Source organism: Bufo bufo, chromosome 6, assembly GCF_905171765.1.
Source record: "Bufo bufo chromosome 6, aBufBuf1.1, whole genome shotgun sequence".
NCBI classification, from domain to species: domain Eukaryota; kingdom Metazoa; phylum Chordata; class Amphibia; order Anura; family Bufonidae; genus Bufo; species Bufo bufo.
This window is the reverse complement of record NC_053394.1, coordinates 215405881-215477969: the sequence shown is the minus strand read 5'-3', so window position 1 is coordinate 215477969 and position 72089 is coordinate 215405881.

Genomic DNA, 72089 nt, shown 5'->3' with positions numbered 1-72089 from the left:
AAGGGGTTAGAGAGGACCTATCCTCTCTCCTGACTCTTCCGTTTTGGTAAATAATTGAATTCTGCCTGAAAAAATATTCTGTGGCATCTCTCACCAGTTGGCAAAGAAAAAACTGATGCAAATAAATTGATAAATGTCAGCCACAGTTCTTAGAAAAGCACTTCAGCACTGTTGTTTTATAGGAAGTATGTACTAAAGCAGACATGACTGGAAAGCTCCACAAAAAAAAAAAAAGATTCATGGCCAGATGTCTGCGTCCATGTTCAGCTTGACCTACAGTGGATATAAAAAGTCTACATACCCCTGTTAAAATGTCAGGTTTCTGTGATGAAAAAAAAAATTAGACAGAGATAAATAATTTCAGAACTTTTTCCACCTTTAACCCCTTAAGGACCCATGACGTACATGTACCTTCGCTTCTGACGAAGCTTGTTTGGTGAAACCTGGGTCGTGCGGTGTTGCAGACATTTGTATTTGATGCCTGTTATTTTATTTCCCTTGTGGAGTATAATAAAAAAAAAAAAAAAATTTATACGTAAACTGGTAGAGCTTCACTATGTGCCCCAAAACCTTTTAATCCGCAGAAGGAATATCCGTGGTGGAGATCTCCGTTTTGTTGGAGTTCTGTGTTGGGGCTGCAGGAAAAGAGCTGTTACCATCCATTTCTACACTGAGAGGCTGGAGTTCGTGGAAGGCAGCGCAATCACCTTTTAAATGGATGACGTACATGTACGTCATTTCTTTGCGGGACTTAAAGACCCATGACTACATGTACATCATGGGGATCGGCGGGTGCAGGAGCTGCACCCGATCAGCAGCAGGGGTCCGGCAGTCAGTGATAACCGGACCCCTGCTGCATGCGCCGGCATCGGTGAAATCACCGATGCCGGTGCATTAACCCTTCATGTGCCGACATCGGACGGGGATCGGCGCTGCCATCGGGTCCCTAAAATGAGCCATCGAAGCTGCCTTCCGGTGGAGAGCCTGTGAGATCCAGCCCCCACTGTATTACTCATGCAGCCAATGCATTCCAATACAGAAGTATTGGAATGCATTGTAAAGGGGATCAGATCCCCAAAAGTTGAAGTCCTAAAGGGGGACAAAGTGAAAAAAAAAGTTGAAAAAATAAAGTTTCAAGTAAAAAAAACAAACAAAAAAAAAGGCAAAAAATATATTTTTTTAAATAGGGAAAAAAAGAAAAGTAGACATATTAGGTATCGCCGCGTCCATATCGACCGGCTCTATAAACATATGACATAACCTAACCCCTCAGATGAACACCGTAAAAAATAGAAACTGTGCTAAATAAACCATTTTTTTGTCACCTTACATCACTAAAAGTACAACACCAAGCAATTAAAAAGGTGTATGCCCACAAAAATAGTACCAATCTAACCTTCACCTCATCCCGCAAAAAAGGAGCCCCTACCTAAGACAATCGCCCAAAAATATAAATAAACTATGGCTCAGAATATGGAGACACTAAAACACCGGGTTTTTTTTTGTTTTAAAAATGCTGTTATTGTGTAAAACTTAAGTAAATTAAAAAAAAAGTATACACATTAGGTATCGCCGCGTCCATAAGAACCTGCTCTATAAAAATATCACATGACCTAGCCCCTCAGGTGAACACCAGAAAAAAAAAAATGGTGTAAAAAAAGCCATTTTTTGTTACCTTACATCACAGAAAGTGTAATAGCAAGCGATCAAAAAGTCATACGCACCCCAAAATAGTGCCAATCAATCAAACAGTCATCTCATCCCGCAAAAATCATACCCTACCTAAGATTTTCACCCATAAACTAAAAAAACTATGGCTCTCAGAATATGGAGACACTAAAACATGATTTTTTTTGTTTCAAAAAAGAAATCATTGTGTAAAACTTACATAAATAAAAAAAGTAGACATATTAGGACAACCTGCTCTATAAAAATTCCACATGATCTAACCTGTCAGAAGAATGTTGTAAATAACAAATAAAAACTGTGCCAAAACAGCTATTTCTTACCTTGCCTCACAAAAAGTGTAATATAGAGCAACAAAAAATCATATGTACCCTAAAATAGTACCTACAAAACTGCCACCTTATCCCGTAGTTTCCAAAATGGGGTCACTTTTTTGGAGTTTCTACTCTAGGGGTGCATCGGGGGGCTTCAAATGGGACTTGGTGTCAAAAAAACAGTCCAGCAAAATTTGCTTTCCAAAAACCATATGGCATTTCTTTCCTTCTGCGCAATGCCGTGTGAACATACAGTAGTTTACGACCACATATGGGGTGTTTTTTGTAAACTACAGAATCAGGGCCATAAATATAGACTTTTGTTTGGCTGTTAACCCTTGCTTTGTAACTGGAAAAAATGAAATCAAATGGAAAATCTTCCAAAAATGGGGTAATTTTTGGGTGGTTTCTATTATGTAAGCCTCACAAAATGACTTCAGACCTGAACTGGTCCTGAAAAAGTGGGTTTTAGAAATTTGCCTCTAAACTTCTAAGCCTTCTAACGTCCCCAAAAAATAAAATGTCATTCACAAAATTATCCAAACATGAAGTAGACATATGGGGAATGTAAAGTAATAGCTATTTTTGGAGGTATTACTATCTATTATAAAATAGAGAAATTGAAATTTGGAAATTTTTGCAAATTTTTGGTAAAATGTGGCATTTTTTTTATAAATAAAAATTATTCTTTTTTTAGCTCCATTTTACCACTGTCATGAGGTACAATACATGACGAGAAAACAATCTCAAAATGGCATGGATAAGTAAAAGCGTTTTAAAGTTATCACCACATAAAGTGACATTTCAGATTTGCAAAAAATGGCCGGGTCCTTAAGGTGAAAAATGGCAGGGTCCTTAAAGGGACACTGACAGGCCCTATAAACATATTTAGTTATTCCTATGCATAGATCTATTAAAGTGTATTCCAATGATATAAGAGTACCCCCTGTCCGCATTGTAAACCATGTAAAAACAACTTTATATTGATCTGTCAATCACATTTCTTTATACCCAAGGGGCGTTTTTTCTCCTACCTTCGTGCCCAGCCGCGCCTCAACTGTCGCTTCCTAGCGCCGCCCAGCTCATTATTATTCACTGCGCTGGGCGGCTCTTACATTCCCTGATCCTGTCAGTTGCCGCGCATGCCCAATAGATACTTATGGGCATCGGCCTCAATCGGACCACGTGCCGGCACCCTCCCAAGCCTGTAATTGAATCCAGCGCCCGAGAGAAGAGCTCTGTATTCAATTACAGGCTTTAGAGGGTGCCGGCGCATGCGCAGATGGACCGATTGAGGCCGATGCCCATAAGTATTGTAATGACCGACGTCACGCACAGGGAGGATAAAAAGGGAAAGCCCTGCCCAAGGGAGAGGGAAAGGTGGTGACCCCTAACTCACCTTGCGGCTGGCACCTGACTGCCCTGACGTCCCTAGACGGGTTCCTCACCTGTGCGGCGATCACGTGCCTAAACCCTGGCTTTCCCTAAAATGAGCCCTAGATAGTGAACGGGCCGGTGGGATCGCTAGTCCGCACCACTATCACTAAGAGGGAAACACCAGGGAGAGGACAGACAAACACATACACCCAGGTGGGCGATCACAATAGACCACAAAGGTCCAACAGGGATCCGGAGGGTAGCGTTCTGGACCAACTACCAGAGAACGCAGCAACACAGCTCCAGAAGGTCAAAATAGATGTCCAGGCAGGAAGTTCTCTCTCTGGCAACCAGAGAAGTGTGAGAGAGGAATATAAGGAGGTTTGGGAGTGCTGGACAAGGAACAGCTGAGGAGAAGGAGCTACGGATCCCTGAGTGAGCCAAAAGGGTTTGCAAAGCAAACCCAGAAAGCTACCATAAGGAAAACAGCCCTATCTTAAATAGAACGTGCAGCCAACCGCTGCGACTTCCTGACCCCGGGTATAACGGAGTCAGGCGTGGTTCTCGATACCCTCGTGACAAGTATTGTCACGACTGTGACTGATCCAGACAGGTCTGGGAGGAGAAGGTCGCAGCGACTTGCTACTCGCGATAGCTTGTGAGTTTGCTCCATGGTTCAGGGTATGTCATCTGGGTTTTGCCTTGTGAACCTTTTTGTCCTGACTGGGAGTTTGTAGGCATCCTTCTCAGGTGAGTCCTGTCTGCCACTCCCAGCTACTATATTAGTTTCACTTTCACTTGCAGTCATTGCCAGATATAGTCCTTACTTCCAGTTCTATTCTGACCTTTGAAGGAGATCGTTTGATGGTGTTGCTGTGGAGCTCTTGTCCGGCGTGGACTGTCGTGATTGGGATCGCCTTCTCTGCTCGTGACTGGATAAGTCTATCTCTGCTATAGTTTGTTTGTTGCTGTCTTCCCCTGCTGTTCTCCTAGACATGAGTGATGGTGACTAGTGCTCCCATCGGCCTTTCCCCACTCTAGGCTTGTTAGGGTGACTGAGGGTTTAGGCATCCTGCTCGCCGCACGGATTCACACCCCGTCTAGGGTATCAGGGCAGACAGGTGCCAGCTTAGGGTTAGTCAGGGGTGGCCATACTATTCCCATCCGTAGTTTAGGGTCCCCCTTCCCCTCCGTCTGGTGCGACATGACTGCTGCTGGGGTAGCGACAGTTGAGGCGCGGCTGGGCACGAAAGTAGGAAAAAAACGCCCCTTGGGCATAAAGAAATGTGAAAAAACGCCCCTTCGGCATAAAGAAATGTGATTGACAGATCAATATAAAGTTGTTTTTACATGGTTTACAATGCGGACAGGGGGTACTCTTATATCATTGGAATACACTTTAATAGATCTATGACTGCATAGGAATAACTAAATATGTTTATAGGGCCTGTCAGTGTCCCTTTAAGGGGTAAATGTGACCTATAAACTGTACCACTCAATTGAAAAACAAACTGAAATCTTTTAGGTGGAGGGAAGAAAAAAAAAAACTAATGTGGTTGCATAAGTGTGCACACCCTCTTATAACTGGGGATGTAGCTGTGTTAAGAATTAAGCAATCACATTCAAAATCATGTTAAATAGGAGTCAGCATACACCTCTCATCATTTAAAGTGCCTCTGATTAACCCCAAATAAAGTTCAGCTGCTCTAGTTGGTCTTTCCTGAAATTATCTTAGTCGCATCCCACAGGAAAAGCCATGGTCCACAGAGAGCTTCCAAAGCATCAGAGGGATCTCATTGTTAAAAGGTATCAGTCAGGAGAAGGGTACAAAAGAATTTCCAAGGCATTAGATATACCATGGAACACAGTGAAGACAGTCATCATCAAGTGGAGAAAATATGGCACAACAGTGACATTACCAAGAACTGGACGTCCCTCCAAAATAGATCAAAAGACGAGAAGAAAACTGGTCTGGGAGCCTACCAAGAGGCCTACAGCAACATTAAAGGAGCTGCAGGAATATCTGGCAAGTACTGGCTGTGTGGTACATGTGACAACAATCTCCCATATTCTTCATAAGTCTGGGCTATTGTCACGGAACCATGAACCAGACGTACAACAAGAGATAAGAGAAAATAGGAAGGCTTTATTGAAAATCAAGCTGTAAAGCAAAAGTCCAAACGGATGGTGAAACCGAGCAGAGTCTTTGCGAAGCCAGAGGTCAGGAACCAGAAGGGTAGTCAGACGAAGCCAGGATCAGGAACCAGCAGGGTAGTCAGACGAAGCCAGGATCAGGAACCAGCAGGGTAGTCAGACGAAGCCAGGATCAGGAACCAGCAGGGTAGTCAGACGAAGCCAGGATCAGGAACCAGAAGCAGCAGCAGTCTTAGAAGCATGTGAACACAAGAGGACCAAGCAAGGAACTGAAGCCACAGACCTCCTATATATATGAGCTAGGCATCCAGCTCCTCCCAGGGGAAGGAGGAGCCGCAGGGTGGAAGGCTACAAGAAACCCAGAAACCAAGATGGCCGCCAGCACATGTCAAACGAAGGAGAGCAGCAAGCAGGTAAGACCATGACAGTACCTCCCCCTCAAGGGCCCCTCCTCCGCGGAGCACAAAACGGTTTCTGAGGGAAGCGTGCGTGGAAGGCTCGGAGCAAGGCAGGAGCATGGACATCTGCGGAGGGAACCCAGGAACGCTCCTCTGGACCATAACCACACCAATGGACCAAAAACTGCAACCGACCGCGGACCAGGCGTGAGTCCAGGATATTGCTCACCTCATATTCCTCACGATTGCCCACTTGGACCGGACGAGGCCGAGGAACCGAGGAAGTGAAACGATTACACACCAGTGGCTTCAACAGGGAGACATGAAACACGTTGGAGATCCGCATGCCAGGAGGAAGCGCAAGGGCATAGGCTACCGGGTTTACCCTGCGAAGCACTCGGAAGGGACCAACAAAGCGAGGCGCCAGCTTGGGAGTGGGCACTCGAAGGTTGAGGTTGCGGGTGGACAACCATACACGGTCTCCGACCTGGTAGGAAGGAGCAGGCGCTCGTCTGCGATCAGCCTGGAGTCTCTGGCGCTGCGCAGAGACCTCAAGGGACTTCTGGATCTGTACCCAAGAAGCACGTAGGACGGAAAGGTGATCCTCCACAGCCGGAATATCCTGGGGAGAGAATACCTCCGGTAACACGGCAGGTTGGAACCCATAATTGGCCATTAAGGGAGACGTCCCAGAGGAAGAGTTCACCGCCGTGTTCCTGGCAAACTCAGCCCAAGGCAGGAGGTCAACCCAATTGTCTTGGTGATCGGAGACATAGCAACGAAGGAATTGCTCCAAGGCCTGATTGGATCGTTCTGCGGCCCCATTGGACTGAGGGTGGTAGGCCGAGGAGAAGGAGAGATGAATCCCCAACTGGGAGCAAAAGGCGCGCCAGAACCTGGACACAAACTGACTCCCCTGATCCGACACAATCTCCTTAGGCAAACCGTGCAACCGGAAGACCTCCCTGGCAAAAATCGTGGCCAACTCTTGTGCAGAGGGTAACTTCTTGAGAGGAACACAGTGGCACATTTTGGAAAACCGATCCACAATCATGAGAATGACCGTATGGCCTCGGGATGCAGGGAGGTCCACAATGAAATCCATCCCCAGGTGTGACCATGGGCGCTCCCCGGTGGCTATGGGTTGCAGAAGGCCCAACGGAAGGTGCCGAGGGGACTTACTCTGGGCACAAACGGAGCATGCCGCTACATATGCGGCGATGTCGGAACGTAGGGAAGGCCACCAGAACAGACGTGAAACAGCCCAGGACAGCTGATTCTTTCCAGGATGCCCCGCGGTCTTGGAGTTATGGTAGGTTCGCAACAACCGAGTGCGCAACTCCTCAGGCACAAAACATCTGCCGTTGGGTCTCCCAGAGGGAGCACCAGATTGAGCTGCCAAAATCTGCTCACCCAGGGGAGAGGTCAGGCTGGTGCGAATGGCGGCCAGGATCTGATTCGGAGGTATGACCGAAGTCGGAATCGACTCCTCCCTGGACAGCTCGGAGTACTGCCGTGATAAGGCATCCGCCCTGATGTTCTTGGAACCGGGTAGGTAGGAGACCACGTAATTAAAACGTGACAAGAACAGAGCCCATCTGGCCTGACGTGGTGTCAATCTCTTGGCCTCAGAAAGGTAGGTCAGATTCTTGTGGTCCGTCAGGATGAGAACCGGAACCACCGAACCCTCGAGCAAGTGCCTCCATTCTTTAAGGGCCTGCACGATGGCCAATAACTCCCTGTCACCAATCTGATAGTTGCACTCCGCGGAAGACAGTTTCCGGGAGTAAAACCCACAAGGAAGCAGAGGACCCTCTGGTGTTCTACGCTGAGACAGAAGGGCGCCTACTCCCGTCTCAGACGCGTCCACCTCGAGGACAAAGGGCAACCCAGGGTTGGGATGCGACAGAATCGGAGCCGACACAAAGGCGGACTTTAGGGCCTCAAAAGCTCGGATGGCCTCGAGCGGCCAGACCTGGGAATTACTGCCCTTCCTGGTCAGATCCGTGAGAGGCTTGGCCAGCATGGAAAAGTCCCTGATGAACTTCCGATAATAATTGGCGAAGCCCAAAAAGCGCTGCCGGGAACGAAGACCACTGGGCTGGGGCCACTGTAAGACAGCCGAAACCTTCTCAGGATCCATGGAGAACCCCTCAGCGGAAATGATGTAACCTAAGAAGGTTACCTGGGATCGGTGAAATTCGCATTTCTCAAGCTTACCGAACAGCTTGTTCTCTCGTAACCGTTGCAACACTCGTCTGACATCCAGAATGTGGGCCTCCATGGATTCAGAATATACCAAGATGTCATCCAAATAGACTACCACACACTGCTGCAACAGGTCACGGAAAACATCGTTGATGAATTCCTGAAAGACTGCGGGCGCATTGCACAACCCAAAGGGCATCACCAAGGATTCGTAATGACCGGTCCTGGTGTTAAACGCGTCTTCCACTCATCGCCCGCCTTGATCCTTACCAGGTTATATGCCGCCCTCAGGTCGAGTTTGGTAAAGACCGTGGCCCCTTTAAGGCGATCGAACAGCTCGGAAATAAAGGGTATCGGGTAAGCGTTCTTGATCGTGATGCGATTGAGACCCCTGTAATCGATGCAAGGCCTCAACTCACCGCCCTTCTTTTTCACAAAGAAAAATCCAGCCCCTGCCGGGGACGAAGATTTGCGAATGTGTCCGCGTGAAAGCGCCTCCCTCACGTACTCCTCCATGGCCTCATTCTCTGCTACCGACAGTGGATAGACTTTGCCACGAGGAGGAACGGCACCAGATTGTAACTCTATGGCACAATCGTATGGGCGGTGCGGAGATAGGGCAACCGCGCGCACCTTATCGAATACATCCCGGTACGCCTCGTATTCAGGAGGCAACAGAGAGTCCGAGGAAGTACACAGCAACTTGACAGACCCATGGATGCAACTAGCCCCACACTGCGGTGACCACGAGAGGATCTCGACCGATCTCCAATCGAAAGTCGGATTATGCTTCTGGAGCCAGGGGTACCCCAAGACCACCGAGTAGTGTGGAGACGAAATAACCTGGAGGCAGACCGACTCTCTGTGAACGGCACCAATGGCTATCCCCACTGGAAGGGTCTCATGAGTCACGTGTGGTGGCAGAAGGGGTCTGCCGTCTATCGCCTCAAGAGCCAGTGGGGAACCTCGAGCCTGCAGAGGAATGGAATTGGCGGCAGCGAACACACTATCAATGAACAAACCACCAGCACCAGAGTCCACCAACGCCTGGGTCGTCACCGAGCCCCCGACCCAGGAGAGGACAACAGTGATCAGTGGTTTGTCAACACGGGAAACCGGGGACGAGGAGACTCCACCCAAGATCTGCCCCCGACAGGATTTCAGGGTACGAGCGTTTCCCGGACGGTTCGGACATGCCAACCGAAAATGCCCACCGAGACCACAGTACATGCATCGGCCCTCGCGTCTCCGGAGTGCCCTCTCCCCCTCGGACAGGCGAGCAAACCCCAGCTGCATGGGTTCACCCCCAGACAAGTCATCCCCAGGAGGAGAGGGAGGCACGGGTGGGACAGCAAACGTAGGCACCAATCTGTTAGAAGACCTCCGCAGGTTCTCCTTAAAGGAAGGTCTCTCCCTGAGTCTGGTGTCAATCAAAATCAGGAAAGAAATAAGAGACTCGAGCTCAACTGGTAGGTCCTTAGCTGCAACCTCATCCTTCAAGGCATCCGAGAGACCATGAGAGAAAGCAGCGACCAGAGCCTCATTATTCCAGCCCACCTCTGCTGCCAGAGTACGAAACTCAATGGCGTATTCAGCTACGGATCGTGAACCCTGTCTGATGGACATAAGGAGCTTCGCAGCAGAGGCAGCACGAGCCGGCACATCGAATACCTTCCGAAGAGAAGCAACAAAACCGGAAAACTCGGCAACCACCGGATTGTTGTTCTCCCATAAAGGGCTGGCCCAGGCCAAGGCCTTGTCCGAGAGCAGCGAGATCAAGAAGCCCACCCTTGATCTCTCAGTGGGAAAGGCATGTGGCAGCAACTCGAAATAAATGCCCACCTGGTTAAGGAAACCTCGGCACTGAGTTGGCTCTCCCCCAAAGCGCTGTGGAAGAGGGGCAGAACCGGTCATACCCCGAATCACCGCAGGCGCAACAACAGGTGTCGGGGTAGACTCTGGCGCAACAACCGGAGCGGCAGTAGGAGCGAGCCCAGGAGCGACAACCGACCCATCGGCAACGGGAGCGAAATGAGCCGTGCGTTCAAGCAGGGTTTGCAACGCCACAGCGAACCGACCCAACAGGTGATCCTGCTGATCAAGTCTGGCAACCAGCGTGGGTAGCGAGGATGGCCCTGTACCGTCAGAATTCATGGCTTGGTCCTAATGTCACGGAACCATGAACCAGACGTACAACAAGAGATAAGAGAAAATAGGAAGGCTTTATTGAAAATAAAGCTGTAAAGCAAAAGTCCAAACGGATGGTGAAACCGAGCAGAGTCTTTGCGAAGCCAGAGGTCAGGAACCAGAAGGGTAGTCAGACGAAGCCAGGATCAGGAACCAGCAGGGTAGTCAGACGAAGCCAGGATCAGGAACCAGCAGGGTAGTCAGACGAAGCCAGGATCAGGAACCAGAAGCAGCAGCAGTCTTAGAAGCATGTGAACACAAGAGGACCAAGCAAGGAACTGAAGCCACAGACCTCCTATATATATGAGCTAGGCATCCAGCTCCTCCCAGGGGAAGGAGGAGCCGCAGGGTGGAAGGCTACAAGAAACCCAGAAACCAAGATGGCCGCCAGCACATGTCAAACGAAGGAGAGCAGCAAGCAGGTAAGACCATGACAGCTATGGGGTAGAGTGGCAAGACAAAAGCCTTTTCTTACGAAGAAAAACATCCAAGCCAGGCTACATTTTGTAAAAACACATCTGAAGTCTCCCAGAAGCATGTGGGAAAAGGTGTTATGGTCTGATGAAACCAAGGTTGAACTTTTTGGCCATAATTCCAAAAGATATGTTTGGCGCAAAAACAACACTGCACATCACCAAAAGAACACCATACCCACAGTGAAGCATGGTGGTGGCAGCATCATGCTTTGGGGCTGTTTTTCTTCAGATAGAACTGGGGCCTTAGTTAAGCTAGAGGGAATTATGAACAGTTCCAAATACCATAAAGCTGAACACGAAGAGGAACTTCATCTTTCAGCATGACAACGACCCAAAGCATACATCCAAATCAACAAAGGAATGGCTTCACCAGAAGAAAATTAAAGTTTTGGAATGGCCCAGCCAGAGCCCAGACCTGAATCCGATTGAAAATCTGTGGGGTGATCTGAAGAGGGCTGTGCACAGGAGATGCCCTCGCAATCTGACAGATTTGGAGTGTTTTTGCAAAGAAGAGTGGGCAAATGTGCCATGCTGATCGACTCATACCCAAAAAGACTGAGTGCTGTAAGAAAATCAAAAGGTGCTTCAACAAAGTATTAGTTTAAGGGTGTGCACACTTATGCAACCATATTATTTTATTTTTATATTTTTTCTTCCCTATACTTAAAAGATTTCAGTTTGTTTTTCAATTGAGTTGTACAGTTTATAGGTCATATTAAAGTTGAAAAAAGTTCTGAAATGATTTATCTTTGTCTCATTTTTTTACATCACAGAAACCTGACATTTTAACAGGGGTGTGTAGACTTTTTATACCCACTGTATATACTTATAAAACACTATTAAAATGGTGAATGTATGTACTAAAATCATAAAATTGTGGCATACCTTTTAGGGTTTAACCTCACAGTGCAGTCATATCACGGTTGAGACGCCGCCGTCCAATTTTTGAGTACCACAGCGGTCACTACAAAAATGCAATGTAAACTGCAGATAGCATGACCGGAAGAGCTGAAAACGCTGCAGGAGTGGTCATGTGACCCTGAAGAGGTCAAGTATAGCTGTAATATTCTTCACTCCACAGGTAATTTTTATGGCCAGAGAACCTTTTTAAAGTTCATGTGAGCAGAGGCTTACAGATGTGGCAGAGTGTGCACAGTGTGGTCATGTTGCAGGATTTCTTTGCCAACAAACAGTGATTTATTTTTGCCACATGAACAATCAGTTCACCCGACAAAAGAATGTTGTCTGGTATGTTGGTTGATAGCTGACAGATTTACACTGGCCCGTTATCAGAAGTGAGCATTCATACAAACGTTCGTTCCTGATACCCATGTAAATGCCCTAAGTATAGGAGTCTCCAGGGTGTCCATGGAAAGTCATTCCAACACAATATTTACTAGCTGCTAGGATGAGTTGGATGAACAGATTCACCAGGTTTGGCAAATTGATTTACCAAGTGTATTATATAGGCTGGTGAAACAATTGGCTCATCTTGAGTTGACAAGTAATGTTCTAACAAAGGGGTTTTCAACCATTTAAAATGTATTTAAAAAGTCTCCACATGGTGTAAAATAATAAAATAGATGATACTCAAATTACCAATTCCCCTGCTCGAATACACACCCAATAGAACTGCTGCAAACAGAAGTGGATTACAGAGGTTCCTCGTACCCCATCTCACTAAGGGCTCATGAACACAACTGTATGTATTTTGCGGTCCCCAAAAAACAGATCTGCAAAAATTACACACGATGTCCATGTGCATTCCATATTTTGCGGAATAGAGAAAAGAAAAGTTGCAGCTCTCACCTCTGATCACCCTTGTGAAGCACGGAAGATGTGGCTTGACCCCAGCCACGCTTAATATGTCGATTAAGGGTCGATTCCAGCTTCTGACGTATAAAATAATTTGTTCTTTATTCGGCTTTCAAAGTTTAAGATCCAACATACATCACATGGAAAGACACAAAGTAATTGTGACGCGTTTCGGGCTATGGTATTGAGCCCTTCATCAAGACAATACATGGTGCACTAAAAACAGGTAATTATATATACAACACAAATGGGTTCCTCCTCTTTCTCTGATTGAGTAGAGGTTACATCCGAAGCCCAGGTGTTCCTGGATTAGGTGGGAAGTCCAACCAAGAACACACACGGGCGGGGAGGTGGCAATTCAATATTATGCATTTGAAATCACATACTGATGAACTACATATACTGCAAAGTTAGATCATATTTTCTGTTTAGACCTTTCGGTATGCAGGTTTCCAGAATAAACATCCAATATGTTTCTCTGCTCAAAAGCTTTTGTTTGCGATCACCTCCTCTAATTGGTGCAGAAACAACCTCCACGCCCTGCACAGAAAACGCAGAGATGTCGCCCTTGTGAACAGTGGCAAAATGCATTGTTGCCGCTGAAACATTCCGAGACGTGAAATGAGGGACATCACTTAAATGCTTCCTTATGTGTACTTTTAAATCATTTGTGGTGCAGCCCACGTATTGTAGACTGCATATTTTACATGTTATGACATATACTACGTGGTCTGTATTGCAGTTTATATATTGCTTCAGCAATAGAACAGTACTATCCTTGTCCGTTATGCAGACAATAATAGGATATGTTCCATTCTTTTGCGGAATGGACATACGGAAACGGAATGCACACGGGGTAACGTCAGATTTTTTGGGCGGACCAATTGAAACGAATGGTTCCGCAAAATACGTTTGTGTGCATGAGCCCTAATGCTGAAGCCCTGCTAACAGGTATAGCGGATAATAGAGAGCAGCAGCTTCAGGAAGTGCAAAGCATGAAAGGTCCCCAATGTTGATCCCCTCTCATTCTCCAAGGAGAAACCCAACCAGGGTCCGAGATGAAAGCTGAAATGGCAGCCATGCTGGCTAAGATAGAGCTGGAGGGGTATATCTCATGATTTGGAGCAGTCTGTAATGCAAAGATTAGATCGCTGAAAGAAGGCTCGTTTCTGCTTCCACTCCTTTATTTCTTTTTTTGGATTTTTCCTTTTTTCCACAAAATATTTTTCTTTCTGTTTATTTTTTCCTTTTATTTTTCACCAAAAATTTCTTTCCCATTCTAGCCACCAAATATCAACCTTACAGTTTTGCTCCTTCCATATTAGAGTGAGGCGAAAGAGTTGGAGTCCTTAGTGCACTTGAAAGATAATTTGCATATGTATGGCACGGTGGGCAGTGACTTAAGGGAATCTGTCACCTATTTTGACCATATAAAACCGTTAACATAGCAATGTGCAATAAAGTACCTTCATTCCTGCATGGGTCCTCTTTCTTTTATTCAACTTTTCATTCAGATGAAAAAGCAATTTTTCTGATATGCAAATGAAGTCTCAAGGTGCCCAGAGGGGCGTTATTACTCTGCTCTAGTGCCCAGTAACGCCCCCCTGCAGTGCCCAGCCCGCGTTTCTGCCAAGCCCAGCACGCCTCCTAAGAAATAAATGTACTCCCACATCCTTGCCGAACGGCGCCGCCCCCTCCACTACGTCATTTAATTTATTCACTGCACTGTCTTTGCTTCCTCTCTTGGCCTCCGAAATCCCGCGCAGGCGCAGTATCGCTGAGTGCCTGCACCTGTACAATACTCCTGCTCCAGAGGGCAACAGCCTCAATAGTGTCACTGGGCATGCGCCGAGCCCAGTGACGTAATCAGTGCGCAGGATTTCGGAGGCCAAGAGAGAAGGAAGCATAGACGGTGCAGTGAATAAATTAAATGACGTAGTGGAGGGGGCGGCGCCGTAGGCCAAGAGAGGAGGAAGCAAGGACGGTGCAGTGAATAAATTAAATGATGTAGTGGAGGGGGCGGCGCCGTAGGCCAAGAGAGGAGGAAGCAAGGACGGTGCAGTGAATAAATTAAATGACGTAGTGGAGTGGGCGGCAAGTATGTGGCAGTACATTTATTTCTTAGGAGGCGTGCTGGGCTTGGAAGAAAGGCGGTGTCACGGATGGTGTTGCAGAAAACTGGAAGTTATAAATAAACATCCGACTGACTTGATCCCAAACTAAGGAACATATGGGTGAGCCCTATAAAACCCCTAGAGCTCTCCCTGACTGCTATGCCCATGCAAAGATCTTTATGATAGACGATTGCATGCCCTCGTACCTAGAATGTGTGACACCTGAAAACCCTATAATAGTGAGGGGACACGACCACCGGCTCCCTGCACTTAATACGGAGGGAGTCAGGGTCACCTGTAATCAAGCCAGCACGGAAACACAAATAAAGGAAAAATACTTATCTGAGGAAGCAGCAGTTGCAGCCTCTAGCAGTGAACACAATCCAGGAAGTTGTATAAACCGCAAAGTGAGGCAGTATGGGAGGGAATATAAAGGGAGGCAATCAGTGTAAATAGATGACATCTGGGAGAAGGAAAAGAAATGACAAAGTGAAACCAAAACAAAGAACATCATGCAAGAGGTACAGAAGAACGTCTGCCAGAGCTTCTCAGAGAGTTGGCGGTGACAGTACCCCTCCCTCTACGAGTGGACTCCGGACACTCAGAGCCCACCTTCTCAGGATGGGACGTATGGAAAGCCCTGATGAGCCGAGTGGTCTTAATGTCTGCCACTGGGACCCACATGCTCTCCTCAGGACCATAACCCTCCCAATGAACGAGGTACTGGAGAGAACCGCAGATAATGCGAGAATCCACAATCCTAGAGACCTGAAATTCAAGATTACCATCAACAACAATCGGAGGAGGAGGCAAAGAGGAGGGTACAGTGGGTTGGACATAAGGTTTTAATAGGGACTTGTGAAAAACATTATGGATCTTCCAAGTCTGAGGAAGATCAAGACGGAAGGCAACAGGATTGATGACGGACAAGATCTTGTAAGGCCCAATAAACTTAGGACCCAACTTCCAGGAGGGAACCTTCAGTTTGATATTCTTTGTAGACAACCACACCAGATCACCCACATTCAGGTCCGGACAACCAACACGTCTCTTATCCGCCACACGCTTATATCTCTCACTCATCCTCTTCAGATTACCCTGAATCTTTTGCCAAATAAATGACAAAGACGAGGAAAATCTCTCCTCATCAGGTAAACCAGAAGACCCCTCTCCAGAGAATGTCCCAAACTGCGGATGAAACCCATATGCACCAAAAAATGGTGACTTATCAGAGGACTCCTGGCGACGGTTATTTAAAGCAAACTCAGCAAGGGACAAAAAAGAACACCAATCCTCCTGATTCTCTGCCACAAAACAGCGCAGATATGTCTCCAGATTCAGATTGACGCGTTCGGTCTGGCCATTCGACTGCGGGTGAAAAGCAGAAGAGAACGACAACCGAACCCCCAAGCGAGAACAGAAGGCCTTCCAGAATCTGGAAACAAACTGCGTGCCCCTATCAGAAACTATGTCTGAAGGAATGCCATGCAATTTGACAATGTGATCAACAAATGCTTGCGCCAGCGTTTTAGCATTGGGTAACCCAGGAAAGGGAATGAACTGCGCCATTTTGCTAAAACGGTCCACTACTACCAGAATCACAGTCTTCCCCGAGGAACGAGGCAGGTCCGTAATGAAGTCCATGGACAGATGCGTCCAAGGATGGGAAGGAATGGGTAACGGGAGGAGAGAACCCGATGGCCATGAATGAGGGACCTTGGCACGAGCGCAGGTCTCACAGGCTGCCACAAAACCCTCAACCCTCTTACGAAGAGCCGGCCACCAGAATCTCAGAGCAATCAGATCCACTGTGGCTCTACTCCCCGGGTGCCCAGCAAGGACAGTATCGTGGTGCTCCTTAAAAACCTTGTGTCGTAAAGCGAGAGGCACAAACAACCTCCCAGGAGGACAAAGATCAGGAGCCTCTGCCTGGGCTGCCTGAACCTCTGCCTCCAAATCAGGATAAAGAGCAGAGACGACCACCCCTTCAGCCAAATTGGGACCCGGGTCTTCAAAGTTTCCCCCTCCCGGAAAACAACGTGACAGGGCATCAGCCTTCACATTTTTAACCCCAGGGCGGAACGTGACAACAAAATTAAAACTAGAAAAGAATAAAGACTATCTGGCCCGTCTCGGGTTCAGACGCTTGGCTGATTCCAAGTAGGGCAGATTCTTATGGTCGGTAAACACGGTAATAGGGTGTCTGGCTCCCTCTAGCCAATGGCACCATTCCTCAAAAGCTAATTTGATGGCCAACAACTCCCTATCTCCCACATCGTAATTTCTCTCTGCGGAGGAGAGTTTCCTTGAGAAAAAGGCACATGGTCGCCATTTGGCAGGAGAGGGACCCTGAGACAAGACCGCACCTACACCCACCTCAGAAGCGTCCACCTCAACAATGAAAGGCAGAGAGACATCAGTTTGTACCAAGATGGGAGCGGAAGCAAAACTCTCTTTGATACTAGAAAAGGCCTTAAGCGCATCTACCGACCAGGAGGAAAAATCTACCCCCTTTTTAGTCATATCAGTGAGTGGCTTAACAACAGAGGAATAATTCAAAATGAACTTCCTGTAATAATTGGCAAAACCGCATCAGCGCCTTCTGATTCTCAGGAAGCTCCCAATCAAGCACAGCGTGGACCTTCTCAGGGTCCATGCGAAAACCAGAAGTGGAGAGAAGAAAACCCAGAAATTGAATCTCCGGAACCGCAAACACACATTTTTCCAGTTTAGCGTACAATCTATTCTCCCGCAGAATGAGCAAGACCTGACGTAGGTGGTCCCTATGAGTTTTGAAATCAGGAGAAAAAATCTAAATGTCATCTAGATACACCAGTACAAATTTCTCCATTAAATGATAAAAAATGCTGTTCACAAAATGTTGGAAGACGGCTGGAGCATTCATCAAACCAAAGGGCATAACCAAATTCTCGAAATGACCCTCAGGGGTATTGAAGGCCATCTTCCATTCCTCCCCTTCCCTGACCCTGACTAGATTGTATGCCCCTCTTAAATCCAACTTAGAAAAAACTTTAGCCCCAACAATCTGGTTAAACAGGTCCGGGAACAGAGGTAGCGGATAAGGGTCACGAATTGTGATACAGTTCAGCTCCCTGAAATCCAGACATGGTCTTAAAGAACCATCTTTTTCTTAAAAAAAAAAAAAATCAGCGGCAACAGGTGACTTCGAGGGTCGGATGTGTCCCTTTCTCAGGCTCTCAGAGATATAAGTACGCATAGCGACTCTTTTTCAGGTTGGGAGAGATTATATAATTGTGATTTTGGCAGCTTGGCACCTGGGATGAGATTAATAGGGCAATCGTACTCCCGGTGAGGGGGCAGCTCCTGGACACCACTCTCTGAAAACACATCTGAAAATTCAGAGAGAAAAGATGGTACAGTCTTGGTAGAAACCTCTGAAAGAGACGCCGTGAGGCAATTCTCTCTGCAAAAGTCACTCCAACCATTTATTTGCCTTGCTTGCCAATCAATGGTGGGGTTATGTTTAGTGAGCCAGGGTAGCCCCAACACTAGAGGAGTAGGTAATCCGCTTAGGACGAAACATGACATATCCTCAACATGAGCATCAGCCACAGTCAAACGGATATTGTGAACTATGCCCTTTAATGATTTTTGAGAAAGTGGAGCGGAATCTATAGCAAAAACAAGTATATCCTTTCCCAAAGTGCATACCTGGAAACCATGTGTTATAGCAAATTGATTATCAATGAGATTGACAGCTGCTCCACTATCTACAAAAATCTCACAAACAATGTTCTTGCTATCTAGCGCCACCCTGGCAGGTAGGACAAAATGGGAACTACAAGCAAACGGCAAACCTTCAATTTCCGCATCAACCTTGCCAATATTAACAGATGGAAAGTTTTTAGAGGGTTTTTTTCTTTTTGTTTCTTTATTACCCTCAGAAAACTCCCTGAATCTCCTAGAGGGGCAAACATTTACCAAATGATTTATACCCCCACAACAGAAACAAACCCTCCTCTGAGAGCTGAATCCTCTACTATCAGAGGCAAGCAAACCCAGCTGCATGGCCTCCTCCTCAGAGGAAATTGAGAGAGACTGAGGCCCCTGCGCACTGAATGAGACCGCCCCACTGTCCTTGGACTGAATATGACAGGAAGGAGTGGTCTCTCCTCTCTCTCTAAGACGCCTGTCAATACGAACAGCTAGAGACATAGCAGACTCCAACGAGGCAGGTCTCTAATGAAAGCCAAAGGCATATTTCAATCCCTCCGAAAGACCATGGCAAAATTGACTTCAGAATGCAGCATCATTCCAACCAGTATTAGCTGCCCATCTCCGAAATTCAGAACAATATATCTCTGCGGACTGTTTACTCTGGCATAAAAGACGCAGTTTAGATTCAGCCAGAGCAATACGATCCGGGTCATCATATATCTGCCCCAGGGCTACAAAAAATTCATCCACCGATCGGAGGGGCCATGCCCCCACCGGCAGCGAAAAGGCCCAAGACTGAGCGTTATCCCTGAGCAGTAAGATGATGATCCCCACCCTCTGCTCCTCATCCCCAGAGGAATGGGGAAGTAGGCGAAAATGGAGTTTGCAAGCCTCTCTAAAGCGAACAAAATTCTCACTACCCCCGGAGAACGTATCCGGAAGCGAGATCTTAGGCTCGGAACAAACTCCATGAACGCAAGCAGAACCGGTCACCTGAAAGTGAGACACAGTTTTATGGAGATCTGCTACCTCCACTGAAAGACCCTGCATGCGGTCAATCAAGGCTGAAACCGTCCATGCTTAAGACGGTATTGGCGGTTTATAATGTCACGGATGGTGTTGCAGAAAACTAGAAGTTATAAATAAACATCCGACTGACTTGATCCCAAACTAAGAAACATATGGGTGAGCCCTATAAAACCCCTAGAGCTCTCCCTAACTGCTATGCCCATGCAAAGATCTTTATGATAGACGATTGCATGCCCTCGTACCTAGAATGTGTGACACCTGAAAACCCTATAATAGTGAGGGGACACGACCACCGGCTCCCTGCACTTAATACGGAGGGAGTCAGGGTCACCTAGAATCAAGCCAGCACGGAAACACAAATAAAGGAAAAATACTTATCTGAGGAAGCAGCAGTTGCAGCCTCTAGCAGTGAACACAATCCAGGAAGTAGTATAAACCGCAAAGTGAGGCAGTATGGGAGGGAATATAAAGGGAGGCAATCAGTGTAAATAGATGACAGCTGGGAGAAGGAAAAGAGATGACAAAGTGAAACCAAAACAAAGAACATCATGCAAGAGGTGTAGAAGAACGTCTGCCAGAGCTTCTCAGAGAGCTGGCGGTGACAGGCTGGCTGGGCACTGCAGGGGGGCGGGGGGCGTTACTGGGCACTAGAGCAGAGTAATAACGCCCCTCTGGGCACCTTGAGGCTTCATTTGCATATCAGAAAAATCGCTTTTTCATCTGAATGAAAAGTTGAATAAAAGAAAGAGGACCCATGCAGGAATGAAGGTACTTTATTGCACATTGCTATGTTAACGGTTTTATATGGTCAAAATAGGTGACAAATTCCCTTTAAGGACCAGCGCTATGCATGTACAGCACTCTGATTTGATGGGTGCAGCAGCTGCTCCCGCCCGGTCATCGGCAGGGGCCCAGTTATTGCTTGTATCCACCAGCATCGGTGAAAACAGGTGCCGGCGCATTAACCCCTTATATGCTGCGGTCAACGCTGACTGCGGCATGCACAGGGTTTTTCAGAGGGAGGGAGCCCTTGCGGCGATAGGGGCCCAATGACTTACATGGGCATCAGAGTCTTCCAGCTACGGAAGCCTATGAGGCTTACCCCACAGGCTGGGTCTCATAGGCACACTGTCAATGTATTACTGACAGTGCTATGCATTACAATACATGATGTATTGTAATGCGTTGTAGAGGGGATCAGACCCCTAAAAAAGCTGAAGTCCCATAATGGGACAAAAGTAAAAAAAAAGTGGTTTCAAGTTAAAAAACATAAAGCCCCTTTCCCATAAGACATATAAAAATTTAATAAATAGACATATTAGCTGTAGCCGCATTCAAAATTACCAGCTCTATAAAAATCTCACTATTCACCACTTCAGGTGAACGTCGTAGAAAAAGAAATAAAAACTGTGCCAAAACACCTTGAGACAGAAAAATGTAATACCAAGTGATCAAAAAGTCATATTTATCCCAAAATGGTACCAATGAAAACATCAACTTGTCCTGCAAAAAATGAGCTGTCACACAAGACCATCGGCAAAAAATAAAATAAAATATGTCTTTCAGAAAATGGCAACAAAAACATAGTGACGGCATCTAAGGCCGAAAAAAGACATCTGTCCATCCAGTTCGGCCTGTTATCCTGCAAGTTGATCCAGAGGAAGGCAAAAAAAAAAAAACATGAGGTAGAAGCCAATTTTCCCCACTAAAGCCTCATGCAGACGTCTCTGGAACACGGTCCGTGAGATACCGGACTGGCATTGCAGGAGCGCACGGTGTCATAGCAACCAATGACGCCATGCGCTCCTGCAATGTCAGTCCGGTATCTCACGGACCATGTTCCATGGACGTCTGCATGAGGCTTTAAGGGGAAAAAAATTCCTTCCCGACTCCAATCAGGCAATCATATTAACTCCCTGGATCAACGACCCATTTCTAGTAGCTATAGCCTGTAATATTATTACACTCCAGAAATACATCCAGGCCCCTCTTGAACTCTTTTAGTGAACTCGCCATCACCACCTCCTCAGGCAGAGAGTTCCATAGTCTCACTGCTCTTACCGTAAAGAATCCTCTTCTATGTTTGTGTACAAACCTTCTTTTCCTACAGATGCAGAGGATGTCCCCTTGTCACAGTCACAGTCCTGGGGATAAATAGATGATGGGAGAGATCTCTGTACTGACCCCTGATATATTTATACATCGTAATTAGATCTCCCCCCAGTCATCTTTTTTTAAAAGTGAATAACCCTAATGTTGATAATCTTTCAGGGTACTGTAGTCCACCCATTCCAGTTATTACTTTAGTTGCCCTCCTCTGTACCCTCTCCAGCTCTGCTATGTCTGCCTTATTCACAGGAGTCCAGAACTGTACACAGTACTCCATGTGTGGTCTGAGTAGTGATTTGTAAAGTGGTAGGACTATGTTCTCATCACGGGCATCTATGCCCCTTTTGATACAACCCATTATCTTATTGGCCTTAGCAGCAGCTACCTGACACTGGGTTTTACAGCTTAGTTTGCTGTTCACTAAAATTCCTAGGTTTTTTTCCATGTCAGTGTTACCGAGTGTTTTTTCATTTAGTATGTATGGGTGACTTGCATTATTCCTTCCCATGTGCATAACCTTACATTTGTCAGTGTTAAACCTCATCTGCCATGTCTCTGCCCAAGCCTCCAATCTATCCAGATCCATCTGTAGCAGTATACTTTCCTCTTCCGTGTCAATTACTTTACACAGTTTAGTGTCATCTGCAGAAATTGATATTTTACTGTGCAAGCCTTCTTTCCTCCAGACGCAGAGGATGTCCCCTCGTCACAGTCGCTTAGTTTGCTGTCCACTAAAATTCCTAGGTCCTTTTCCGTGTCAGTGTTACCCAGTGTTTTACCATTTAGTATGTACTGGTGACTTGCATTATTCCTTCCCAAGTGCATAACCTTACATTTGTCAGTGTTAAACCTCTGCCATTTCTCTGCCCAAGCCTCCAATCTATCCAGATCCATCTGTAGCAGTATACAGTCCTCTTCTGTGTCAATTACTTTACAGAGTTTAGTGTCATCTGCAAAAATTTGTATTTTACCGTGCAAGCCTTCTACAAAATCATTAATAAATATAATAGAGAATAGGGTGCAATACTGACCCCTGAGGTACCCCACTAGTGACAGTGACCCAATCTGAGTGTGTACCGTTAATAACCACCCTCTGTTTCCTATTACTGAGCCAGTTACTTACCCACTGTAGGAGAGTCCCCGGGATAATAATGGACGGATGATACGAGGTTTTTGGTGGACCTGGGCCTTTGAAGAACCCAGCCTGCTAAAGAGCAGGGTGGGGTGTGTCTTGCTGTGCTGGAGATTTTGACAGACAGAGTCAGTGCTGGTCAATGAGAGAGACTGGGCGCAGCACAAACTGAAGTATAGCCCTGGGACCTGTGGTGCTACTAGCCGAAGGGGCTGTGGCCTGAGGGAGACAAAGGCAGGTAGCCTAGAAGCCTGCAGGACCAGTGTGGTCTGTCCATAAAAAAGGTGACTCAAACCTGCTGTTTATTTGCTATGGAAGGACTTTTGTTCTATGCACTATGTGGATATGCACCTGTGTGGTCTGCACATTGCCTGTTGTGCCTTTGCTGTGAATAAAGTCACAGTGTATCACAAAGACTGTCTGTGATTGCCTCAATACTGCCGCAGCTACCGTAGCCTACCACGAGCACATCCCCACAATTGGTGGCTTGGAGCGGGCATTCCTGCAGTGAGGCAGGCCTGAGGCAAAAGTTGTGTTGGACTGCATGTCATATATCAGGCCTGCAAGTTTTATGGTTCCTGACAAGATGGAGGAGGCCATTAAGCACCTGATTCAGAGTAATCTACAGCAGCAACAGGCTTTGCAGGCTCAGAGGGAAAGTAATGAGCTACAGCAAAAAAGACATGAGAAGGCTATGAGTGCACAGCAGCAGACAAATAATCTCCTAATGCAGCAGCTGGTAGCCATGCAAGAGTCGGTGCACACATCACTGCAAGGAGTTTCAACCGTGACAACCCCGACTGTGTCTACCACCAGGGACAAAGTCCGATCCGCCCTTCCGTCCGGAAGACGATATAGAGGCATTCCTGACGGTGTTCGAAAGAACCGCGGAGCAAGAGAGGCTGCCATTGGAGCAGTGGGCTGAGGTGGTGGCTAGGGATGAGCGAACCCGAACTGTATAGTTCGGGTTGGTACCGAATTTAGGGGTGTCCGTGACACGGACCCGAACCCGAACATTTTAGTAAAAGTCCGGGTTCGGTGTTCGTCGTTTTCTTGGCGCTTTTTGAAAGGCTGCAAAGCAGCCAATCAACAAGCGTCATACTACTTGCCCCACGAGGCCATCACAGCCATGCCTACTATTGGCATGGCTGTGATTGGCCAGTGCAGCATGTGACCCAGCCTCTATTTAAGCTGGAGTCACGTAGCGCCGCACATCACTCTGCTGTGCTTAGTGTAGGGAGAGGTTGCAGCTGCGACGTTAGGGTGAGATTAGGCAGTGATTAACTCCTCCAAAACACTTAAGTCAGTGATCGATCTACAGCTGTGGATCATTGAACTGCTGCTATTCAATTGCTCACTGTTTTTAGGCTGCCCAGAGCGTTTTTCAGTCACTTTTTTCTGGGGTGATCGGTGGCCATTTTGTGGCTTGTGGTGCGCCAGCACAAGCTGCCACTAAGTCTATTTAACCATCAATAGTGTGGTTATTTTTTTGCTATATCCTACATCAGAGGCAAGCTGTCACCAAGTCCATTTAACCATCAATATTGTGGTTATTTTTTTGCTATATCCTACATCAGGGGCAAGCTGCCACCAAGTCCATTTAACCATCAATAGTGTGGTTATTTTTTGGCTATATCCTACATCAGGGACAAGCTGCCACCAAGTCCATTTAACCATCAATAGTGTGGTTATTTTTTTGCTATATCCTACATCAGGGGCAAGCTGTCACTAAGTCCATTTAACCATCAATAGTGTGGTTATTTTTTGGCTATATCCTACATCAGGGGCAAGCTGCCACCAAGTCTATTTAACCATCAATAGTGTGGTTATTTTTTTGCTATATCCTACATCAGGGGCTTGGCTGTGCTTGCTATTTTATTGAGGGGTGAAATACAATTGCCAAAATAGCAGTACCCTAAATCTGGTGTTTCAGCTGTGGCCAGCCAATTGTAATACTGTCTGCTGTCTGTCAAAGGATATATTTTTGTTCTGGGTTGAAATACAATTCCCAACTTAGCAATTTCCTAAATTAGTGGTTTCTGCTGTATCAGGGCTACTTTAAATCTATTCATTAAAAGGGTATATTAGATTCAAGGTGCTGATAGGGTCATTCTCAATAACTTCACACACACGCTACTGTGCATTTCCAAGTCTAATTCTGTCTGTAAACGTATACCTGTCACCCAGCGCCTAAATAATGGGCCTCAAATTTAAATTCAGCTAAATCTGTGGTTATTGCTGCAGCTGGTCAAGTTATTTTGTGTCCGTAAAAGCACAGTTTTTGTTCTGGGTTGAAATACAATTCCCAACCTAGCAATTTCCTATAATAAGTGGTTTCTGCTATATCAGGCCTACTTTAAATCTATCCCTAAAAGGGTATATTAGATTCAAGGTGCTGATAGGGTCATTCTCAATAACTTCACACACACACTACTGTGCATATCCAAGTCTAATTCTGTCCGTAAACGTATACCTGTCACCCAGCGCCTAAATAATAGGCCTCAAATTTCTATTCAGCTAAATCTGTCATTACTGCTGTGCCTGTATTAGTGTAATACGGTACCTAAATAGATAGCCAGATAGTGTTAGGTGTCTGTAAAAAAAAGGCCTGAATTTGAATTCAATACATTGGGCCAAATAATATTTTTCTTATTGTGGTGAACGGTAACAATGAGAAAAACATCTAGTAAGGGACGCGGACGCGGTGGTGGTGTTAGTGGACCCTCTGGTGCTGGGAGAGGACGTGGCCGTTCTGCCACAGCCACACGTCCTAGTGTACCAACTACCTCAGGTCCCAGTAGCCGCCAGAATTTACAGGGATATTTGGTGGGGCCCAATGCCGTTCTAAGGATGGTAAGGCCTGAGCAGGTACAGGCATTAGTCAATTGGGTGGCCGACAGTGGATCCAGCACGTTCACATTATCTCCCACCCAGTCTTCTGCAGAAAGCGCACAGATGGCGCCTGAAAACCAAGCCCATCAGTCTGTCACATCACCCCCATGCATACCAGGGAAACTGTCTGAGCCTCAAGTTATGCAGCAGTCTCTTGTGCTGTTTGAAGACTCTGCTGGCAGGGTTTCCCAAGGGCATCCACCTAGCCCTTCACCAGTGGTGGAAGACATAGAATGCACTAACGCACAACCACTTATGTTTCCTGATGATGAGGACATGGGAATACCACCTCAGCACATCTCTGATGATGACGAAACACAGGTGCCAACTGCTGCGTCTTTCTGCAGTGTGCAGACTGAACAGGAGGTCATGGATCAAGACTGGGTGGAAGACGATGCAGGGGACGATGAGGTTCTAGACCCCACATGGTTCGGAGGAAGAGGCAGTGGTGAGACCGAGCCAACAGCGTAGCAAAAGAGGGAGCAGTGGGCAAAAGCAGAACACCCGCCGCCAACAGACTCCGCCTGCTACTGACCGCCGCCATCTGGGACCGAGCACCCCAAAGGCAGCTTCAAGGAGTTCCCTGGCATGGCACTTCTTCAAACAATGTGCTGACGACAAGACCCGAGTGGTTTGCACGCTGTGCCATCAGAGCCTGAAGCGAGGCATTAACGTTCTGAACCTTAGCACAACCTGCATGACCAGGCACCTGCATGCAAAGCATGAACTGCAGTGAAGTAAACACCTTAAAAACAAGGAAGTCACTCAGGCTCCCCCTGCTACCTCTTCTGCTGCTGCCGCCTCGGCCTCTTCTGCTGCTGCCGCCGCCTCGGCCTCTTCCTCCGCCTCTGGAGGAACGTTGGCACCTGCCGCCCAGCAAACATGGGATGTACCACCAACACCACCACCTGCGTCACCAAGCATCTCAACCATGTCACACGGCAGCGTTCAGCTCTCCATCTCACAAACATTTGAGAGAAAGCGTAAATTCCCACCTAGCCACCCTCGATCCCTGGCCCTGAATGCCAGCATTTCTAAACTACTGGCCTATGAAATGCTGTCATTTAGGCTGGTGGACACAGACAGCTTCAAACAGCTCATGTCGCTTGCTGTCCCACAGTATGTTGTTCCCATCCGGCACTACTTCTCCAAGAGAGCCGTGCCTTCCCTGCACAACCAAGTATCCGATAAAATCAAGTGTGCACTGCGCAACGCCATCTGTGGCAAGGTCCATCTAACCACAGATACGTGGACCAGTAAGCACGGCCAGGGACGCTATATCTCCCTAACTGCACACTGGGTAAATGTAGTGGCGGCTGGGCCCCAGGCGGAGAGCTGTTTGGCGCACATCCTTCCGCCGCCAAGGTTCGCAGGGCAACATTCTTTGCCTCCTGTCTCCTCCTACTCAGCTTCCTCCTCCTCTTCTTCCACCTGCTCATCCAGTCAGCCACACACCTTCACCACCAACTTCAGCACAGCCCGGGGTAAACGTCAGCAGGCCATTCTGAAACTCATATGTTTGGGGGACAGGCCCCACACCGCACAGGAGTTGTGGCGGGGTATAGAACAACAGACCGACGAGTGGTTGCTGCCGGTCAAGCCCGGCCTGGTGGTGTGCGATAATGGGCGAAATCTCGTTGCAGCTCTGGGACTAGCCGGTTTGACGCACATCCCTTGCCTGGCGCATGTGCTGAATTTGGTGGTGCAGAAGTTCATTCACAACTACCCCGACATGTCAGAGCTGCTGCATAAAGTGTGGGCCGTCTGTTCGCGCTTCCGGCGTTCACATCCTGCCGCTGCTCGCCTGTCTGCGCTACAGCGTAACTTCGGCCTTCCCGCTCACCGCCTCATATGCGACGTGCCCACCAGGTGGAACTCCACCTTGCACATGCTAGACAGACTGTGCGAGCAGCAGCAGGCCATAGTGGAGTTTCAGCTGCAGCACACACGGGTCAGTCGCACTGCGGAACAGCACCACTTCACCACCAATGACTGGGCCTCCATGCGAGACCTGTGTGCCCTGTTGCGCTGTTTCGAGTACTCCACCAACATGGCCAGTGGCGATGACGCCGTTATCAGCGTTACAATACCACTTCTATGTTTCCTTGAGAAAACACTTAGGGCGATGATGGAAGAGGAGGTGGCCCAGGAGGAGGAGGAGGAAGAGGGGTCATTTTTAGCACTTTCAGGCCAGTCTCTTCGAAGTGACTCAGAGGGAGGTTTTTTGCAACAGCAGAGGCCAGGTACAAATGTGGCCAGACAGGGCCCACTACTGGAGGACGAGGAGGATGAGGATGAAGCATGTTCACAGCGGGGTGGCACCCAACGCAGCTCGGGCCCATCACTGGTGCGTGGCTGGGGGGAAACGCAGGACGATGACGATACGCCTCCCACAGAGGACAGCTTGTCCTTGGGCAGCCTGGCACACATGAGCGACTACATGCTGCAATGCCTGCGCAACGACAGCAGAGTTGCCCACATTTTAACGTGTGCGGACTACTGGGTTGCCACCCTGCTGGATCCACGGTACAAAGACAATGTGCCCACCTTACTTCCTGCACTAGAGCGTGATAGGAAGATGCGCGAGTACAAGCGCACGTTGGTAGACGCGCTACTGAGAGCATTCCCAAATGTCACGGGAACAAGTGGAAGGCAAAGGCAGAGGAGGAGCAAGAGGTCGCCAACGCAGCTGTGTCACGGCCAGCTCCTCTGAGGGCAGGGTTAGCATCGCAGAGATGTGGAAAAGTTTTGTCACCACGCCACAGCTAACTGCACCACCACCTGATACGGAACGTGTTAGCAGGAGGCAACATTTCATTAACATGGTGGAACAGTACGTGTGCACACCCCTCCACGTACTGACTGATGGTTCGGCCCCATTCAACATCTGGGTCTCCAAATTGTCCACGTGGCCAGAGCTAGCCTTTTATGCCTTGGAGGTGCTGGCCTGCCCGGCGGCCAGCGTTTTGTCTGAACGTGTATTCAGCACGGCAGGGGGCGTCATTACAGACAAACACAGCCACCTGTCTACAGCCAATGTGGGCAGGCTGACGTTCATAAAAATGAACCAGGCATGGATCCCACAGGACCTGTCCAATCCTTGTGCAGATTAGACATTAACTACCTCCCCTTAACCATATATTATTGTACTCCAGGGCACTTCTTCATTCAATCCTATTTTTATTTTCATTTTACCATTATATTGCGGGCAACCCAAAGATGAATGAACCTCTCCTCTGTCTGGGTGCCGGGGCCTAAAAATATCTGACAGTGGCCTGTTCCAGTGGTGGGTGACATGAAGCCTGATTCTCTGCTATGACATGAAGACTGATTCTCTGCTGAGTCGCTGACATGAAGCCTGAATCTCTGTTATGGGACCTCTCTCCTCTGTCTGGGTGTCGGGGCCTAAATTATATGACAATGGACTGTTTCAATGTTGGGTGACGTGAAGCATGATTCTCTGCTATGACATGAAGACTGATTCTCTTCTGACATGAAGCCTGAATCTCTGTTATGGGACCTCTCTCCTCTGCCTGGGTGCCTGGGCCTAAATATCTGACAATGGACTGTTTCAATGTTGGGTGACGTGAAGCCTGATTCACTGCTATGACATGAAGACTGATTCTCTGCTGACATGAAGCCAGATTCTCTGCTATGGGACCTCTCTCCAATTGATATTGGTTAATTTTTATTTATTTTATTTTTATTTTTATTCATTTCCCTATCCACATTTGTTTGCAGGGGATTTAACTACATTTTGCTGCCTTTTGCACCCCTCTAGCCCTCTCCTGGGCTGTTTTTACAGCCTTTTTAGTGCCGAAAAGTTCGGGTCCCCATTGACTTCAATGGGGTTCGGGTCCGGAACGAAGTTCGGATCCCGAACCCGAACATTTCCGGGAAGTTCGGCCGAACTTCTCGAACCCGAACATCCAGGTGTTCGCTCAACTCTAGTGGTAGCGCCTTTTCTGGTGGGGTTCGCAGAAAAGGCCTATTTTGACCTCAACCGCCGGGAGGCCAAGGACTATGAGAAGCTAAAAGGGGAGGTGTTGGCCAGGTTGGGGGTAAACACCTACAGTCAGGTCCATAAATATTGGGACATAGACACAATTCTAACATTTTTGGCTCTATCCACCACAATGGATTTGAAATTAAACGAACAAGATGTACTTTAACTGCAGACTGTCAGGTTTAATTTGAGGGTATTTACATCCAAATCAGGTGAACGGTGTATGGAATTACAACAGTTTGCATATGTGCCTCCCACTTGTTAAGGGACCAAAAGTAATGGGACAGAATAATAATCATAAATCAAACTTTCACTTTTTAATACTTAGTTGCAAATCCTTTGCACTCAATTACAGCCTGAAGTCTGGAATACATAGACATCACCAGACACTGGGTTTCATCCCTGGTGATGCTCTGCCAGGCTTCTACTGCAACTATCTTCAGTTCCTGCTTGTTCTTGGGGCATTTTCCCTTCAGTTTTGTCTTCAGCAAGTGAAATGCATGCTCAATCGGATTCAGGTCAGGTGATTGACTTGGCCATTGCATAACATTCCACTTCTTTCCCTTAAAAAACTCTTCGGTTGCTTTTGCAGTATGCTTTGGGTCATTGTCCATCTGCACTGTGAAGCGCCGTCCAATGAGTTCTGAAGCATTTGGCTGAATATGAGCAGATAATATTGCCCGAAACACTTCAGAATTCATCCTGCTGCTTTTGTCAGCAGTCACATCATAAATAAATACAAGTGAACCAGTTACATTGGCAGCCATACATGCCCACGCCATGACACTACCACCACCATACTTCAATGATGTGGTGGTATGCTTAGGATCATGAGCAGTTTCTTTCCTTCTCCATACTCTTCTCTTCCCATCACTCTGGTACAAGTTGATCTTGGTCTCATCTGTCCATAGGATGTTGTTCCAGAACTGTGAAGGCTTTTTTAGATGTCGTTTGGCAAACTCTAATGTGGCCTTCCTGATTTTGAGGCTCACCAATGATTAACATCTTGTGGTGAACCCTCTGTATTCACTTCTGGAGAGTGTTCTTGATCTGGCCAACTGTTGTGAAGGGTGTTTTCTTCACCAGGGAAAGAATTCTTCGGTCATCTACCACAGTTGTTTTCCGTGGTCTTCCCGGTCTTTTGGTGTTGCTGAGCTCACCGGTGCGTTCCTTCTTTTTAAGAATGTTCCAAACAGTTGTTTTGGCCACACCTAATGTTTTTGCTATCTCTCTGTTTTTGCTATCTCTAGCTTGCTTCACGGATAGTGACAGCTCTTTGGATCTCATCTTGAAAGTTGACAGCAACAGATTCCAAATGCAAATAGCACAATTGAAATGAGCTCTGGACCTTTAATCTGCTCACTGTAATTGGGATAATGAGGGAATAACACACACCTGGCCATGGAAAAGCTGAGAAGCCAATCGTCCCATTACTTTTGGTTCCTTAACCCCTTAAGGACTTAGGACGTATCGGTACGGCATGGGTCCCAAGTCCTTAAGGACCCATGACGTACCGGTACGTCATGAGTTTAAAATAGGATTGCGGCGCCCCGGGGGTTAATCCGAACAGGATGCCGGCTGAAATCATTCAGCCGGCATCCCGTAACAACGCAGGGGGGGGGGTCATGTGACCCCCCCGTATCGGCGATCGCATCAAACCGCGGGGATCAAACTTTAAAACGCCCGAAATGAAGTTTTATTAACCCCCCCTGCACCCCTGAATGATATTATGTGGGCGGGTGGTGCAGGGGGGGTGTCGCAGGCGGGATCGCGATCCCCCGCCCGCCTCCCCTTGAATAATCGTTGGCTTCTAGTGGTTATACCAGGGTGTCAGCACATTGCTGACACCCTGGTATAAACGGCTGACATCGGTGATGCGATGTCAGCCGTTTAACCCTTTCCATACAGCGGCCCGTACGGACCGCTGTATGGAAAAGGTTAACAGCTCAGGGAGCTCCCTCCCTCTCCCATCGGGGGGCTGCTGTGCCTTTGCAGCCCCCCGATGGGAGAGGGAGAGAGCCCCCAGACAGCCCCCCGACAACCCCGTCCTTACCCTTCCCCGTCTGCGCAGTTCTGATCACTACTGAGCAGACGGGGAAGGTTCCCATGGCAACAGGACGCCGTCTCAGGCATCCTGCTGTCCATGGTGCTGAACAGATCTGTGCTAAAGGCAGAGATCTGTTCAGACAAAGTGTAAGTAAAATACAGTACAGTACAATATATCTTCAAGAACCAAGTGGGTCTGGGTCAAAAAAAATGTAAAAAAAAGTTAAGATAAAAATAAAACACATTTATCACTGAATAAAAAAAAAATATATATATATACACTACACATATTAGGTATCGCCGCGTCCGTAACGACCTGATCTATAAAACGGTCATGTTACTTTCCCCGCACGGTGAACGCCATAAAAATAAAAAAATAAAAACTATGAGAAAATTTAAATTCTGCCCACCTTACTTCCCAAAAAAGGTAATAAAAGTGATCAAAAAAGTTGCATGTACGCCAAAATAGTACCAATCAAACCGTCATCTCATCCCGCAAAAATTATACCCTACCCAAGATAATCGCCCAAAAACTGAAAAAACTATGGCTCCTAGACTATGGAAACACTAAAACATGATTTTCTTTGTTTCAAAAATGAAATCATTGTGTAAAACTTAAATAAATTAAAAAAAAGTATACATATTAGGTATCGACGCGTCCGTATCGACCGGCTCTATAAAAATATCTCATGACCTAACCCCTCAGATGACCACCGTAAAAAAAAAAAAAAAAAAAACGTGTAAAAAAAGCCATTTTTTGTCATCTTACATCACAAAAAGTGTAATAGCAAGCGATCAAAAAGTCATATGCACCCCAAAATAGTGCCAATCAAACAGTCATCTTATTCCGCAAAAAATGAGACCCTACTTAAGATAATCGCCCAAAAACTGAAAAAACTATGGCTCTTAGACTATGGAGACACTAAAACATTTTTTTTGTTTTAAAAATGAAATCATTGTGTAAAACTTACATAAATAAAAAAAATTGTATACAAATTAGGTATTGCCACGTCCGTGACAACCTGCTCTATAAAATTACCACATGTTCTAACCTGTCAGATGAATGTTGTAAATAACAAAAAATAAAAACGTGCCAAAAAATCAATTTCTTGTTACCTTGCCCCACAAAAAAGTGTAATATAGAGCAACCAAAAATCATATGTACCCTAAACTAGTACCAACAAAACTGCCACCCTATCCCGTAGTTTCTAAAATGGGGTCACTTTTTTGGAGTTTCTACTCTAGGGGTGCATCAGGGGGGCTTCAAATGGGACATGGTGTCAAAATAACCAGTCCAGCAAAATCTGCCTTCCAAAAACCGTATGGCATTTCTTTCCTTCTGCGCCCTGCCGTGTGCCCGTACAGCGGTTTACGACCACATATGGGGTGTTTCTGTAAACTACAGAATCAGGGCCATAAATAATGAGTTTTGTTTGGCTGTTAACCCTTGCTTTGTAACTGGAAAAAAAAAAAAAATGGAAAATCTGCCAAAAAAGTGAAATTTTGAAATTGTATCTCTATTTTCCATTAAATCTTGTGCAACACCTAAAGGGTTAACAAAGTTTGTAAAATCTGTTTTGAATACCTTGAGGGGTGTAGTTTCTTAGATGGGGTCACTTTTATGGAGTTTCTACTCTAGGGGTGCATCAGGGGGGCTTCAAAAGGGACATGGTGTCAAAAAACCAGTCCAGCAAAATCTGGCTTCCAAAAACCATACGGCGCACCTTTCCCTCTACGCCCCGCTGTGTGGCCGTACAGCAGTTTACGGCCACATATGGGGTGTTTCTGTAATCGGCAGAGTCAGGGCAATAAAGATACAGTCTTGTTTGGCTGTTAACCCTTGCTTTGTTAGTGGAAAAAATGGGTTAAAATGGAAAATTAGGCAAAAAAAATGAAATTCTCAAATTTCATCCCCATTTGCCAATAACTCTTGTGCAACACCTAAAGGGTTAACGAAGTTTGTAAAATCAGTTTTGAATACCTTGAGGGGTGTAGTTTATAGAATGGGGTCATTTTTGGGTGGTTTCTATTATGTAAGCCTCGCAAAGTGACTTCAGACCTGTAGTGGTCCCTAAAAATTGGGTTTTTGTAAATTTCTGAAAAATTTCAAGATTTGCTTCTAAACTTCTAAGCCTTGTAACATCCCCAAAAAATAAAATATCATTCCCAAAATGCTACAAACATGAAGTAGACATATGGGGAATGTAAAGTCATCACAATTTTTGGGGGTATTACTATGTATTACAGAAGTAGAGAAACTGAAATTTTGAAATTTGCAAATTTTTCTAAATGTTTGGTAAATATGGTATTTTTTTATGCAAAAAAATTAACTTTTGTGGCCCAATTTTAGCAGTGTTATGAAGTACAATATGTGACGAAAAAACAATCTCAGAACGGCCTGGATAAGTCAAAGCGTTTTAAAGTTATCAGCACTTAAAGTGACACTGGTCAGATTTGCAAAAAATGGCCAAGTCCTTAAGGTGAAATAGGGCTGAGTCCTTAAGGGGTTAAAAAGAGGGAGGCACATATGCAAACTGTTGTAATTCCTACACCGTTCCCCTGATTTGGATGTAAATACCCTCAAATTAAAGCTGACAGTCTGCAGTTAAAGCACATCTTGTTCGTTTCATTTCAAATACATTGTGGTGGTGTATAGAGCCAAAAATCTTAGAATCGTGTCTATGTCCCAATATTTATGGACCTGACTGTATGTGCGAGCACACAGGGTGTATCAGTGGGTGTTTTCCGAGTCCCGGCCCTCCCGGTCACAAGCCTATGACTTACTTCACCTAGTAAAAAGATGGCTTCAGCCTGAAATGTTGAGCCCTTCTCAGATGGTTGAAAGGGTCCTGGTCGACAGGTTCGTGCGTACCCTCCCGAGAGCCATACATCGCTGGGTGGGACAAGGCGATCCAGGCAACCTGGAACAACTGGTTAGCCTGGTGGAGAGGTATATGGCCATTTAGGATTTGGTGCGGGACTCAGCGGTACTACCGAAGTCACGTCAGCCCCAGTTGCCGACCCGGGATCCTGAATAAGGGATCCAACCTCATAAGGGGGGAGTGGATCTCCAGTACGTAGGAGGAATACCCTGGGGAGGAGGGAGGCTGCGGGGATCAGATGTTGGCATTGTCAGGACTGGGGACATGTGGCAGCCAACTGCCCTAGGGCATCCGAACCCTTGGACTGCGGGTTCGCTCGCCTGTCCTCCTTTTATGCCTAACCGGTGTATATAGCTGACCCCTGCTGGCCGCGGACACCCCTCCGGTGTGTGATGTCGTTGTTAATGAACACTCTGTGTAGGCCCTGCTGGACTCTGGGAGCCTGGTAACTCTGGTCCATGAGTCGCTCGTAACGGAAAAACTCTGGGAAAGGCGAACCCTTACCATTGTCTGTATACATGGGGATCGCCGGGAGTATCCCACCACTAAGGTTACCCTGGCGGTGTGTGGGAAGGATGTACCACATGTCGTAGGAGTGCGGAGACGGCCCCCTTAAGCCACAATATTGGGGAGGAACTTTCTCCTGTTCTGGACTTTGTGGAGGAACGGGTTGCCTACCTGTGGGGAAGAAAAATGTCCGGGTCCCGAGCCCGAGGACCCCGAGGCAGGGGCCCCAGCTGTAGGGGAGGTGGAGTGTAACCCCGACCGGTTTCCCCTAGAAGGATTGGCGGGTGAGACAGTAGAAAGTTCATCCATCCTGGATCTGGAGGTACCCCGAGAAACCTTCGAGACCGCACAGCTCCAGGATTCAACGTTATTGCGGGCTAGAGAAGGTGTGTCGGTGATCAATGGCGTTGCCTAGCGTCCCAGGACCGATACCGTATTTTCTCACCTGGCCTATAACCAGGACCTGTTATACAGGGTAGACAAGGTGAGGCAGGAGGTGGTGGAACAACTGGTGGTGCCCCAGCCTTATTGGCGAATGGTCTTGGATTTAGCGCATGTGCATGTGTTGGGAGGGCATCTGGGGGTTAAGAAAACACTCGAGCGAATTTTACAAAGGTTCTATTGTCCTGGGATATATGAGGAAGTCCGGAGGTTTTGTCAGTCCTGTCCAGTGTGTCAGGTGACTAGACCCCAAACTCAGTATCGCAGTCCACTGGTGCCTATGCCCATTATAGAGGTGCCCTTCGAAAGGATCGCCATGGATCTGGTAGGCCCCATTATTAAATCAGCCCGAGGTCACCAACACATCCTGGTAGTGTTAGACTATGCCACGCGGTATCCAGAGGCGGTCCAATTGTGCCATACGTCGGCCAAGGTAATAGCTAAAGAGCTCATGAGTATGTTCGCCCGGGTGGGGATACCAAAGGAGATTCTGACGGACCAGGGGGCACCCTTTATGTCCAAAATAACAAAGGAATTGTGTAAGCTATTAAATATTAAAAACCTGCACACGTCCCTCTACCATCCCCAAACCGATGGGTTAGTAGAACGGTTTAATAAGACCCTGAAGTCCATGCTAAAAAGAGTCGTGGCTAAGGACGGGAGAGATTGGGACTTACTGTTGCCCTATGTTTTGTTTGCGATACGGGAAGTGCCCCAGGCGTCCACGGGGTTCTCGCCCTTAGAGTTGTTATATGGGCGACATCCCTGTGGGCTACTGGATATCGCTAAGGAGGCATGGAAGAAACAGCCTACGCCTCATCAAAGTGTGATAAAGCACATAGGAAAAATGCAGGACCGAATAGGGGTCGTGTTGCCAATCGTCCATAAGCACATGGAAGCTCCACAACTGGCCCAGAGTCGGGTATATAACTGATCCGCCCGGGTAAGGACGCCGGAGAACGCCGCTGGGGTGACAATAGGGGACGGACTGTCGACCAAACAGGCATAAGAGGTGAGAGAATTCGTTAGTCGATATAGGGACGTATTCTTTGACCTTCCTGGACGTACGTCCTTGATCGAGCATGACATTGTCACCGAGCCCCGGGTGAAAGTCCGCCTAAGACCATACCGAGTACCGGAGGCTTAGCGACAGGCCATTTCGCAGAAGGCAAGATCGATGCTACGTCTAGGGGTCATAGAAGAGTCAAAAAGCGAGTGGGCTAGCCCTATTGTCCTTATTCCAAAACCGGATGGTTCATTACGGTTTTGTAATGATTTTAGAAAATTAAATGAGGTATCAAAATTTGACGCCTATCCCATGCCTCGGGTGGACGTGTTGATAGAGCGGCTGGGAAAAGCCAGGTATCTATCGATCCTAGATCTCACGAAAGGCTACTGGCAAGTACCTCTGACGGAGGCTGCAAAGGAGAAGACGGCCTTTATCACCCCAGAGGGGCTTTTTCAGTATCGGGTGTTGCCTTTTGGGTTGCATGGCGCTCCGGCTACGTTCCAGCAGCTGATGGATGTCGTCCTCAAGCCCCATCACCAGTATACCTCCGCATATCTGGATGATATAGTCGTGTTCAGCCCGGACTGGGAGGGTCATTTGTCAAAACTTCAGGCAATGATAGATTCTCTCAGGAAGGCGGGGTTGACAGATAACCCAAAAAATGCTCGGTGGGGCTAGAGGAAGCTCGCTATTTGGGGTATGTGATTGGACGCGGAGTCATTAGGCCCCAAGTGAATAAAGTCAAAGCAATCTGGAATTGGCCTAGGCCTCGTACGTCCAAGCAAGTACGGTCATTTTTAGGCCTGATTGGGTATTATATGAGGTTCATTTCCCATTTTGCCATCTTGGCAGCCCCATTAACCAGACTCTTGAAGGGTAGAAAGTCGGTGATGGTTCGCTGGGGGGAGCAGGAGGAGGAGGCGTTCTCCCATTTGAAGTCGGCCCTATGTGGGTCCCCGGTTCTGGTGACGCCCGACTTCAAGGGGGAGTTTGTAGTTCAAACAGATTCCTCGGGAGTAGGACTAAGGGCTGTGCTTTCCCAGGAGCTCAACGGGGAAGAGCACCCCGTGGTTTTCCTAAGCCGCAAGCTTACCCCAGCAGAAACCCGGTATAGCATCGTAGAGAGAGTGCCTCGCCATCAAGTGGGCACTCGAGTCTCTCAGATATTGCCTCTTAGGGAGAAGGTTCCGTCTGGTGACCAACCACTCCCCTCTCCAGTGGATGAGTCAGGCTAAGGAAGGGAGTGCTCGGGTCACCAGTTGGTTCTTGTCCCTCCAGAACTTTAAGTTCACTGTTGAGCACAGGGCCGGCCGCTTACAGGGGAACGCAGATGCCCTGTACCCGGTACACTGCTGTGCATGTGTTCACCCCCTCAGGCTTGAACAGTATGTTCAAGCCCTAAGGGGTGAACAAAGGGGGGGGGGGGGGGATATGTAGGAGAGTCCCCAGGATAATAATGGACAGACGATACGTGCTACCAGAGGTCCTGGCCTCGGTGGAGTAAGAACCGGATCATTCTGTTTACAGGAGTAAGAACCGGATCATTCTGGCGCAGCATGTCCGGGCCGGTTCTTACTGGAAACAGGTAAAGAGCAGGGTGGGTGCCTGTTCCCCACGGCCAGCCCAGGTTTTTGTTAGAGCTGGGCCTTTGAAGAACCCAGCCTGCTAAAGAGCAGGGTGGGGTGTGTCTTGTTGTGCTGTAGATTTTGACAGACAGAGTCAGTGCTGGTCAAGGAGAGACTGGGCGCAGCACAAACTGAAGGATAGCCCTGGGACCTGTGGTGCTACTAGCCGAAGGGGGTCTGGCCTGAGGGAGACAAAGGCAGGTAGCCTAGAAGCCTGCAGGACCGGTGTGGTCTGTCCAGAAACAAGGTGACTCAAACCTGCTGTTTATTTGCTATGGAAGGACTTTTGTTCTATGCACTATGTGGATATGCACCTGTGTGGTCTGCACATTGCCTGTTATGCCTTTGGTGTGAATAAAGCCACAGTGTATCACAAAGACTGTCTGTGATTGCCTCAATACTGCCGCAGCTACTGTAGCCTACCACGAGCACATCCCCACACCACATACAGACATTTTCTCCCAGTCCAAGCATTCTCATTTTATATACTAACCTTCTATGCAGTACAGTGTGAAATGCTTTGGAGAAGTCCAGATATACAACATCCATTGATTCGCCGCTGTCAAGTCTAGAACTTACCTCCTCAAAAAAAAACACATTTTTTTTACTTATCAAAAAAAGCTTTTATTGTGCAAAACTGAACAAATTGTTTTTAAAAATAGACATATTAGGTATTGCCACATCCATAATGACCAGCTGTCACGGCCACGGTTATGGCCGTGACTCCTTGGGAGCCGCATACTGTTGCCCGCGGTTTTGGGTTGTAGTGTCAACCGCAGCTTGAGGCATAATGTAGTTAGCCTCAGGTGCGGTTGCCGCGGACAACAGCGATGTGTGCGGTTCCCTTGGAGTTATGTGCACGTTTGTATGCACTTTTGTATGTCTGTGTGCACTCTGTTTTGTGTGTGGTGTGCACTGACATCTTCCCTTCACTGTGGTTGCCCGTGGCAACGTTTGGTTGTATGTGTACATGTGGTGGCAGTGTCCCGGCCTTCGGGCTGACTCCCAGGACACGCTTGCCACCCATGTCGTTGCCTGCGGCAACAGCCACAGTGTGTTTGTAGTTTTGACACTTCCCCTTTTAGTTATGTTTTCCCTTCTTTGGTATTGGAAGGGTTAACTCCCTTTCTGTGTGTCTGAGTCACGGGGTGTGTCTGACTGTTGGGTGTGGCCTCTTGGCCCTATAAAGCCTCAGTTGTAGGCAGTAGCCAGAGAGGGTGTTTCAGCCATGCTGGCTGTAGACATCCTCCTGGTTACTTACCAACTGCCAGTGGGGGCCAACCTTCTGGTCATAAGCTTATATATGTCCTTTGGTGTCTGAAGATGTGTTTGCTTTATGTTGTTTTATTGCACCTGTGGTCCTGGGTTCCCGTGTGTTGTATGTTTGTGTGCTGAGTCCTGCTGTCTGTGGGCAGTACACCCATATGGGTTCCAGGCTTGGTTGTCTGTGGCAGGTCAGTGTGATGTTTGTGGCAAGTACCTGCCACTGCCACAGGTTGCACTTGTTCTCCCTTCCTTGCAGCTTGGCCAGTTAGACTCCTGTTCCTCCGTATCCAGAAGGAACAGGATGTCTTACTCTGACTCCTAGCCTAGGGACCGGCGGAGGGCGAGTAGGGATCCGAGGTTCCTGCGCATGGGTCCTCCTACCTTCAAGGTCGGCCCATGCAGGTAGGAGTTAGGGTCAGGTTAGGGACGCTGTTAGGAGGTGACCTGCTCCCTAATCCTGTTCGTCCTGGTCAAGCAGCGACCATCTTCCTTCCGGCACACGGCTGAGGGTTTCCCCCATCCTCAGCCGTGACACCAGCTCTATAAAAATATCAAAAGCACTGGCCTGTCAGGTGAACACAATAAAATAATAAAAACAAAACTGTGCCAAAACAGCAATTTTTTTTGTCACTTAGCCAACAAAAAGTGTAATATTGAGCAATCAAAAAGTTGTATGTACTCCAAAATGTTGCCAATGAAAACACCTGATCCTGCAAAAAAAAAAGGACCTTACAAGACCATCAGCAGAAAATTTTTAAAAATATATATGGCTTTCAAAAATGCTTTGTGGAAAAGTGGTAAAATGTAAAAATTTGAAACCATATAAAATTGGTATCTTTGTAATTGTACTGATCAACAGAATAAAGTTACCATGTCATTTTTCCCACACAGTGTACGCAACAATAACAGAACCCAAAAAGCAATAGCAGAGTTGCTGCTTTTCTTTATCCTGCTTCACAAAAAGCATAAAGTAAAAAGTGATCAAAAAGTTGTATGTACACCAAAATAAAACCTATGATGTTAATAACTTGTCATGTAAAAAAATATAAGCCCTCACACAGCTCCATTGAGAGAAAAATAAATGTATGGTTCTCAGAAAATGGCTGTACTGGTACCTCAGAGGCTGTTCAATAGAAACATGGCGCCCGTAAATCAATCCATCAAAATCTGAGCTGCAAGATCCAAAACATCCACATTTATGGCATTTCAGCACCCAGTAGAATCTGCCTAATAATTTAAAGGGCATTGTGTGTCTCAGATGGCATGAGCTGGGCACAGCATATTTGGCACTGAAATGCTATATCTGTGAAAAACTTGCCATATTCATTTAGCATGATCCCATGCTCAATTTCTGCAAAACACTTGTGGGGTGTTTGCCCACTCCACCCCTGATAAATACCTTGGGGGTGTAGTTTCCAATATAGGGTCACTTCTCAGGGGTTCCATTTATTATTTCACCCCAAAGCCTCTACAGTTGTCATCGCAAGATGCGTAAATCACCACATTCAGCCTCAAGTGAGCATGGTGATCTTTTACTCCTGAGTCCTGTTATATGTCCAAGCAAAAGATTAGGGCCACATGTAGGGCGTTTATAAAACCAGGAACCATGGCATCATAATACGAGGGCTTGCTTTTCACACTGACATACCTGGGCACAACATATTGGTGCAAAGTTAAAAATTAAAGTTTTTCCACAGATATGCCATTTCAGTGCCCATCCGTGCTAAAATAATTTTGCAAAACACACGTTGGGTCAAAATGCTCACCACATAAATTAGTAAATTCTGTAACGGATGTGGTTTCTAAAATAGGGTCACTTATTGATTTAAACAAATTTTTTTTTAGAGCCTCTGTAGTCAATATTTTATAAATCACCAAATTAGGCCTCAAATGCACATGCCCCTCTTTCGTTTCTGAGCCCTGCAGTGTGGCCACACAGCACATTACGGCCCCATGTATTCAGGAGAAAATGGGTAACAAATTGTGGGGTGATTTTCTCCTGGGCCAAGGTGCTCACTACACCCTTTTAAAAATGTCTTGGGAATGTAGTTTTTGAAATGGGGTCACTTTTGCAGGTTTCCACTATAGGGGTACCTCAGAAGCAAGGTTCCTGAAAATTATTCCCGTAAAATCTGCGCTCCAAAAGCCATATGGTGCTCCATCCCTTCTGAGCCCTGCCGTTTAGGCTACTTTCACACTGGCGTTTCTGGGTCCGCTTGTGAGATCTGTTTCAGGGCTCTCACATGCGGCCCAAAACGGATCAGTTTAGCCCCAATGCATTCTGAATGGATAAGGATCCATTCAGAATGCATCAGTTTGCCTCCGTTCAGCCTCCATTCCGCTCTGGAGGTGGACAGCAGCGTTTTGATGTCCGCCTGACGATGCGGAGCCAAACGGATCTGTCCTGACTTACAATGTAAGTCAATGGGGACTGATCCGTTTTCACTGACACAATATGGTGCAATTGAAAACTGATCCGCCTCCCATTGACTTTCAGTGTAAGTCAAAACGGATCCGTTTGCATTATCATGAACAATTTATGTTCATGGTAATGCAAACGGATCCGTTCTGAACAGATACAAGCGTTTGCATTATCGGTGCGGATCCGTCTGTGCAGATACAAGACGGAACCGCACCTAACGCAGGTGTGAAAGTAGCCTTACCCATACAACAGTTTATTACCACATATGGAGTGTTGCCAAATTTAGGAGAAAATGAGTAGCAAATTGTGGGTGTTACCTCTTGTGAAAATTAGACATTTTGGACTGTATGTATTATAGAATATTCTAAATGTGACAATAAGCCTGTGGGGCCAAAGTGCTAACTATGCTGCTTGAAAAAGTCAATGAGGAGTGTAGTTTTCAAAAGGTCTTCAAATGCGACACGGTGCCTGAAAATTATTCCAGTGAAATCTGCCCTGCAAAAGCCATATAGTGCTCCTTCTCTTATGCATTTTCACAGCCACTTGTTACTAAATTCGATGAAACACCTATGGGATCAAAGCAATCACTACATTCCTCAAAAATGACATAAGGGCTGTGGTTTCTAAAATGGGGACACATTTTGGGGGTTTCTACTGTAGGGGTACCTCAGTGTCTCTTCAAAAGTGACATAGCCCTCAAAAATCATTCCAGCAAAATCTGCACTTCAAGAACCATATGCCGCGTCTTCCCTTCTGAGCCCTGTCATGTGGTCATACAACAGTTTCTGTGAACTACAGAATTAGGGCAATAAATATTGAGTTTTGTTTGGCTGTTGACCCTTTTCAGCATTACAGAAAAAAATTATTAAAATGAAAAATCTGCAAAGAAAAAGTGAAATTTTAAAATTTCTCCTCCATTTTCCTTTAATGCTTGTGGAACACCTAAAGGATTAACAAGGTTTGTAAAATCAGTTTTGAATAACTTGAGGGGTGTAGTTTCCAAAATGGGGTCATTTATGGGTGGTTTCTATTATATAAGCCCCTCAAAGTGACTTCATTATAATTGAATTGGTCCTTTAAAAAGTAGGTTTTGGAAATTTGTGTGAAAATTTTTAAAATTGCTTCTAACATTCTAAGCCGTCTAACGTCCCAAAAAAATAAAAGGACATTTACAGAATAATGTCAACGTAAAGAAGACATTTCAAGAATGTTAAGTAATAACTATTTCATGACGTTATGGCTACCACATTCCTTAGACTTGTCCATATGCAATTTTTTTTATCTGTGAAATTTAAAACAGAAAGTGTCCGCTAACAATCCACATACCCTGGATGAACTCAAGGAAAACATCACAAACACTATCCGCACCATCACTGCTGAAGAACTGCAAGCAGCAGGGGCGTAGCTAAAGGCTCACGGGCCCTGGTGCAAGAGTTCAGCTTGGGCCCCCATTCCCTTAGTGCTTGTTGGCAAGGGGCAGGGGAGCACATAGCCTTCCTGTTGCCAGAGGCAAATATTGAAAGGGCACCCCCTCATGCCAAATTCTTGACCTAAACCCTTCCCTCCAGCCAGAGCTGTAAATTGACCAGCATGCACTTTCTATAATGCCAGTGTCTTATGTGGCACAAGGGTCTTTGGGCCCCTCAGGCTCCTGGGCCCGGTAGCGACTGCTACCTCTGCACCCTCTATAGCTACGCCCCGGGCAAGCAGTATCAGGGAACATAATCTGACGTGACCGAAGTAGCATACATATGAACCGGGACCACTTTCAGCATTTTTTGTGACTTGTGGGCAATTAAAAGAAAACAATTCACTTGCTCGTTCATCTTGTCCTACTATCGATGGAGGCGAGCTACTATTTTTTCATGATCCACCCTGTATAACGGAAACAGAACGGATCCATTTTGCAGTCCATAGACTTCTATAATAACGGAATGCCTCTAAAGGCATTCCGTCATAGAATTGCGTTATGGTCCGTGGTAACAGAATCCATAACGCAATTCTGCTTTTACCACCAAACGAAGCGTGAGCGAATTTCATATTTTTAAATTCGTTCACGATTCCTTTAGTGGTAAAAGCAGAATTGCGTTATGGATTTCGTTACCATGGACTATAACGCAATTCCATGACGGAATGCCTTTAGAGACATGTCAACCATGGTCTTCATCCATAATAATGGGCAGACAGTGTTTTCAAATGTTTCAAGCTCCTGAAATTACACAGCAATGTTGATGAAAGGTTGTCTTTCCATGACTGTCAATGCAGAAGCAGTCAGACCGTGGTGGTTGTATGGTAAATCTAGGTTTTAATAGGCAACCTGAAAATTTTTTTTTACTGGCCCAAATGGCCCTGTTGTTAAAGGGGTTCTTCCACGAAAAATATTCTACAGTTTTTAACCACTTAAGGACCACAGGTTTATACCCCCCTAAAGACCAGGCTCTTTTTTACAAATCGGCACTCCACAACTTTAGCGGTTTATTGCTCGGTCATGCAACTTACCACCCAAATGAATTTTACCTCCTTTTCTTCTCACTAATAGAGCTTTCATTTGGTGGTATTTCATTGCTGCTGACATTTTTACTTTTTTTGTTATTAATCGAAATTTAACGATTTTTTTGCAAAAAAATGACATTTTTCACTTTCAGTTGCAAAATTTTGCAAAAAAAACGACATCCATATATAAATTTTTCTCTAAATTTATTGTTCTACATGTCTTTGATAAAAAAAAAATGTTTGGGTAAAAAAAAAATGGTTTGGGTAAAAGTTATATCGTTTACAAACTATGGTACAAAAATGTGAATTTCCGCTTTTTGAAGCAGCTCTGACTTTCTGACAGTACAAACATCCCACAAATGACCCCATTTCGGAAAGTAGACACCCTAAGGTATTCGCTGATGGGCATAGTGAGTTCATAGAACTTTTTATTTTTTGTCACAAGTTAGCGGAAAATGATGATTTTTTTTTTTTTCTTACAAAGTCTCATATTCCACTAACTTGTGACAAAAAATAAAAACTTCCATGAACTCACTATGCCCATCAGCGAATACCTTGGGGTGTCTTCTTTCCAAAATGGGGTCACTTGTGGGGTAGTTATACTGCCCTGGCATTCTAGGGGCCCAAATGTGTGGTAAGGAGTTTGAAATCAAATTCTATAAAAAATGACCAGTGAAATCCGAAAAGTGCTCTTTGGAATATGGGCCCCTTTGCCCACCTAGGCTGCAAAAAAGTGCCACACATGTGGTATCGCCGTACCCAGGAGAAGTTGGGGAATGTGTTTTGGGGTGTCATTTTACATATACCCATGCTGGGTGAGATAAATATCTTGGTCAAATGCCAACTTTGTATAAAAAAAATGGGAAAAGTTGTCTTTTGCCAAGATATTTCTCTCACCCAGCATGGGTTTATGTAAAATGACACCCCAAAACACATTCCCCAACTTCTCCTGAATACGGAGATACCAGATGTGTGACACTTTTTTGCAGCCTAGGTGGGCAAAGGGGCCCATATTCCAAAGAGCACCTTTCGGATTTCACTGGTCATTTTTTACACATTTTGATTTCAAACTTCTTACCACACATTTGGGCCCCTAGAATGCCAGGGCACTATAACTACCCCACAAGTGACCCCATTTTGGAAAGAAGACACCCCCAGGTATTTCGTGATGGGCATAGTGAGTTCATGGAAGTTTTTATTTTTTGTCACAAGTTAGTGGAATATGAGACTTTGTAAGGAAAAAAAATAAAATAAAAAATCATCATTTTCCGCTAACTTGTGACAAAAAATATAAAATTCTAGGAACTCGCCATGCCCCTCACGGAATACCTTGGGGTGTCTTCTTTCCAAAATGGGGTCACTTGTGGGGTAATTATACTGCCCTGGCATTTTCCAGGGGCCCTAATGTGTGGTAAGTAGGTAAATGACCTGTGAAATCCTAAAGGTGCTCTTTGGAATGTGGGCCCCTTTTCCCACCTAGGCTGCAAAAAAGTGTCACACATGTGGTATCGCCGTATTCAGGAGAAGTTGGGCAATGTGTTTTGGGGTGTCTTTTTACATATACTCATGCTGGGTGAGAGAAATATCTCAGCAAAAGACAACTTTTCCCATTTTTTTATACAAAGTTGGCATTTGACCAAGATATTTATCTCACCCAGCATGGGTATATGTAAAATGACACCCCAAAACACATTGCCCAACTTCTCCTGAGTACGGCGATACCAGATGTGTGACACTTTTTTGCAGCCTAGATGCGCAAAGGGGCCCACATTCCTTTTATGAGGGCATTTTTAGACATTTGGATCCCAGACTTCTTCTTACGCTTTAGGGCCCCTAGAATGCCAGGGCAGTATAAATACCCCACATGTGACCCCATTTTGGAAAGAAGACACCCCAAGGTATTCAATGAGGGGCATGGCGAGTTCATAGAAAATATTTTTTTTTGGCACAAGTTAGCGGAAATTGATTTTATTTATTTTTTTCTCACAAAGTCTCCCTTTCCGCTAACTTGGGACAAAAATTTCAATCGTTCATGGACTCAATATGCCCCTCACGGAATACCTTGGGGTGTCTTCTTTCCGAAATGGGGTCACATGTGGGGTATTTATACTGCCCTGGCATTCTAGGGGCCCTAAAGCGTGAGAAGAAGTCTGGAATATAAATCTCTAAAAAATTTTACGCATTTGGATTCCGTGAGGGGTATGGTGAGTTCATGTGAGATTTTATTTTTTCACACAAGTTAGTGGAATATTAGACTTTGTAAGAAAAAAAAAATAATTTCCGCTAACTTGGGCCAAAAAAATGTCTGAATGGAGCCTTACAGGGGGGTGATCAATGACAGGGGGGTAATCAATGAAAGGGGGTGATCAGGGAGTCTATATGGGGTGATCACCCCCCTATAAGGCTCCATTCAGATGTCCGTATGTGTTTTGCGGATCCGATCCATGTATCCGTGGATCCGTAAAAATCATACGGACATCTGAATGCAGCCTGACAGGGGGGGGTGATCAATGACAGGGGGGGTGATCAATGACAGAGGGGTGATCAGGGAGTCTATATGGGGTGATCACCCCCCCTGGAAGGCTCCAGGGAGACGCCTGTATGTGTTTTGCGGATCCGATCCATCTATCAGTGGATCCGTAAAAATCATGCGGACGTCTGAATGGAGCTTTACAGGGGGGTGATCAATGACAGGGGGGTAATCAATGACAGGGGGGGTGATCAGGGAGTCTATATGGGGTGATCACCACAGTCATTGATCACGCCCCTGTAAGGCTCCATTCAGACGTCCGTATGCGTTTTGCGGATCCGATCCATCTATCAGTGGATCCGTAAAAATCATGCGGACATCTGAATGGAGCTTTACAGGGGGGAAATCAATGACAGGGGGGTGATCAGGGAGTCTATATGGGGTGATCACCACAGTCATTGATCACGCCCCTGTAAGGCTCCATTCAGACGTCCATATGCGTTTTGCGGATCCGATCCATCTATCAGTGGATCCGTAAAAATCATGTGGACGTCTGAATGGAGCTTTACAGGGGGGTGATCAATGACAGGGGGGTAATCAATGACAGGGGGGTGATCAGGGAGTCTATATGGGGTGATTACCACAGTCATTGATCACGCCCCTGTAAGGCTCCATTCAGACGTCCGTATGCGTTTTGCGGATCCGATCCATCTATCAGTGGATCCGTAAAAATCATGCGGACGTCTGAATGGAGCTTTACAGGGGGGTAATCAATGACAGGGGGGTGATCAGGGAGTCTATATGGGGTGATCATCACAGTCGTTGATCACGCCCCTGTAAGGCTCCATTCAGACGTCCGTATGCGTTTTGCGGATCCGATCCATCTATCAGTGGATCCGTAAAAATCATGCGGACATCTGAATGGAGCTTTAAAGGGGGGTAATCAATGACAGGGGGGTGATCAGGGAGTCTATATGGGGTGATCACCACAGTCATTGATCACGCCCCTGTAAGGCTCCATTCAGACGTCCGTATGCGTTTTGCGGATCCGATCCATCTATCAGTGGATCCGTAAAAATCATGCGGACGTCTGAATAGAGCTTTACAGGGGGGTAATCAATGACAGGGGGGTAATCAATGACAGGGGGTGATCAGGGAGTCTATATGGGGTGATCAGGGGTGATCAAGGGTGAATAAGGGGTTAATAAGTGACGGGGTGGGGTGTAGTGTAGTGGTGCTTGGTGCAACATATTACTGAGCTACCTGTGTCCTCTGGTGGTCAATCCAAACAAAGGGGACCACCAGAGGACCAGGTAGCAGGTATATTAGACGCTGTTATCAAAACAGCGTCTGATATACCTTTCAGGGGTTAAAAAAAACACATCTCCAGCCTGCCAGCGAACGATCGCCGCTGGCAGGCTGGAGATCCACTCTCTTACCTTCCGTTCCTGTGAGCGCGCGCGCCTGTGTGCGCGCGTTCACAGGAAATCTCGGCTCACGCGAGATGACGCCAATCGGCGTTAGTGTGACCTGGGAGCGCCGCAGAAATGACGCCTTTCGGCATTAGCGTGGCGGGAAGTGGTTAAACCGGCACCTGGATCTGAATACTTTTCTAATTGCATGTAATTGTATAATTTGGTATAGCCACTGAGTTATTAAATAAAATGTATCTGTATAGCGCCACCTGCTGTATGTTTTTTCTTGTTTGTTGTGATCACTCATATGGTCGCACATGCTCAGTTTCATCCCTCCTGCGTTGTGATAGGGAGAGCATGGACACACCCCCTTTGCTGCAGCAGAAAATACACTTCCCTTGAGCTGCCAGCTTGATATAAATCCGGCAGAGTAATGAATGGAGAGATCTCTGGATCCATGTGAGGTACAGGAATGGTTCTAGCTTTGTTACAAAGAGATTGTTATGTACTATATGATGTCTAATTTTAATGTTTAACTTAGTCGTGGGATAACCCCTTTAAGTTATAACATAGTCCTCTTATTTATGTGGTCTTTCTCTTCATGAACTAATGGCTCATGCCCTGCTCTCCTCCAACTCTATCTAAAGTTCTGCTCAAATTAGTAAAAGAAATGGAGCCTGTAACGGATCACCTTCCGTTAATGGACGCTTCCTAGCTTGCGCCGAGGACCACAAGCACCGCACTGGACACCACAACCACCGTAGACTCCACAACCGCCGTAGCTTAACTGGAGCCGCGCCGTCTTCCTTCCACCCTGAATGAACCTCCAGCATTCAGGACCGTGTGGGAAAGATCTCTCCTCCAGGGAATATGCAGAGCATAGCAATCCCCAGCGTGATACAGCAATTCCCTCCAATAATGAGACAAGGCTGCGTTTTAAAGGGTTAGAAAAACATGAACTGAACTGAACTCTTTATTGAGGGCTACCCGCCCGTATTTATGCAGGTCCCCACAATGCATCATGGTTTCCTCCTCTCTGCCCTGGAGACACCCGAAGAGTAATTCAATTATCTCTCAGAACAAAGGGAAATCACCAATACACATGTGGGAACAACAGGGCAGGAATCACCACCTAAATAGACAAAATCCTCCCTTCTGTCTGGGATATAATTATGCATTAACATAACTATGACAGACAGTAAAAATACAGTTTTTAAACATACACTGTAACTTTAAAACCATACATTCCATCTCCATAAAAATTACATATTTAAACTCAGCATACATCAAACATAAACACTTCCAAAAATCACACAAATCCCTCCAGCGGATCAAAAGTTTAGTGGAAGTCCTTTATGACCGACCGCAAGCACAATTTCCTGCCCAAAACAGTTCCATAGATTTGGGCTGTGCGGTCGGTCAATTTCATGCAGAAAAACGACTAAGTCCCATCTTCGAACGGGACTTAGTCTCTGGAGCTGAAAGTTCAGTATGGAAGAAGGTAAGGGTCAGCGGCGTTCGTGTATCTGCGCATCCGATTCCAGCTCCACAGAATCCCCAGCATACACCGCTGACCGCATTCGGTCCTACCAACAGTCCAGACATGCGGCACAGTTCTGTCATACTGTTCCTGAAGGGCAACATGTCCCGGGGCCATAGTCGTAGGGCAGGAGGCTAGCCATAAGTCCTCTACAATGCCCAGTGGCAAATGGCAGTTTGTCACACATCTCCCCTTTGGGGGGAAGACTAACCAGGCACCTGAGCTTCTGTCGGTCAGTGCCTCCGTTAGTCGATCCACCAACCCACAGTAACCAGATGCCCGAGTAGCCCACCCACAAGAAACAGTTACTGCACTTGGGTATTTTGCTGTGGTGATGGGGCAACATGCTGTGGGGACTTGAGGGAGGGCAGAGGCCGTCTGCACTCTGCCCAGCTGCCAGCTCTTCTGCTGGGGTGCTGAGACCATAGTCCGGCTCAGTAGCCAGAGGAACATGGGAGTCAGCAGGGGTTAACATCGCCTCTGTTAACCCTGAGGCCACGTTAGGAGTTAACTGGGGAGGGGAATTTGTACTTACCCCCTCCTCCTGTTGTCCTGGTGAGGGTAGTGGGGGATCTGGACAGGCTGTCCAGCATCCCGGTAGGTCAGGCGCAGAGACCACGGTCCCATCTGCGCCATCTGGGCGATTGGTGTCTCCCCTTGTTATGGTAAGCTGCCGCTGGGGAGAGAGGGTGCTTCGCTCCTCTCCCTGAAACACAGGCTGCCGCTGGGGAGGAAGGACGACACCTTCAGCTCCCTGGGGTACACACTGCCACTGGGGGGGAAGTAGGACACCTTCAGCTCCCTGGGGTTCACACTGCCGCTGGGGAGGAAGGACGACACCTTCGGCCCCCTGGGGTACACACTGCCGCTGGGGAGGAAGGACGACACCTTCAGCTCCCTGGGGTACACACTGCCGCTGGGGGGGAAGGAAGACACCTTCAGCTCCCTAGGGTTCACACTGCCGCTGGGGGGGAAGGACGACACCTTCGGCCCCCTGGGGTACACACTGCCGCTGGGGAGGAAGGAGGGCACCTTCAGCTCCCTGTAACACACACTGCCGCTGGGGAGGAAGGACGCCACCTTCAGCTCCTTGGGGTTCACACTGCCGCTGGGGGGAAGGACGACACCTTCGGCCCCCTGGGGTACACACTGCCGCTGGGGGGAAGTACGACACCTTCAGCTCACTGGGGTTCACACTGCCGCTGGGGGGGAAGGACGACACCTTCGGCCCCCTGGGGTACACACTGCCGCTGGGGGGAAGGACGACACTTTCGGCCCCCTGGGGTACACACTGCCGCTGGGGGGGAAGGACGACACCTTCGGCCCCCTGGGGTACACTCTGCCGCTGGGGAGGAAGGACGACACCTTCAGCTCCCTGGGGTACACACTGCCGCTGGGGGGAAGGAGGACACCTTCAGCTCCCTGGGGTTCACACTGCCGCTGGGGGGGAAGGACGACACCTTCGGCCCCCTGGGGTACACACTGCCGCTGGGGAGGAAGGAGGGCACCTTCAGCTCCCTGTAACACACACTGCCGCTGGGGAGGAAGGACGCCACCTTCAGCTCCCTGGGGTTCACACTGCCGCTGGGGGGGAAGGACGACACCTTCGGCCCCCTGGGGTACACACTGCCGCTGGGGGGGAAGTATGACACCTTCAGCTCCCTGGGGTTCACACTGCCGCTGGGGGGGGAAGGACGACACCTTCGGCCCCCTGGGGTACACACTGCCACTGGGGGGGAAGGACGACACCTTCGGCCCCCTGGGATACACATTGCCGCTGGGGGGTAAGGACGACACCTTCAGCCCCCTGTAACTCACGTTTTTGCTGGGGCGCAGGGACGGAATACTTCGCTATCTCTGCCCGATATTCTGCTTCCTGCTGCAGATACTCCGCCAGTTCTCTCCTCACTTCCGGTACAAGTTCCTCTGTTAGGTGGGGCCCGTAGATAGCCAACCGCCTCTTCAGCATAGCGTCAAACCGTACGTGACTATACCAATATTCCAGCTCTGCTTGGTGTTCCCAGGATGCTGCTCCTCGCACTAGGATAGCCATCCCACCGCTTGCCACCAATGTAACGGATCACCTTCCGTTAATGGACGCTTCCTAGCTTGTGCCGAGGACCACAAGCACCGCACTGGACACCACAACCACCGTAGACTCCACAACCGCCGTAGCTTAACTGGAGCCGCGCCGTCTTCCTTCCACCCTGAATGAACCTCCAGCATTCAGGACCGTGTGGGAAAGATCTCTCCTCCAGGGAATATGCAGAGCATAGCAATCCCCAGCGTGATACAGCAATTCCCTCCAATAACGAGACAAGGCTGCGTTTTAAAGGGTTAGAAAAACATGAACTGAACTGAACTCTTTATTGAGGGCTACCCGCCCGTATTTATGCAGGTCCCCACAATGCATCATGGTTTCCTCCTCTCTGCCCTGGAGACACCCGAAGAGTAATTCAATTATCTCTCAGAACAAAGGGAAATCACCAATACACATGTGGGAACAACAGGGCAGGAATCACCACCTAAATAGACAAAATCCTCCCTTCTGTCTGGGATATAATTATGGATTAACATAACTATGACAGACAGTAAAAATACAGTTTTTAAACATACACTGTAACTTTAAAACCATACATTCCATCTCCATAAAAATTACATATTTAAACTCAGCATACATCAAACATAAACACTTCCAAAAATCACACAAATCCCTCCAGCGGATCAAAAGTTTAGTGGAAGTCCTTTATGACCGAACGCAAGCACAATTTCCTGCCCAAAACAGTTCCATAGATTTGGGCTGTGCGGTCGGTCAATTTCATGCAGAAAAACGACTAAGTCCCATCTTCGAACGGGACTTAGTCTCTGGAGCTGAAAGTTCAGTATGGAAGAAGGTAAGGGTCAGCGGCGTTCGTGTATCTGCGCATCCGATTCCAGCTCCACAGAATCCCCAGCATACACCGCTGACCGCATTCGGTCCTACCAACAGTCCAGACATGCGGCACAGTTCTGTCACACTGTTCCTGAAGGGCAACATGTCCCGGGGCCATAGTCGTAGGGCAGGAGGCTAGCCATAAGTCCTCTACAATGCCCAGTGGCAAATGGCAGTTTGTCACAGAGCCACTAACCAGAGCAAGAAAATGCTGCAAGTTGGTGGAGAGGAGAGTAATACAGTCAGACTGCTCACCAACATCACCCATAGCAGAAAACAAGGAAGAGAAAAGTTGAATATGGACCATTGTTTCCCCTCTAATAAGCAACGCTAATGTAGGAATTGATATTTGACGAAGACACTTCTTAGCTGACTACCATCTTGTGTCTATAGGTATGGATTTTTCCATTCTAAAGGCCCCTTCAGGGCAATAGGCACATGTAAATGTGTTCGTAATCAACCAACAAATGAGCAAACACTTATTTTACGGATGATCTGATTGTTTATGCAGCATAAAACAGGTGCTGCTGACTAACAATAGAATTCTATAGGGACAAATGACCATGTAAATGCAGCTACGACAGGCAATGATGGGTAATGAACAGTCCTATGAATGTTCCCTCCCGATCATTGTCCGCTATGTTAGCCCATGTAAAAGAGCCCTTACTTTATTAGTTGTAAAGATATAAAGTACAGACCAAAAGTTTGGACACACCTTCTCATTCAAAGAGTTTTCTTTATTTTCATGACTATGAAAATTGTAGATTCACACTGAAGGCATCAAAACTATGAATTAACATATGTGGAATTATATACATAACAAACAAGTGTGAAACAACTGAAAATATGTCATATTCTAGGTTCTTCAAAGTAGCCACCTTTTGCTTTGATTACTGCTTTGCACACTCTTGGCATTCTCTTGATGAGCTTCAAGAGGTAGTCCCCTGAAATGGTTTTCACTTCACAGGTGTGCCCTGTCAGGTTTAATAAGTGGGATTTCTTGCCTTATAAATGGGGTTGGGACCATCAGTTGCATTGAGGAGAAGTCAGGTGGATACACAGTTGATAGTCCTACTGAATAGACTGTTAGAATTTGTATTATGGCAAAAAAAAAGAAGCTAAGTAAAGAAAAACGAGTGGCCATCATTACTTTAAGAAATGAAGGTCAGTCAGTCAGCCAAAAAATTGGGAAAACTTTAAAAGTAAGGGCTATTTGACCATGAAGGAGAGTGATGGGGTGCTGCGCCAGATGACCTGGCCTCCACAGTCACCGGACCTGAACCCAATCGAGATGGTTTGGGGTGAGCTGGACCGCAGAGTGAAGGCAAAAGAGCCAACAAGTGCTAAGCATCTCTGGGAACTCCTTCAAGACTGTTGGAAGACCATTTCAGGGGACTACCTCTTGAAGCTCTTCAAGAGAATGCCAAGAGTGTGCAAAGCAGTAATCAAAGCAAAAGGTGGCTACTTTGAAGAACCTAGAATATGACATATTTTCAGTTGTTTCACACTTGTTTGTTATGTATATAAGTCCACATGTGTTAATTCATAGTTTTGATGCCTTCATAGTCATGAAAATAAAGAAAACTCTTTGAATGAGAAGGTGTGTCCAAACTTTTGGTCTGTACTGTAGATCGATAAAATTTTACATATAGGTGTGTTTGCCAAAGGCAAACACTGTCTAACTGCACTTACTCAACCTGTCTACAATTCTTTGAACCATACACGTCTTACTCATTTTTCGAAGTTATCCCGATAGATGACACATTAAGATAAGCAAGAAGCTTCATGACCCTGATACTTTAGTAATGTAGCTGTCAAGCAAGTAAAGCCGCAATTCATCATTAATATTTATAAGTTTGCACATTGTTTGTAATTGCTAATCACTGCAGAGCATGCTGAACGGAATGGACCACGTGGGTCTATTTTGTGAATTTTTCTCTTTTGTTGTTATTTTTTTTCATATTCTAGATAATGATACAATGATTGGAATATTTTTTTGCTGTAAAATAGATGCAAATTTTGGCACATCATTTTTTGCGACTTTTTGTGATTTTGCACTGCACTCGCCACTTTTACAAATTAGGTGGTAAAGTGGTCAGCTATGTTAATTAGGTGTGTGCTAGATTTAGTTCTCTCCCTCCATTGCCAACATATTTATGGCATGGTGGGAGGGATGCTTCCTCCTCATTGACACCTCTCCCTTTGTGGATCGCCTGCTCTGGTATGGACGTTACATCGATGACCTGCTTATGGTATGGTCTGGGAGTGTGGTGTCCATACCAGAGTTGGCTACTTATTTCAACTCCTGCTTGGATCTAATACAATTCATTTTTCATTTTGACACCATAGAAATTCAATTTTTGGATTTATGCCTGAGGGGCAACCCCCTAACTTGTAGGGTTAATACATCTACCTACCGCAAAGAACTGGCTGGTAACACCACGTTATCTGCACACTCATGCCATCCACCCCACACCATTCGTAACATTCCTAAGGGAGAGCTGATATGGGCACGCCGTAATTGTTTGGACATAGACACTTACAACAAGGAAGCCTCTGAAATACAGACCAGGTTGTTGCGCAGGGCGTATACACCCAGCAACGTAGAACGAGCCAACAGATTTGTATCAGATATGGACAGAAACCAGTTGGTATTTCCGAGGCTTCGTACTGATCGTGCTTGTACCAGCGCTCCCAGTATGGGCAAATACACCACCCATTTTGTAACACAGTACAGTCAGGAATTTCCAGAGATCTGTAAAATGATGAAAAAATATTTTCATGTTTTGAATTATGATGTGGGCAAATGTGGTATCTGATGGCATGAGATGCGTTGCTAGAAGAGCCCCTACTGTAGGTAATCTAATTAATCCAAGTTTTTTCACAGAGGAAAAACCTAGACAACCAACATGGCTCAATTTTAAAGGCAGCTTCAAATGCGGACACCGCAAATGCATTTGTTGTGAGCATATGGTCACTGATAAGATTTTCAGGTCTACAGCAGATGGTAAAACATTTAATATACAATCATACATCAATTGTAATACTAAATATCTGGTATACCTGATTACTTGTGAAATATGCTCACTGCAATATGTAAGCTGCACAATCAACCCTTTGAAGAATATGATACGCAAGCATATTTCGGATATACCGCATTATAAGAGTCGCAACGTCTCAGCTGCTAGTCTACACTTTGCGGTATTACATGCAGGGGATATTTCCGGTCTGAAAGTGCAGGGTATAGAGAGGGTTTTTTTTACCACCAAGAGGGGGAGATCACAGAAGAAAACTTCTGAATAGAGAGGCCTTTTGGATCTTTCAACTGGGATCCCGTCAGCCAATGGGTCTCAATAAACGCCATGATCTCATCTTGCAATACTAAAATTGTTAAACCTATTATTACTTGGCATTTTCATTTTTTGCTCTGTGTATTCATTTATGGTTGCACTTCTTTCTGAGTTCCTGTTTGTTGTACTTGTGCAGTACGCAGCCCTGCAGGGTGAGCGAATGTGAGGTCACGGTTAATAGGCAGAACGAGGGTTGCTCTTGGTACTCACAGTTTTTATATACTCTGGGCAGGCGTACAGCAGTGACGGAGAGATTTGCACATGGATCCTCTGGGGAACTCTCTGTGTATAAGGGACCAGGCCAGGTGGTAGGTGAGGTGCCCTGGGTGTTGCAGGTTTAATGTGCCGGTGGCAAGATCCCTTTAAGTTCATGACGCCAGTGCTTGTAGTAATAATTGAGGGACACACGTTGCAGTGAACCAAAGCTTCCTTTCACTGAACAGTTCAACTATTTACAGTCTTTAGTCAGTTCCACATGTGAAAGGTTGTGACAGGCAGGCTTTATATATAACACGGCAGGCAATGTTCTTGCAAGATACTCAGTGGGTTAAACACTTACAGATCCGGCTGCACTTTCTCAGAATCCTGTCTGACTTTCTCCAAGGCCCGTATGCCCTATTGCTGGCTTTATCCTTGGGTAGGGAAAACTACCTCTGGTATATGTCTCCTTGCTGTAAATATATCCTTCTGCCCTTCAGCTCTCTCTGTTTGGCTGGAATCAACTTGGCTCTGCACTGTACTTTTATAGGAACTTAGTTTCTCAGGAGGCAGACTCTTCTCCTGGTGCAACTTCTGAGCTTCTTTTGCTCAGGAACCTCAGTCAGGCTAGACTGTACTAACTAACCTCCTGGAATATACTGCACTCTCCCTTTCCTGTCTGGGCCTAACTATATATACTAGGGGGTGCCCTAGCTCCCTCTACAGCTTGGGAGGAGAAACTACACCCCTAACAGGCCTGGTACACAGGAATTAACATGGCATTACAATGCAATACAAAACACCATTCTCCCACAGGAGGTGGGAGCAACATAACCCTTAGTAGTGCCCAACTTTACGTAGTGGGACACTACATACCCCATTGCTTTGAGGTTGCCCGTCCTCGGCGCAACACAAGGGGCCCGCCCAGCTGGAAACTGTAACCTGAAAGACAAAAATGCAAAGCAGGCACATACACTCACCTAAACAATTATTAGGAACACCATACTAATACGGTGTTGGACCCCCTTTTGCCTTCAGAACTGTCTTAATTCTACGTGGCATTGATTCAACAAGGTGCTGATAGCATTCTTTAGAAATGTTGGCCCATATTGATAGGATAGCATCTTGCAGTTGATGGAGATTTGAGGGATGCACATCCAGGGCACGAAGCTCCCGTTCCACCACATCCCAAAGATGCTCTATTGGGTTGAGATCTGGTGACTGTGGGGGCCATTTTAGTACAGTGAACTCATTGTCATGTTCAAGAAACCAATTTGAAATGATTCGAGCTTTGTGACATGGTGCATTATCCTGCTGGAAGTAGCCATCAGAGGATGGATACATGTTCTCATTCTGTTTACGCCAAATTCGGACTCTACCATTTGAATGTCTCAACAGAAATCGAGACTCATCAGACCAGGCAACATTTTTCCAGTCTTCAACAGTCCAACTTTGGTGAGCTCGTGCAAATTGTAGCCTCTTTTTCCTATTTGTAGTGGAGATGAGTGGTACCCGGTGGGGTCTTCTGCTGTTGTAGCCCATCCGTCTCAAGGTTGTGCGTGTTGTGGCTTCACAAATGCTTTGCTGCATACCTCGGTTGTAACGAGTGGTTATTTCAGTCAACGTTGCTCTTCTATCAGCTTGAATCAGTCGGCCCATTCTCCTCTGACCTCTAGCATCCACAAGGCATTTTCGCCCACAGGACTGCCGCATACTGGATGTTTTTCCCTTTTCACACCATTCTTTGTAAACCCTAGAAATGGTTGTGCGTGAAAATCCCAGTAACTGAGCAGATTGTGAAATACTCAGACCGGCCCATCTGGCACCAACAACCATGCTACGCTCAAAATTGCTTAAATCACCTTTCTTTCCCATTCTGACATTCAGTTTGACCAGGACCACTCCCCTAAATGCATTGAAGCAACTGCCATGTGATTGGTTGACTAGATAATTGCATTAATGAGAAATAGAACAGGTGTTCCTAATAATTCTTTAGGTGAGTGTACATCTACATTTGCAATGAAAATATCAGGCAGCTCCGCTGGTAAAGGGACAAGTGCGGTGAAAAGGGGCGTCATTCTCTTCACTCAGGATAGTATAGGGAACAGGGGCGCTGACCTGGTACAGCGTATCAGGAATAACCAGGATAGTCCATAATGATAATGATAGAAAATACAAATATAACATGAGGCCAACATAGAGTCAGTTTGGGTTACGTTGCAGTTTGCTAACCATGCAGTAACTCGTGTAGGTGTGATATATAGACCACCTGGTCAAGTTAAAGAACTAGATGATCTACTAGTTGAAGAAATAGCTAAAATGACAATGAAAAGGAGAAGTTATCATTATGGGAGATTTCAATCTTCCAGATATAAACTGGAAAACCAAAATAGCAAGTTCTACCAGGAGTACAGATATTCTAAATTCCCTACTGGGGTTATCTCTACAACAAGTGGTTGAGGAGCCAACCCGGAGGGAGGCCATTTTGGATTTGGTATTCACAAATGGGGATTCGGTATATGATGTCATTGTAGGCGAAACCTTGGGATATAGTGATCACCAGTCAGTGTGGTTTAATATAAGAACTGTAAAAGAGTCCCACCACACAAAAACAGTTTTAGATTTTAGACTAACAGACTTTTCAAAAATGAAATTAGTCATAAATGAGTCCTTATCAGACTGGAACGGATTACATGGAGTCCAGGAGAAATGGGACTACTTAAAAGGTGCATTATTGAAGGCAACAGAAAATTGCATTAGACTTGTCAGTAAAAGCAAAAAAAGGAAGAGACCACTGTGGTACTCAGCAGAAGTGGCCCAAATCATTAAAAATAAAAAGCTAGCATTTTGTAATTATAAAAAAAAACAGAGCAATGAAGATAAGGAAATCTACAAGATTAGGCAGAGAGAGGCCAAGCAAGTTATAAGAACTTCTAAAGCGCAGGCAGAAGAAAAACTAGCTCAGTCTATGAAAAAAGGGGATAAGACATTCTTCAGATATATAAATGAAAAAAGGAAATTAAAACAAGGAATAACTAAATTAAAAACAAAGGACGGAAGGTATGTAGAAGAGAATAAAGGGCTAGCCGACTGCCTTAATGAATACTTCTGTTCAGTTTTTACAAAAGAAAAAGGAGAAGGACCTCCACTAGAAAGGATGACTAATAAATCATTTGATGCATGTATCTTTACAGAGGAAGATGTTCTAAGTTTGCTGTCTAAGGTGAAGACAAATAAGTCACAGGGGCCTGATGAGATACACCCAAAATTATTAAAAGAGCTTAGTGGTGAGCTGGCAAAACCGCTAACAGATTTATTTAACCAATCATTAGTAACAGGAGTCGTCCCGGAAGATTGGAAATTGGCAAATGTCGTGCCCATTCACAAGAAAGGTAGTAGGGAGGAATCGAGCAACTATAGACCAGTGAGTCTGACATAAATAGTAGGCAAATTAATGGAAACCCTATTAAAGGATAGGATTGTGGAACATCTAAAATCCCATGGATTGCAAGATGAAAAACAACATGGGTTTACTTCAGGGAGATCATGTCAAACAAATCTTATAGATTTTTTTGACTGGGTGACTAAAATAATAGACGGTGGAGGTGCAGTAGACATCGCATATCTAGATTTTAGTAAGGCTTTTGACACTGTCCCACATAGAAGACTTATCAATAAACTGCAGTCATTGAGCATGGACTCCCATATTGTTGAGTGGATTAGGCAGTGGCTGAGTGACAGACAGCAGAGGGTTGTAGTCAATGGAGAACATTCAAAACAAGGTCATGTTACCAGTGGGGTTCCACAGGGATCTGTACTGGGACCAATTTTGTTTAATATCTTCATAAGTGATATTGCAAAAGGCCTCGATGGTAAGGTTTGTCTTTTTGCTGATGACACAAAGATATGTAACAGGGTTGATGTTCCTGGAGGGAAACGCCAAATGGAAAAGGATTTAGGAAAACTAGAAGAATGGTCAGAACTCTGGCAACTGAAATTGAATGTGGATAAGTGCAAGATAATGCACCTGGGGCGTAAAAACCCAAGGGCAGAATATAGAATATTCGACACAGTCCTGACCTCAGTATCTGAGGAAAGGGATTTAGGAGTAATTATTTCAGAAGACTTAAAGGTGGGAAGACAATGTAATAGAGCAGCACAAAATGCCAGCAGAATGCTTGGATGTATAGGGAGAGGTATAAGCAGTAGAAAGAGTGAAGTGCTTATGCCGCTGTACAGAACACTGGTGAGACCTCACTTGGAGTATTGTGCGCAGTACTGGAGGCCATATCTCCAGAAGGATATAGATACTCTAGAGAGAGTTCAGAGAAGAGCTACTAAACTAGTACATGGATTGCAGGATAAAACTTACCAGGAAAGATTAAAGGACCTTAACATGTATAGCTTGGAAGAAAGAAGAGACAGAGGGGATATGATAGAAACTTTTAAATACATAAAGGGAATCAACTCGGTAAAGGAGGAGAGCATATTTAAAAGAAGAAAAACTACCACAAGAGGACACATTTTTAAATTAGAGGGGCAAAGGTTTAAAAGTAATATAAGGAAGTATTACTTTACTGAGAGAGTAGTGGATACATGGAATAGCCTTCCTGCAGAAGTGGTAGCTGCAAATACAGTGAAGGGGTTTAAGCATGCATGGGATAGGCATAAGGCTATCCTTCATATAAGATAGGGCCAGGGACTATTCATAGGATTCAGATATATTGGGCAGACTAGATGGGCCAAATGGTTCTTATCTGCCGACACATTCTATGTTTCTATGTAACATAAGTTCTTGGAGGCTCAAAAGAACAAAATGAGTCCGTACCCGGGTCTTGTGGACAGTTAAACAGGGGTTTCTCGGGAGGAGTTACTCTGGTCAACAATGTAGTCACCGAATCTCACAGGTGGGTGCCCCTTAGTAGGCCGCGTGGACCTTCTTACTGGCAGAGGCTCTTCCTGCCTTGGTTCAGGGGGTCTAGAGGAATCCACAGGCTCTGGAGCCCTTTCAGGTATACCCTGGGACAGGTCATCCTGGGGTTGAGGACTAACAGGAACTGGAGCCGGCACCACCAAGTTCAACCAGGGTGTGAAGAACCATTGAAGTGGCTCTTTGTCGTGAATCAGGTTCTCAACAGGTTCTTTAAATGGTTCCTGTGTACGATCTGGGAGCCTTTACCTTCCCTGGAAATTTGGTAAACATGGGTCTTAGCATTAGGAATATCAGTTATGATGTAGGGAGTCCTCTCCCACTTACTGTCCAGCTTGCTGGTTTGGTGGTTATTCTTCAATCACACCATGTCCCCTAGAGCTAGAGGTTCTGCATGAGCAGCCAGGTCATAGTCTCTCTGCTGTCGCTCTCGGGCACTTTCCATGCGCTCCTGAACAATCTCCTTAGCATTAAGGAGACGTCTTTGATGCTCCACCACCCAATTAGTCTTTGGTAGTGGGTTGATGACATCAGACACTTGTACATCCAGGGAGTGGTCGGCAGGCAGCCTCCCTTGACGGCCGAACATCAAATAGAAGGAAGTGTACCCGGTGGAACAGTGAATGGTATTGTTATATGTATACATGAGTTGTGGCAGCAGAGCAGGCCAATTACCCCTTGTCTCAGGGGGTACTGCTCTCAACATTTCAATGAGAGTTTGATTCATCTTTTCACAGAGTCCGTTACCTTGCGGATGATAGGCTGTGGTCCGGACCTTCTGGCAATTATGTAGCAGGCACATCTCCTGGAACAACTGTGATTCAAACGCAGACCCCTGGTCGTTGAGGATCTTCTCTGGGCAGCCATAGGGTAAGAGGAAATGCTTCCAGAACGCCTCCGTCGCAGTCCTGGCTGTCAGGTACTTCACAGGCACTGCTACAACAAACTTAGTAAAGTGATCAATAATGGTCATGGCATAAGTATAACCTGAGCGACTTGGCTCCAACTTCACATGATCAATGGCAACAAGGTCTAAGGGAGTTTTACTCACGATAGGAAGGAGAGGCGCTCTCTGGTCATGGCGTTCACTTCTCCCGACGGCACAGGCAGTACATTCCCGGCACCATTTTTCGATGTCTTCTCTCATCCTAATCCAATAGAACCTTCTGCGAATGGTGGCCTCAGTTTTCTGCACGCCGAAGTGTCCGGACTGATTATGATTAGAGTTGAGCGAACACCTGGATGTTCGGGTTCGAGAAGTTCGGCCGAACTTCCCGCAAATGTTCGGGTTCGGGATCCGAACCCGATCCGAACTTCGTCCCGAACCCCATTGAAGTCAATGGGGACCCAAACTTTTCGGCACTAAAAAGGCTGTAAAACAGCCCAGGAAAGAGCTAGAGGGCTGCAAAAGGCAGCAACATGTAGGTAAATCCCCTGCAAACAAATGTGGATAGGGAAATGAATTAAAATAAAAATAAAAATAAAAAAAATGGCCCAATATCAGTTGGACAGAGGTCCCATAGCAGAGAATCTGGTTTCACGTCAGCAGAGAATCAGTCTCTTCATGCCATAGCAAAGAATCTGGCTTCATGTCAGCACAGAATCAGTCTCTTCATGCCATAGCAGAGAATCTGGCTTCATGTCAGCACAGAATCTGTCTTCATGTCATAGCAGAGAATCAGGCTTCACGTCACCCACCACTGGAACAGGCCACTGTCACACATTTAGGCCCCGGCACCCAGACAGAGGAGAGCGGTCCCGTAACAGAGAATCTGGCCTTATGTCAGCGCAGAATCTGTCTTCATGTCATAGCAGAGAATCAAGCTTCACGTCACCCACCACTGGAACAGGCCACTGTCACACATTTAGGCCCAGGCACCCAGTCAGAGGAGAGAGGTCCCGTAACAGAGAATCTGGCTTGATGTCAGCACAGAATCTGTCTTCATGTCATAGCAGAGAATCAGGCTTCACGTCACCCACCACTGGAACAGGCCACTGTCACACATTTAGGCCCAGGCACCCAGGCAGAGGAGAGAGGTCCCGTAACAGAGAATCTGGCTTTATGTCAGCACAGAATCTGTCTTCATGTCATAGCAGAGAATCAGGCTTCACGTCACCCACCACTGGAACAGGCCACTGTCACATATTTAGGCCCCGGCACCCAGACAGAGGAGAGAGGTCCCGTAACAGAGAATCTGGCCTTATGTCAGCGCAGAATCTGTATTCATGTCATAGCAGAGAATCAGGCTTCACGTCACCCACCACTGGAACAGGCCACTGTCACATATTTAGGCCCAGGCAGAGGAGAGAGGTCCCGTAACAGAGAATCTGGCCTTATGTCAGCGCAGAATCTGTATTCATGTCATAGCAGAGAATCAGGCTTCACGTCACCCACCACTGGAACAGGCCACTGTCACACATTTAGGCCCAGGTACCCAGGCAGAGGAGAGAGGTCCCGTAACAGAGAATCTGGCCTTATGTCAGCGCAGAATCTGTCTTCATGTCATAGCAGAGAATCAGGCTTCACGTCACCCACCACTGGAACAGGCCACTGTCACACATTTAGGCCCTGGCAGCCAGACAGAGGAGAGCGGTCCCGTAACAGAGAATCTGGCCTTATGTCAGCGCAGAATCTGTATTCATGTCATAGCAGAGAATCAGGCTTCACGTCACCCACCACTGGAACAGGCCACTGTCACACATTTAGGCCCAGGTACCCAGGCAGAGGAGAGAGGTCCCGTAACAGAGAATCTGGCCTGATGTCAGCGCAGAATCTGTCTTCATGTCATAGCAGAGAATCAGGCTTCACGTCACCCACCACTGGAACAGGCCACTGTCACACATTTAGGCCCAGGCACCCAGGCAGAGGAGAGAGGTCCCGTAACAGAGAATCTGGCCTGATGTCAGCACAGAATCTGTCTTCATGTCATAGCAGAGAATCAGGCTTCACGTCACCCACCACTGGAACAGGCCACTGTCACATATTTAGACCCAGGCAGAGGAGAGAGGTCGCGTAACAGAGAATCTGGCCTTATGTCAACACAGAATCTGTCTTCATGTCATAGCAGAGAATCAGGCTTCACGTCACCCACCACTGGAACAGGCCACTGTCACACATTTAGGCCCAGGCACCCAGGCAGAGGAGAGAGGTCCCGTAACAGAGAATCTGGCCTTATGTCAGCACAGAATCTGTCTTCATGTCATAGCAGAGAATCAGGCTTCACGTCACCCACCACTGGAACAGGCCACTGTCACATATTTAGGCCCCGGCACCCAGACAGAGGAGAGAGGTCCCGTAACAGAGAATCTGGCCTTATGTCAGCGCAGAATCTGTATTCATGTCATAGCAGAGAATCAGGCTTCACGTCACCCACCACTGGAACAGGCCACTGTCACATATTTAGGCCCAGGCACCCAGGCAGAGGAGAGAGGTCCCGTAACAGAGAATCTGGCCTTATGTCAGCGCAGAATCTGTATTCATGTCATAGCAGAGAATCAGGCTTCACGTCACCCACCACTGGAACAGGCCACTGTCACACATTTAGGCCCAGGTACCCAGGCAGAGGAGAGAGGTCCCGTAACAGAGAATCTGGCCTTATGTCAGAGCAGAATCTGTCTTCATGTCATAGCAGAGAATCAGGCTTCACGTCACCCACCACAGGAACAGGCCACTGTCACACATTTAGGCCCCGGCACCCAGACAGAGGAGAGCGGTCCCGTAACAGAGAATCTGGCCTTATGTCAGCGCAGAATCTGTATTTATGTCATAGCAGAGAATCAGGCTTCACGTCACCCACCACTGGAACAGGCCACTGTCACACATTTAGACCCAGGTACCCAGGCAGAGGAGAGAGGTCCCGTAACAGAGAATCTGGCCTGATGTCAGCGCAGAATCTGTCTTCATGTCATAGCAGAGAATCAGGCTTCACGTCACCCACCACTGGAACAGGCCACTGTCACACATTTAGGCCCAGGCACCCAGGCAGAGGAGAGAGGTCCCGTAACAGAGATTCTGGCCTGATGTCAGCACAGAATCTGTCTTCATGTCATAGCAGAGGATCAGGCTTCACGTCACCCACCACTGGAACAGGCCACTGTCACATATTTAGGCCCAGGCACCCAGGCAGAGGAGAGAGGTCGCGTAACAGAGAATCTGGCTTCATGTCAGCACAGAATAAGTCTTCATGTCATAGCAGAGAATCAGGCTTCACATCACCCACCACTGGAACAGGCCACTGTCACACATTTAGGCCCAGGCACCCAGGCAGAGGAGAGAGGTCGCGTAACAGAGAATCTGGCTTCATGTCAGCACAGAATAAGTCTTCATGTCATAGCAGAGAATCAGGCTTCACATCACCCACCACTGGAACAGGCCACTGTCACACATTTAGGCCCCGGCACCCAGACAGAGGAGAGCGGTCCCGTAACAGAGAATCTGGCCTTATGTCAGCGCAGAATCTGTCTTCATGTCATAGCAGAGAATCAAGCTTCACGTCACCCACCACTGGAACAGGCCACTGTCACACATTTAGGCCCAGGCACCCAGGCAGAGGAGAGAGGTCCCGTAACAGAGAATCTGGCCTTATGTCAGCGCAGAATCTGTCTTCATGTCATAGCAGAGAATCAGGCTTCACGTCACCCACCACTGGAACAGGCCACTGTCACACATTTAGGCCCCGGCACCCAGACAGAGGAGAGAGGTCCCGTAACAGAGAATCTGGCCTTATGTCAGCGCAGAATCTGTATTCATGTCATAGCAGAGAATCAGGCTTCACGTCACCCACCACTGGAACAGGCCACTGTCACATATTTAGGCCCAGGCACCCAGGCAGAGGAGAGAGGTCCCGTAACAGAGAATCTGGCCTTATGTCAGCGCAGAATCTGTATTCATGTCATAGCAGAGAATCAGGCTTCACGTCACCCACCACTGGAACAGGCCACTGTCACACATTTAGGCCCAGGTACCCAGGCAGAGGAGAGAGGTCCCGTAACAGAGAATCTGGCCTTATGTCAGAGCAGAATCTGTCTTCATGTCATAGCAGAGAATCAGGCTTCACGTCACCCACCACTGGAACAGGCCACTGTCACACATTTAGGCCCCGGCACCCAGACAGAGGAGAGCGGTCCCGTAACAGAGAATCTGGCCTTATGTCAGCGCAGAATCTGTATTTATGTCATAGCAGAGAATCAGGCTTCACGTCACCCACCACTGGAACAGGCCACTGTCACACATTTAGACCCAGGTACCCAGGCAGAGGAGAGAGGTCCCGTAACAGAGAATCTGGCCTGATGTCAGCGCAGAATCTGTCTTCATGTCATAGCAGAGAATCAGGCTTCACGTCACCCACCACTGGAACAGGCCACTGTCACACATTTAGGCCCAGGCACCCAGGCAGAGGAGAGAGGTCCCGTAACAGAGATTCTGGCCTGATGTCAGCACAGAATCTGTCTTCATGTCATAGCAGAGGATCAGGCTTCACGTCACCCACCACTGGAACAGGCCACTGTCACATATTTAGGCCCAGGCACCCAGGCAGAGGAGAGAGGTCGCGTAACAGAGAATCTGGCTTCATGTCAGCACAGAATAAGTCTTCATGTCATAGCAGAGAATCAGGCTTCACATCACCCACCACTGGAACAGGCCACTGTCACACATTTAGGCCCAGGCACCCAGGCAGAGGAGAGAGGTCGCGTAACAGAGAATCTGGCTTCATGTCAGCACAGAATAAGTCTTCATGTCATAGCAGAGAATCAGGCTTCACGTCACCCACCACTGGAACAGGCCACTGTCACACATTTAGGCCCCGGCACCCAGACAGAGGAGAGCGGTCCCGTAACAGAGAATCTGGCCTTATGTCAGCGCAGAATCTGTCTTCATGTCATAGCAGAGAATCAAGCTTCACGTCACCCACCACTGGAACAGGCCACTGTCACACATTTAGGCCCAGGCACCCAGGCAGAGGAGAGAGGTCCCGTAACAGAGAATCTGGCCTTATGTCAGCGCAGAATCTGTCTTCATGTCATAGCAGAGAATCAGGCTTCACGTCACCCACCACTGGAACAGGCCACTGTCACACATTTAGGCCCCGGCACCCAGACAGAGGAGAGGTTCATTCAACTTTGGGTTGCCCCGCAATATAATGGTAAAATGAAATTAAAAATAGTATTGAATGAGGAAGTGCCCTGGAGTAGAATAATATATTGTTAAGGGGAGGTAGTTAATATCTAATCTGCACAAGGGATGGACAGGTCCTGTGGGATCCATGCCTGGTTCATTTTTATGAACGTCAGCTTGTCCTCATTGGCTGTAGACAGGCGGCTGCGTTTGTCTGTAATGACGCCCCCTGCCGTGCTGAATACACGTTCAGACAAAACGCTGGCCGCCGGGCAGGCCAGCACCTCCAAGGCATAAAAGGCTAGCTCTGGCCACGTGGACAATTTGGAGACCCAGAAGTTGAATGGGGCCGAACCATCAGTCAGTACGTGGAGGGGTGTGCACAGGTACTGTTCCACCATGTTAGTGAAATGTTGCCTCCTGCTAACACGTTCCGTATCAGGTGGTGGTGCACTTAGCTGTGGCGTGGTGACAAAACTTTTCCACATCTCTGCCATGCTAACCCTGCCCTCAGAGGAGCAGGCCGTGACACAGCTGCGTTGGCGACCTCTTGCTCCTCCTCTGCCTTCGCTTTGGGCTTCCACTTGTTCCCCTGTGACATTTGGGAATGCTCTCAGTAGCGCGTCTACCAACGTGCGTCTTCCTATCACGCTCCAGTGTAGGAAGTAAGGTGGGCACATTGTCTTTGTACCGGGGATCCAGCAAGGTGGCAACCCAGTAGTCCGCACACGTTAAAATGTGGGCAACTCTGCTGTCGTTGCGCACGCACTGCAGCATGTAGTCGCTCATGTGTGCCAGGCTGCCCAGAGGTAAGGACAAGCTGTCCTCTGTGGGAGGCGTATCGTCATCGTCCTGTGTTTCCCCCCAGGCACGCACCAGTGATGGGCCCGAGCTGCTTTGGGTGCCACCCCGCTGTGAACATGCTTCATCCTCATCCTCCTCCACCTCCTCCTCCTCCTCGTCCTCCAGTAGTGGGCCCTGTCTGGCCACATTTGTACCTGGCCTCTGGTGTTGCAAAAAACCTCCCTCTGAGTCACTTTGAAGAGACTGGCCTGAAAGTGCTAAAAATGACCCCTCTTCCTCCTGGGCCACCTCCTCTTCCATCATCGCCCTAAGTGTTTTCTCAAGGAGACATAGAAGTGGTATTGTAACGCTGATAACGGCGTCATCGCCACTGGCCATGTTGGTGGAGTACTCGAAACAGCGCAACAGGGCACACAGGTCTCGCATGGAGGCCCAGTCATTGGTGGTGAAGTGTGTCTGATCCGCAGTGCGACTGACCCGTGCGTGCTGCAGCTGAAACTCCACTATGGCCTGCTGCTGCTCGCACAGTCTGTCCAGCATATGCAAGGTGGAGTTCCACCTGGTGGGTACGTCACATATGAGGCGGTGAGCTGGAAGGCCGAAGTTACGCTGTAGCGCAGACAGGCGAGCAGCGGCAGGGTGTGAACGCCGGAAGCGCGAACAGACGGCCCGCACTTTATGCAGCAGCTCTGACATGTCGGGGTAGTTGCGAATGAACTTCTGCACCACCAAATTCAGCACATGCGCCAGGCAAGGGATGTGCGTCAAACCGGCTAGTCCCAGAGCTGCAACGAGATTTCGCCCATTATCGCACACCACCAGGCCGGGCTTGAGGCTCACCGGCAGCAACCACTCATCGGTCTGTTGTTCTATACCCCGCCACAACTCCTGTGCGGTGTGGGGCCTGTCCCCCAAACATATGAGTTTCAGAATGGCCTGCTGACGTTTACCCCTGGCTGTGCCGAAGTTGGTGGTGAAGGTGTGTGGCTGACTGGATGAGCAGGTGGAAGAAGAGAAGGAGGAAGCTGAGTAGGAGGAGGAGGAGACAGGAGGCAAAGAATGTTGCCCTGCGATCCTTGGCGGCGGAAGGACGTGCGCCAAACAGCTCTCCGCCTGGGGCCCAGCCGCCACTACATTTACCCAGTGTGCAGTTAGGGAGATATAGCGTCCCTGGCCGTGCTTACTGGTCCACGTATCTGTGGTTAGGTGGACCTTGCCACAGATGGCGTTGCGCAGTGCACACTTGATTTTATCGGACACTTGGTTGTGCAGGGAAGGCACGGCTCTCTTGGAGAAGTAGTGGCGGCTGGGAACAACATACTGTGGGACAGCAAGTGACATGAGCTGTTTGAAGCTGTGTGTGTCCACCAGCCTAAATGACAGCATTTCATAGGCCAGTAGTTTAGAAATGCTGGCATTCAGGGCCAGGGATCGAGGGTGGCTAGGTGGGAATTTACGCTTTCTCTCAAATGTTTGTTAGATGGAGAGCTGAACGCTGCCGTGTGACATGGTTGAGATGCTTGGTGACGCAGGTGGTGGTGTTGGTGGTACATCGCATGTTTGCTGGGCGGCAGGTGCCAACGTTCCTCCAGAGGCAGAGGAAGAGGCCGAGGCGGCGGCGGCAGCAGCAGCAGAAGAGGCCGAGGCAGCAGCAGAAGAGGCCGAGGCGGCAGCAGCAGAAGGGGCAGCAGGGGGAGCCTGAGTGACTTCCTTGTTTTTAAGGTGTTTACTCCACTGCAGTTCATGCTTTGCATGCAGGTGCCTGGTCATGCAGGTTGTGCTAAGGTTCAGAACGTTAATGCCTCGCTTCAGGCTCTGATGGCACAGCGTGCAAACCACTCGGGTCTTGTCGTCAGCACATTGTTTGAAGAAGTGCCATGCCAGGGAACTCCTTGAAGCTGCCTTTGGGGTGCTCGGTCCCAGATGGCGGCGGTCAGTAGCAGGCGAAGTCTCTTGGCGGCGGGTGTTCTGATTTTGCCCACTGCTCCCTCTTTTGCTACGCTGTTGGCTCTGTCTCACCACTGCCTCTTCCTCCGAACTGTGAAAGTCAGTGGCACGACCTTCATTCCATGTGGGGTCTAGGACCTCATCGTCCCGTGCATCGTCTTCCACCCAGTCTTGACCCCTGACCTCCTGTTCAGTCTGCACACTGCAGAAAGACGCAGCAGTTGGCACCTGTGTTTCGTCATCATCAGAGACGTGCTGAGGTGGTATTCCCATGTCCTCATCATCAGGAAAAATAAGTGGTTGTGCGTTAGTGCATTCTATCTCTTCCACCCCTGGGGAAGGGCTAGGTGGATGCCCTTGGGAAACCCTGGCAGCAGAGTCTTCAAACAGCATAAGAGACTGCTGCATAACTTGAGGCTCAGACAGTTTCCCTGATATGCATGGGGGTGATGTGACAGACCGATGGGCTTGGTTTTCATGCGCCATCTGTGCGCTTTCTGCAGAAGACTGGGTGGGAGATAATGTGAACGTGCTGGATCCACTGTCGGCCACCCAATTGACTAATGCCTGCACCTGCTCAGGCCTTACCATCCTTAGAACGGCATTGGGCCCCACCAAATATCGCTGTAAATTCTGCTGGCTACTGGGACCTGAGGTAGTTGGTTCACTAGGACGTGTGGCTGTGGCAGAACGGCCACGTCCTCTCCCAGCACCAGAGGGTACACTAACACCACCACGACCATGTCCACGTCCGCGTCCCTTATTAGATGTTTTCCTCATTGTTCCCGTTCACAACAATTTTGAGAATGGCAAATTTGGGAATGCTTTTTCAACCCAGAACAAAAAGTCTGCTTTTACGGTCACTACAAATAACTTGACCAGCTAAAACTGTGCAGATTTGTTTGAATAGAGATGTGAGACCTGTTTTTTTTTTTGCGCTGTGTGACAGTTATAGGTTTAATCACAGAATGACACTTCTATCAGCACGCTAGCGTGTGTCTTAGGTTTTTCTGAATCACACTATCAATACCTTCAATGTAAGATTTTCTTTTTGGGATAGATTTCAAGTAGGCCTTAAATACCACAAACTAGTTATTTTCAGAATGGCAAATTTGGGAATGCTTTTTCAACCCAGAACAAAAAGTCTGCTTTTACGGTCACTACAAATAACTTGAGCAGCTAAAACTGTGCAGATTTGGTTGAATAGAGATGTGAGACCTGTTTTTTTGTTGCGCTGTGTGACAGTTATAGGTTTAATCACAGAATGACACTTCTATCAGCACGCTAGCGCGTGTCTTAGGTTTTTCTGAATCACACTATCAATACCTTCAATGTAAGATTTTCTTTTTGGGATAGATTTCAAGTAGGCCTCAAATACCACAAACTAGTAATTTTGAGAATGGCAAATTTGGGAATGCTTTTTCAACCCAGAACAAAAAGTCTGCTTTTACGGTCACTACAAATAACTTGACCAGCTAAAACTGTGCAGATTTGTTTGAATAGAGATGTGAGACCTGTTTTTTTTTTTGCGCTGTGTGACAGTTATAGGTTTAATCACAGAATGACACTTCTATCAGCACGCTAGCGTGTGTCTTAGGTTTTTCTGAATCACACTATCAATACCTTCAATGTAAGATTTTCTTTTTGGGATAGATTTCAAGTAGGCCTCAAATACCACAAACTAGTTATTTTCAGAATGGCAAATTTGGGAATGCTTTTTCAACCCAGAACAAAAAGTCTGCTTTTACGGTCACTACAAATAACTTGACCAGCTAAAACTGTGCAGATTTGGTTGAATAGAAATGTCAGGTCTATTTTTTAGGCGCTGGGTGACAGGCTCAACTTGCCCCTGATGTAATATATGGCCAAAAAATAACCACACTGTTGATGGTTAAATGCACTTGGGTGACACAGGCTCAGCCTGCACCAGATGTAGTATACGGCCAAAAAATAACCAGACTGTTGATGGTTAAATGCACTTCTTTGACACAGGCTCAGCCTGCAGCTAATGTAGTATATGGCCAAAAAATAACCAGACTGTTGATGGTTAAATGCACTTCGGTGACACAGGCTCAGCCTGCAGCTGATGTAGGATATAGCA